At 34.0% G+C, this 72,089-nt stretch overlaps 4 protein-coding genes across 5 annotated transcripts; 2 read left to right on the top strand and 2 right to left on the bottom strand.

The window, feature by feature from the left end:
* The first annotated feature begins 27,070 nt into the window (after positions 1-27,070).
* LOC115887808 (deoxyuridine 5'-triphosphate nucleotidohydrolase-like) lies at positions 27,071-28,184 on the top strand. The gene is made up of 2 exons (XM_030907318.1): positions 27,071-27,875; positions 27,939-28,184. The coding sequence occupies exons 1-2, from the start codon at positions 27,650-27,652 to the stop codon at positions 28,133-28,135; spliced, it is 423 nt and encodes a 140-aa protein (XP_030763178.1). The 5' UTR covers positions 27,071-27,649; the 3' UTR covers positions 28,136-28,184.
* Positions 28,185-28,363: 179 nt separating this feature from the next.
* LOC115887813 lies at positions 28,364-33,302 on the bottom strand. Of its 2 annotated transcripts, none has more exons than XM_030907323.1 (2): positions 29,166-33,302; positions 28,364-29,105 (listed from the first exon to the last, which is right to left on the bottom strand). In XM_030907323.1, exon 1 carries the CDS (start codon positions 33,166-33,168, stop codon positions 29,620-29,622), a length of 3,549 nt encoding a protein of 1,182 aa, XP_030763183.1. In that variant the 5' UTR covers positions 33,169-33,302; the 3' UTR covers positions 28,364-29,105; positions 29,166-29,619. The 2 variants fall into 2 exon arrangements, with proteins under 2 accessions (XP_030763183.1, XP_030763182.1); XM_030907322.1 differs by having other exon boundaries at positions 28,375-29,466; positions 29,541-33,302.
* A 2,128-nt stretch (positions 33,303-35,430) lies between these two features.
* On the bottom strand, positions 35,431-36,651 carry LOC115887770. Its single transcript, XM_030907267.1, has one exon. It carries the CDS (start codon positions 36,649-36,651, stop codon positions 35,431-35,433), a length of 1,221 nt encoding a protein of 406 aa, XP_030763127.1.
* A 3,062-nt stretch (positions 36,652-39,713) lies between these two features.
* Positions 39,714-40,957, top strand: LOC115887810. The gene has a single exon (XM_030907320.1). The coding sequence runs from the start codon at positions 39,742-39,744 to the stop codon at positions 40,918-40,920; it is 1,179 nt and encodes a 392-aa protein (XP_030763180.1). The 5' UTR covers positions 39,714-39,741; the 3' UTR covers positions 40,921-40,957.
* Positions 40,958-72,089: the final 31,132 nt, after the last annotated feature.

Genomic DNA, 72,089 nt, shown 5'->3' with positions numbered 1-72,089 from the left:
GTTTTTTTCTTTATTCTTTGTATTTTTTTGCTTCCGACGGCTACGACGGGAAGAGATAAACTTTCCGAAACGTTAAGCATTTTTTTGTTCGTTAGGCAAATTTGTATATCTGTAAACTTAACTGCTGACAAATAGTTTCCGTTTGGATTAACGCAGCAGTGTTTACAAAAATTAACTATTTTATTTTGTAGATTTTCTTGCAGTGGCGAATTACCCATAGAGGATTTTTTTGGAGAAATTATCATTTTGTAACACCATTTGCTGATTATCCAAAGAGATTATTAGATTCGCAGATCTGTTTTTACAAATTAATTATAGTTTATTTAAGTTTAATTAAATAGACTCCTTAAAAATTTCATGTAATTTATATTTGAATATATTTTGTTACAGTAAACAGATTTTGAGAATCTTTGATAGTCAAGAAATACAATCTCTGTGGATAATAAATAAATGGGGAATCATTTAATAAGGTAAGAAATTTAAAAACTACACGAAAATGCATCTTGTCTCGATAGATTGTTTTTTGATTCATCTCAATAGTATTTTTTGGAGATATTGGCTTTGAAGAAGACAGTAAAGATTTAGAACCTAGTTTAATAAGGAAAGCATGTTTTTGCTTTTGGTCATCAACACACCAGTGAAATAGTGTTTATTGTTTTTGTATTGTCACAGTCAATGAAACGCTATATTAATAAAACTGGCAGTTATTCGAGCAGAGATAGTTAATCCTTACTATATTGAATTATAAAAATATCCGAAACAACTTCACAAAAAGATCTCTGCTAGAGTAATCGCCAACAAAAAATAATAATATAATATTAAAAGACTTATCAACCTAAGGTGGCATACCTTAACACGGTTAAAACTCCGCTGTATGGCGCTTTTGCAATTTTAAAGAGGGCTAGGCTATCGAAAGATATCTCGAAATTATCTTAGATTAGAAAGTTAGGAACTATTGGAGACAATAAATAGCCGTTTTATCCGATACTCAAGCAGCATTAAAAGCGATCAACTCCAAGTAACCATCAATTCGAAGTTGGTCAAAGAATGGAAGATGGAGAAGCTGAACAAGTTAGGTAAAGATAATAAAGTCCTCCTACTCTGGGTGCCAGCCCACCAAGTGCTAGAAAAAGAGCGAACACTAGACTAACTGGGCCAGAACCGTTCTGCATTCCCAAGTGGAAACCAACTTAAAGCGGAACTCAAAAACCTAGAAGAGAACCTAGATCCGTAACCTGGAATGGGAATCCTCCAACGTTCTAAGACACTCGAAGAAATTTCTCAAGACTTACGACTGAGAAAAAAGAAAGATTTACCTTGATTTAAGTAAGAACAATCTTTGAGTTAGACACTGTCTCCTCAACAAACACTTCAGTAGATTTAAGCTTCAGTAGATCCTGTGGGGAAAATTTGAAATCACCAAAACACCTAATCACTGAGTGCGCCGAGACGACAACCATTCGTGCCATGAAGCTTGGCATGACTGATATCGGAGATGGAGAACTAATTTCTGTAATACCATCTCAGACACTGAATTTTTTCAAAGCCCTGCGACTGTATGATAAGTTATAACTCATTATAACTTCAGAAAGAGGGGCACACAATAGATCTGTAAAATCGCGGTGATTAACTCCTCTACCATATCGATCGTTGATTCTAGCTGAAATGTGGTAGTATTCATAAATAGTTATATTTCAAAAATGTTCATGTATATTTTTTATTTGGCTATTTGTCGGAATTTAAATGAAAAAAATAATTTCCGATTTGCAGCCCATGCTAGTACAGGTCTAATAACATATGTAACGCACAATATTTGAAACACGGTAATTAAACAAAACTGAAAAAACGATGCAAGTAGTATTTACAATGTATAAAAGTAACGTAAATAAAATCTGAATTAAATTAAACAAAAAAAGTTTGTTTTGCATGCGCTTCTGTAAATACAATCAATATGTAGCCATCGTTTCTTTAATTAATCGAAAGTCAAATATTTAACAAGTGCTCAATAAGCTCAATACATCGTGTGATTAGATAAAAATGTTTGTATATAAGCGTCATTTCAGTTTAAATCTTACTACATTTATTAACAACTATCTATATCTATCAACTATACTATGTTTTACAACTAAGGGAAGATTTCGACAGATAATAACAATGCAGATGGCGTTCAGACTAATCCATTTATTTCAGTAAAGTTTCTAATAAAATAAAAACACTAAATCACCACAATACACCAAAACACTTTTACTTTTACACTGGACGCGCGTTTCGCTAACCATGTTAGCATCATCTGATGATGCTAACATCTGATGATGCTAACATGGTTAGCGAAACGCGCGTCCAGTGTAAAAGTAAAAGTGTTTTGGTGTATTGTGGTGATTTAGTGTTTTTATTTTACTGTGTAACACCAAAGGTTCCAACCCTCAACTGTAAAGTTTCTAATATTTTTTATAAGTTATGGATAGGTCTATATATAAGGTCGCTGTTATGTATGGAAACGGTCGATTATTAGGTAAAATATAGGAGGTTCCACAACCTAACTACTTTGAAATTAAAAAGACACATCTATCACTGTCAAGGATTTTGTCATTCGGATTCGGTGATGAACTGTATGTCCCGTGTACCGGATGGCCAACTAAGAATGGACGCCGGCTGTATCTCAGAAACTACTTATCGTATAACTTTGGGAAAAAAATTCCAATAAGTAGTACTAATCAATAGAAATCGCTGGAAATTATTGTCAAGTTGGAAAAATGTCCGCTAGGGGGCTTTTCTATGATAGCCAATCAGAAAACAGAGTTTTTCTCAAAAATATGCAGGTGAACAGGTATTTTAAATATTACTATTGTAATCATTGAGAAATTTGTATTTTTTATATAGAGTATATAGAGTATTTTGCTCTACTTCGTAAAATAAAGTGGTGGGGGAAGGTTAAACTTGCTTTTATTAAAATAAGGATAACTCTGGTTTAGGTTAAGCTTCGTCAGTCAGTCGTCAGTCGCCAGTCAGTCAGTCAGTCGTTGTGCGTTGTACAGTGTGCATCGCAGCTCCGTCAGTATTCGCGCTCTAGTGCCTCGCGCTCGGAAAGTGCTCCCTCTCAACATTAGCTTGCTCGACTCTTCAGAACAAGCTCCGCTCAAATACGGCCCTCTCCAAGGGTCGTTTCTCCCTTTTTCCAAACCGCCATCATGGCTCCTAAGAAAAACAAGGCTAATCTCCTGAGATTAGACAAAACTCCTTCAGATTCAGCTTCCCTATGTCCAGACTCTAAACCCTTTCAATTTCCTGTTGATCTCAAGATCTCATCTCATCCTGATCCATTCATCGGTCTTGATTTGTCAAGGGATTACTCCCCTGATGAAATCCAAGACCTGATGTATTCTTATCATTTCTTTAGAGAAAAGAAAAACCTAGTTATCGCAATTCTTGATCGTCACAAAATCACTTCCAATGAAATAAAATTCAGTAGAAACATCATCCCTAAGAAGAAGCGTCAGGCCAGTTCTGACGAGTCTCTTGAAACCCCAGTGAAAAAGCTAGCCTCAGGGAGGTTTCCCCAGCTCGACCATCATCCTCACCCATCACATCATCATCAGGACCAAATCCTGATATAAAAAAGCCCGATTGTCCGGAACGTCAGGTCCCAAAAACCAAAAACCCTCCCACTGTTGCTCCTCAAAAGCAACAGGCGTCCCATCCCAAAAACCCCCCTGCTGTTCCTCAAACGCAGCAGGTGCCACGTCCCAAAACTCCCCCTGTTGTGCCTCAAACACAGCAGGAGCCTCAACCTAAAATTCCCCCTGCTGCTCCTCAAAAGCAACAGGCGTCCCATCCCAAAAACCCCCCTGCTGTTCCTCAAACACAGCAGGAGCCTCAACCAAAAACTCCCCCTGCTGCTCCTCAAATGCAGCAGGAGCCTCAATCCAAAAGCAAAGGGCCCAAAAAGCCTCCCCAAGTCGTACTCGTGATACTCGTCTCTGGATGAGTATCACAAGATCCTTCAAAGAGCAGAAAATCTGCTTTTCCGAAGCAAAAACTGTGCCTCTCGGCATTAGAATCACTCCCTCTTCTTCTGATGACCATAGGGCCATCGTCGATTATTTCAAAAACAAGCAAATTCCCTTCCATACTTACTTTTCCCCTGAAGACAGGGATCTTAATGTCCTAATTAAAGGTGTAGAAGTTTTTGTCGACAACTCGGCAATAATTGAAGACCTAACTTCCCAAGGTTTCGAGGTCAGGGAAATGCATCGCCTCTCACGCGATGGTATTCCTCTGCCCGTCATCAAAGTCAGAATTCCCAAAAATCAAACCCATATCTTCGACATCACGCATGTGGGCTCGCTGAGGGTTCGAGTGGTGACGCCGAGGCGCGGTAATGGGGTACGTCAGTGCCACAATTGCCAGCAATTCGGCCATGCTACTTCGAACTGTTTTGCGGAACCGCGTTGCGTGAGGTGCGCCAAATCCCATCACACTAAATCCTGTGATAAAGAGGCTGATGCACCTGCAATTTGCTCAAATTGCGGAGGTCCGCATCCAGCCAGCCATAATTCATGCCCAAAAAATCCGAAAAATCGTAATCCCAATCCCAATACAAACATCCTTAGCCAGCCGGTACCCTCAAAGGTCCCGACTCCTATCTCCCAAAATCCTACACTTTATGCTTCAGTGCTCAAAAGCAATCTCAACAACTCGCCACAAGGTAATCCCCCTGCGTCATTCCATCCCATCTCTTCAATAAACCAAGAACTTCAAAAACAACTACTTGAGCAAGTAGCCAGTCAAGTCAAAATCATGGTTTCTAACATATTTGCTAGTATGTTACCCCCTATGATCTAATCCCCATATGGTACAAAATCCCCCCCCAAAACTGTCTTCCGGACAATCACTAACCTCTTCTGGACTTAGTGTCCAGTCGCTCCCAAATCTTGAATCTCAAAACTAGCCTTCTAGGCACACAGGGCCTCGTCCCTTTTCTCCCGATATCAATACCCGGATTATATAGCTGCCAAATCTCCTGGTTCGCTGAAATCCCTGGAGGTGGTTGTTTTAGTGGGTAACAGCTGTCTGAGTCCCACACAGTCACGAGAGTCTTCCCTCTCTTCGGGGATTAGCTCGTGCAGTCTTTAAAAGATTTTTTCCACCCCCGAAAAAAAAAAAAAAAAAAATAGGTTAAGCTTGATTTTCATGCATCCGTTGTCCGACGATACGATGATACGATATTAATTTTATTGGTTGAATTTAAAGGGTTCGATTGGTTAACCGTTTCTAACCAATCGAAGTCAGATGTCCTAAGTTCCTTCCCTGCATAACTTTATGGGTCAAGTTTTAATTTTATTTAAAGCACAATAGTTATTTTAACTAAGGCTATACCGGGTAAATTCCAATTTAGGTAGCTTTTATCGTAATTTAAAAATTGTTCTTTATTTTTATAAAATGTTATACAGATCGGGACAGGTCAACTCTGCGGGTTGGATTTTATCGTGTAAGACAGTGATGTAGACAGCTTAATGGCAAATCAAATGTATTAAAAAGAGAAAAAAGTTGGGTGGGTATGGGTGGGTACATTTCTTCTGAGCGGTATTGCCGGATTTTGCGTCAAAATTTCAAATAAGGACATAAGTAGACCTTTCAAAAAAATGTTGCGTCAGGGTTGGATCTGGATTTTCGACAATTAGTTACTCATTTTAGAACTGTAATAGATTACATTTAGCTTAGATATATTATCTTCATTTCAGTAGTAAGTATACATGAAAATTTTTAACATAGTTTATTTTATTCTAATTTCTTTAAGACTACGATAATATACTGATCGGCAAGAGAAAATCTTGGGTCGTTTATTTTAGTCATCATTTACCTACATGTCTAGAAGTGAATCGCTATGGCAATCTTGTAAGTCTCTGGAGATCCTAAGTTGGATGCATGAAAATCAAGCTTTAGCCGATTTAAACAAACTAGGGCTCGTTTAAAAGAGTTTTTCTTCCTTAATGATCTCGAGTATAAATTTTGTTTCTATAAATTTTTTCATGGTAGCTAGAGGGCGCTGTTTGATATCATAACAGGTATTGCGCTTTTGCATAAAAAAATTAAATAGGGGGCTATATTTCTCTTTGCACAGTTAAATAGGGCACAAAATTTCCAAAATATCAGCGCAAACCGCAAATTTCTACCTTTTCTCTACTATACGGTTGCTACTACAGCTACTATAGCGATTGCTAAGAACAACCGCAAACAAAAACAGAAATAATTTTCTCTTGGCTATATCTCTTGTCAAAGCCAGAATCTTCAAAAATTATGAAATCTTTCAAAATCTAAACCGCTCTCATTGAGAAAATTCCGAAAAATGTTTAAAGCGTCCATATTCAAAGTAATTATTGCTATCTTGTGAGTTTAATTTAAGTTTTATTTACTCAAACCCATGATAACTGTAAAAAAGTGGCATTAAAAACTTAAAAAGCTGTGCTGTGAACTGTGAACTGCAAAAACCATCGTGGATCATGGCATTGCGTCGCGTCGGTTTCCAATGTTTCATAGGTATTTCGTACATGTCCTTATATAAAATAAAGTTTCTTATATGCAACACACAGTATTTTATTTATAAAATTAAAAGAAAATGGTAATAAATTTGAATAAACAATATTTGAGGAGCTATTTTTCAAAATGCAACAAGTCGATATTTCAGGTAAAGATGGCGCTGCATTTTTGAGACTGTACTGTATTTAACAGCAAATATTTTAGTTTTCAAATCGAAACAAGTCCCTTGCATATAGATATGCGTTTCGACGTATATTTTACAAAATGCAACAAGTCCATCTAGTTGTATTTTTCAAAGCGCAACAAGTCTCCACTTTGTTTCAAAATGTAACAGGTCCGAATAAATATTTTAGTTGTTAATTCGTAACAATCGAGGAAACAAGTAAAAATTATTACAATGCTTTTTCTAAAGTTTTATCGAAAAAATGGAGGCTGAAAAACCCCGAAGTTCTATGTTTGGACTGAGAATGTTGCTGGTCGAGGATCCAATCAGGTTGGATCAGCGCTACTTCATTTTCTTAGACATGCTCAGTTCAACCAATCAGTGAACAAAATTAGCTTATTTTGTGCGGAGGACAAAATAAAAACAGCCATATCCGACACATGCTAATGTACTAGCTTCATAAGGAATTTAAAATCCATATTAAAGAAATTGAAATAGTTTTTCCCGTGCGAGGTCATTTCTACTTGCCTGCTGATCAAGTCTTTGGGCGAGTAGAGAAAGAATTACGCAGACATGACAGAATTATTTTACCTTCAGGTTATACTGATATCTACAAATAGGTTATCTACAAAAAATTTGGAGAGGTTTTTGAGTTGGAAAAGGATTGGCTTGTGTACGATTTGAAGGGCCTACTCACGATATTTCAGAAATACCACGAGATAAGCGAACAAAAAGTTGTTAACATAAAAAAAATTGAGTCGTGGTAAAAAACAGCAGCATGTAACAGTAATTTCTCAAGAATTTTATAGAAATAAAGACCCTTCAAAAAAAGAACAAACCCTTTTAAAAAAAGGGACATCTTTAGCGGGTGTTTCACTGAGTCTGTTATTGGATGAGCACAAAATTTCAGCTGATAAAGGAAAAGCGGTAAATAATCTTTTAGTCGCGAGTTTTGGAGAAAACTGGGGCCTAGAAAAAAGTTTGTCGTGGTATTTTGAACTGTTGATCAGTGACTTTCGAAACTCTGAAAATGATAATCCAGATGATGAAGCAAACTGCGACTATGTCCAAGAAGAACTTGATTGAAAAACTTAATTAACTATGTAGTAAATTCGTTCTTTGGATTATTTTTTCCTTAAATTTTATCATTGTTCATTAATTCTAGAAATTTATTTTTTTCAAAACGTAACTAACTGTGTTTTCTTTCAAAACGAAACAAATCCATTCAAAAATCGGTAATAGTAATTTCTAAAACCTACTCTGTTTTTTAAAAATGACTAATTTGAGATAAGTACATAATTAACTAACCAAAAAAAATTTTTTTCGCTGTCTACGAATTGTAGAATAGACGTACCAGTTATACTGTCATAGTCATTTTAAAAATGGACTTGTTACATTTTGAAAAATAGCTCCTCATTTAACGATATAATTCTGGAAAAAGCCGAACCGCTCCGAAATTTTCAAAAGCTTTGGGTCGCGACCGTGCAAGAATAGCGCCAAATAGTGTTTATATTGTCCTTGTGGGCACTTTCCAATCTAAACTTGTTTTATTTATCTATGTCGTATACGCACAACATGGCACAGATAGAAGAAAATTTAACAGACAGGTTCTGAACATAAATATAAGCCAAAAGGCCAAAAAATTATTATTTAAGTTATTGTCACATAATATAAAGTTTATGAAAATATTCAGGTTCTTTGCTAATTAAAACCCATCAAAACGACAATAAAACTAGGATGAGTCGTGTTTTCGCCATATTTTCGTGTGTCCGGAAAATACGGACCAGAGTATAAATCTGAAATTTGACTAAGCGCTTAATGATTCGTAAAACATTTCAGTCGAGGAAATGAGTTATTCGACAGTTAGGAAAAGTCACGTTTTAATACTAAATGTACTTGTTGATAAATTACTTGGAGGGATTGTTCCCGCTCAGTCATTTCCGATATCTCGTCAGGGTGACTTATTATAGATGGGCGGATTTAAATGGTACGTCTCGGGGGTCGACAATTAATCTTTTCCTTTTTGCCTCGAAGAAGGAGGAGGTGACTTGGAAAGCAAAACGATCTTTGTTAAGGTGGAGGTGTTTCCCTTGGAAGACAATTAAATTAGATTTGTCTTGAATTACACAGGAGTTGCTACGATACCGTAAACTTTTTTCAGTTTGAGTGAGTTATTATACAAAGAAGATAACAGAAGAAACCTAAACTGGTTTGAGATCTTATCATGAATAGCTCATTAAGCCGTATATACAGTAAAATAATCCAAAATAGAAATCGTGCAAATGTAGGTCACCAAATCCAGAGCCACCATCACTAGAGAAAATTAGTACAAATTATCACTAGAACAATAGTCGAATGCATGGTAGGGGGGTTATATTCACCGCCACTTAGAAATCTATTGTGTACTATTAGTCTAAGAGCTCGCAATGTTTTCGAGAAAGTATTTTAAGACGTCTGGCTCTTTGATATATATTTTACTATGCTCTCTGGAAGAGCATGCGGCCCGTCTGGCTGCCGATACCCGTTGCGTTCACTACGAACATGTCTCCATAGCGCAGTGCGTAGAGTTTCCGACCACGAACCAATGATTCATAGTTCGAATCCGGGTCAGGTCAAAGACTTTTTTATTTTCGTTTATATTCTGATAAAGTTCTGTAAAGTATTAAATAATTCTGGTAATTAAAAAAAAACTCTGAATCATCGGTTCGTGGTCCGAAACTCTACGCACTGCGCTATGGAGACATATTCGATTTATAGTCAATACTAGAATTTAAAGGACTAATAAAAATATAGAATCTTCTTTCAATGCGCAATAGGGAACGTAACGTTTACCGGCAGTCAGACAGAGCATAGTAAAAGATATATTAAAGAGTCAGACGTCCTAAAATACTTTTTTTTCCCGACGTTGCTAGCTCTCGTACTATATTGTGTTACAAACCTTTCTTCTACCTCTTCTTCTCTACATATACAGTCTCAGGGCTTTGACAAAAGCTAGTATCTGAGACGGCTTCACAGAGACTTGTTCTCCATCTCCAACATCAGTCGCATTAAAGTTCATGGCACAAATGGTTGTCGTCTTGGCCCACTCATTGATGAGGTATTCTGGTGTTTCCCCATGTTCCTTACAGAATCTGCTTCACAGAGACTTGTTCTCCATCTCCAACATCAGTCGCATTAAAGTTCATGGCACAAATGGTTGTCGTCTTGGCCCACTCATTGATGAGGTATTCTGGTGTTTCCCCATGTTCCTTACAGAATCTGCATTCGCCGTTGTTTCTAAGCTTCAATCTACAGAGATGTTTGTTGAGGAGACAGTGCCCTGTAAAAATCCCGTAAACAAAGAATAGTCTTTGATTTTTCTCGGTCGTAAGTCCTGATAAATTTCTTCGAATGTCTTCTCAGACTGTTGGAGGATTCCCATTCCAGGTTACGGATGGAATCTTCCAGGGTCTTGAGTTCCGCTTTAAGTTGGTTTCCACTTGGGAAGCAAAACGGTTCTGATCCAGTGGAATATTTACTCTTTTTCTAACTAGATCATTTGCTTTTTCATTACCATCTATCCCTTGGTGGAAACAATTAAGTAACCGGTTAACTGAAGAACCTAATTTCTCTAGCGGTTTTTTTATGCCAAGGCAAAATATATAGGATCTAAGCATCAAGCGTTTATTGGTGTCAATTCAAACATAATCAAAAAGAAAAAAAATGTACACTTTTTCGGCTTATTCAAGTTTGTTAAAGTTAATTATTTAAATAACTATATCTCTATAACTTCGTTTCTATTATAGATTTAATTTTAATTTAATTTTGACCCTTTCTAAACCGACATTAGTTATTAATGTTATAAAAAAATAAAAATATATTCATTCATAATTTATAAATGTATTCGCAAAGTATTTGACATAGTATTGTGTATCTTATTATTTAATAGAAATGGTACTAGCGTCAGTCGGCTCAAAGTTTTTTCATTAACTACCCTGAAAGAAAATAAATCAAAAAATAGTATATAGATGCAATCAGTTATCCTATATCTTCTACAAGAACGTCAAATAGTATATCTGTATTAATTTTCTCTACAAAACATTTTGGATTCTTTATAGTTATAAAAAAGAAAATATAAAATATATAAAGTTGATCATTGAAAACTATATTCATCTTAAGCAAAGAGTTATTTATGTAAAATGTATTTTGTATTTTATTTTTCATAAAAATATAGTAACGTGGTTGCCTTGTGTAAAGCGGAATAAAAATAATATCTGGAAACATCACAAAGCTTCTTGCTTAACTAGCCAGAAAGGAAATAGATCAAAAAAGATTAAATAAAGGCAATCCGTTCTCATATTTCTGTTGCATAATATCTAATGTAATCGGGCTCGACGAGCCTTGAACCAAAACAGAAGCGGATCTCGAGAGATTTCTAGATTTTTTGCGAGCGACTCGACGATCTACGCTGTTGTACGAGAGACTACGTTCTTTCCAAGTTTAAGTAGACGAAAAATATGTTTTGATTTGTTGAGGCTGGAGAATAAATAATATCTGGGGAGGACAAGGCTTACCTTTATCTGTTATTTGATTTACCTTTGGTTTACTTTATGTAGAGATTCCGGCTAATCCAGAGTTAGTTCATAAAAACATAAAAACGAAAATTCTAAAAATACAAAGAATTGCTTTGAACATAAACAAGAACGACAAACAATATATGTACACTTGTGTTATTCTTTCAGCTTACTATATTCTTTTTAAAAAGATTAGAAGAAGAATATCCTTCTTTTTGTTATGTTTTATGTATTATTACATCTTAATTTTATAGTTGTACCAAACTTCTTCTGGAGAGATTTCAGTTATTAAGGTTAAAAGAGGAAAATATTCTCATTCCATAAAAATATGACATACAAAATATTTTAAATATTTTGTATTCTATTTTTGTTATAAATAAGTATATTTCGTTGCTTTCTGTAAATCAAAATAAATATATTTTGGAAGATCAGAAAGCTTCATGCTTAACTAGCCAGGAAGGACAGAATAAATTAGATTAAAGAAAGAATAAGTTTGAGCAATATGTTGTCATACCTCTTCCGGAAAATATCAAGCATATTCGTATATTTATATTAACTTTCTTTCAAAAAATATTTTGATTCTTCCTAGTATTAAGAAAAATGAAAATGTAACATAGGTAATTATATTTCTCGCTCGTAAGCCCCCCTGAAAGTAATTTAAATAATATTTCCTGTTCTGTCCTTCATAGAAATATAGTAACGTCGCGTCGGTCGTCTTGTGTAAATCAGAATAAAAATAATATCTGGAAACATCACAAAGCTTCTTGCTTAACTAGCCCAGAAAGGAAATAGATCAAAAAAGATTAAATAAAGGTAATCCGTTCTCATATTTCTGTTGCATAATCTCTAATGTAATAAGGCTCGACGAGCCTTGAACCAAAACAGGAACGGATCTCGGGAGATTTCAAGATTTTCGGTTCAAGTATTTTTGCGAGCGACTCGACGATATCTCCACTGCCATACGAAAGACTACGTTTTTTCCAAGTTTAAGTGGAAAAATACGTTTTGATTTGTCGAGCCCGGAGAATAAATAATAACTGGGGAGGACAAGGCTTACTTTTATCTTTTATTTGGTATACCTTTGGTTTAATTTATGAAATATTCCGGCTAATCCAGAGTGGCGGTCTGTTCAACATAAAAAGACTCAGGGCAAAAATACTTATAAAATTCATCACAGAACTCCAATACGCTGATGACCGCGCTCTAGTTGAAAATACGTTACAGCAATTACAGGAAATGCTGAACACATACCTGGGCATACGAGACTTTGGACCTTAAACTGAACATCGATAAAACTAAAATCATGTGCACTCCCCCGGAAAATCATAACAGCGCTATAAAAATCGGAGAAGAACTATTGGAATATGTATCGGAATTTAATTACCTCGGCAGTTTGATTTCGGAAAAGGCAAATATCGACTCTGAAATTCAGCACAGAATCAGCAGCACCCCAAGAGTGCATGGAGAGCACCTCATGACTTGAGCACAAAAAAAAACTTGCAGTGTATCGAGCAGTAATAACCCCACCATGTTATATGGAAGCGAAACCTGGATGCCGCGCCGTACCGCCGGAACACGAGCGCATTAAACATGTTGCAACAGAGACTCCTTAGACAACTGTTAAGAATCGAATGGTACCACCATGTCTCAAACGTATCAGTCCTTGAAAAAGCAAGGTGCGAGAGCGCTGAAGTCATGATTACTAAATCTCGCATAAAATGGGCTGGCCACCTATGCAGAATGCAAGAAAACCCCCTACCGAAATCTCTTCTTTAAGGTGAACTTGTAGAGGGTAACTTGTGTAAACCGGGTGGTCAATTCAAAAGATACAAGGATGTTTTTTATGAAAACTTAAAGGGGATAAGTATGCAGCATCAGTGGGGAGAAGCAGCGCACAATACATGGAGGAGAATTGTAAGTTCAGTTAATAACGACAACCAAAAAGTAAAGAAGCAACAAAGTAATGATATTTTTGAATGTCCGGAGTGCGGAAGAGAGATAACATCACGTATTGGGCTTTTCAGTCACAGAAAAGCTCATGACGGGAAACGCCTTGCGTAACCATTTTCTGATGCGTGTCAAATACTCGTCAGCGAGTAATGGCAATAAGTAAGTAAGTTATCCAGAGTCAGCTCATTATTGAGAGATAATTTTTCTTCTATTCAGAGTAAAAAATAAAAACAAAAATTCTAAAAACACAAAGAAATTGTATTTTTGTTCAAATGTTTTAAACATAAACGAACAAACAATATAGGTCATCATCATCATCATCATTTAGCTTATACCGTCCACTGCTGAACAAAAACCTCCCTTAACTCTAGCCATTTGCTTCTATTTTGTGCCACTTGAATCCAGTTTCCAGCCACCCTCTTAATGTCATCTGTCCATCGACTAGGAGGTCGTCCTCTGCTTCTATAGGCCTCGTGTCTCGGTCTCCATTCCACAAGTCTCTTTGTCCACCGTCCATCTGTCATCCTAGCCACATGTCCTGCCCAATTCCATTTAAGATGTAAGACAGATATCACCGCATCTCTTACTCCGGTTCGATTTCGTATTGTATGATTGGGTATTTTATCTCTGAGTGTAACTCCCAACATAGACCTTTCCATTTTCCGTTGCATGACCTGTATTCTATGTATGTTCTTTTTTGTCAAAGTAAGCGTTTCAGCTCCATACGTGAGGACAGGCAAGACACGCTGGTTAAATATCTTTCTTCTTAAACATATGGGAATATCAGATCTCAGTATATGCCTTAGTTTGCCAAATGCCGCCCACGACAAACCTATTCTTCGTAGAATTTCGTGGGTCTGATTATCCCTTCTAATACCGATCTCATGCCCTAAGTATTTATATATATGCACTTGTTCCAAAGGTATGTTATTAATGTTTAAATTTCCACTTAGTACTAGGTTTGTCATGTATTGTGTCTTTGACAAGTTAATTTTCAAACCGACTTTTTCCGAAGCATAATTCAGCATATCCAGCATATTCTGTGCCTCCTGTATGTTGTCTGTTATTAAAATAATGTCATCTGCAAAACAGAGATGATTTATCAATTTGCCATCGATGTTAATTCCTGTTGAATCCCAGTTTATCATTTTTAACATACTTTCTAGCACAGCAACGAATAGTTTAGGGGACAGTGTGTCGCCTTGTCTTACCCCTCGATCGATATTGAATTTATCTGTGCATTGATTTGTCGATATTCTGACGTTTGCCGTGGCATTATCATATATATGTCTTATGATTGAGGAGTATCGATGATCAATGCGACTCTCACTTAGTGTCTCTAGAAGCTTCCGCTGATCTACCGAATCGAAGGCCTTCTCGAAATCCACGAAGACAAGCATTAGTGGTCTATTATACTCAATGCATTTCTCGATAAGGACCTTGACTGTTAGAAGATGGTCATTTGTTCCGTAACCTGATCGGAAACCTGCTTGTTCGCTCGAAAGAAAAAAGTCTATTTTATTTGTCAAACGCTTGGGGAGTATTTTAGTAAATAATTTGTATACGTGGCTAAGAAGGCTGATGGGCCTATAGTTTTTAAGGTCTGTAACGTCACCTTTCTTGTGTACAATAATGATGGTTGCGTTGTTCCACTGTGATGGGGTTATTTCTTCTTCAATGCATTTATTAAATAGGACATTTAAAGCTTTGAACAATATAGGTACACTTGCGTTATCCTTTCAGCTTAATATATCCTTTTTAAAAAGACGTTTTATGCATTATTACATCTAAAATTTTATACTTGTACTAAACCTCTTCTGAGGATATTTCAGTTATTAAGGTTAAAAGAGGAATATATTCTCATTTCATGAAAGTACGACTAAAATATATTAAATAATATTTTGTATTATATTTTTCTTATAAATAGGTAACCTTCGTTGGCTTTGCTTAAATGAAAATAAATATATATTAGAAGATCAAAAAGCTTAAAGATTAAAGAAAGAACAAGTTTGAACAAGCGTTGTTGCAACCTCTTCGGGAAATTATCAAGCATCTACATATATAAAATGCTAATGTTTACCTGTGTCGTCTCTACTGAAGTAACGACTTGCTCTAGAAAGTTGCTTTTTTTACTAAAAGATAGCTAATTGGTTCTTCTAAAAACTCTCGTCACCGTTTTTTTTTGTTTTTTATTTAATTAAAAAAAAAATAAAAAGTTATTTTTCCTGATGTCGTGGCGGATGCGCCAGGCTTCAACTAGTATTCACATATTTATATTAACTTTCTTTCAAAAAATATTTTTGGTTCTTCCTAGTATTAAAAAAAAGGAAAATAGAAAATAATATTTTCTCTTCCGTCTTTCGTAGAAATATAGTAACGTAGGTAGTCTTGTGTAAAGCGAAATAAAAATAATATCTGGAAACATCACAAAGCTTCTTGCTTAACTAGCCAGAAAGGAAATAGATCAAGAAATATTAAATAAAGGCAATCCGTTCTTATATTTCTGATGCATAATATCTAATGTAATCGAGCCGACAAGCCTTGAACCAAAACAGAAACGGAATCTCGGGAGATTTCCAGATTTTCGGTTCAAGTATTTTTGCGAGCGACTCGACGATCCACGCTGCCGTTCGAGAGGTTATGTTTTTTCCAAGTTTAGTGGACGAAAAATACGTTTTGATTTGTCGAGCCCAGACAATAAATAATAACCGGAAAGAACAAGGCTTGTTTTTCTCTTTTCTTCGATATACGTCTGGTTTACTTTATTTTGTTTTAGTTAGAGATTCGAGATAATCCAAGGTAAGCTTATTATCTAGGGATGACTTTTCTTCTATTATAAAAATTCTGAAAATACAGATATATTTATTTTCAATATAAACAAAAACTAAAAAAAAACATACATTCGTGGATTTCCTCTCAAGATGTTTTTTCTTTTTTTGAAAAGTCTTGTTAAACAATACCAATTTTCATTCTTATTAGATGCTTTATGCAAATATATTGGAGTTCTTAGTATTCTAAAAATAACACTCGTTAGGGAAGTGCAAAATTATTCTTTCTTGCAATAAAAATAAAGAGGATATAACATACTAAACTATATTTATCGTAAGCTAATAGTAATTTAAATATTTTCTGTTCCGTTTATCATAGAAGTATAGTGCGTCGCGCGTCGTCGGTTGTCTTGTGTAAAGCGGAATAAAAATAATATCTGGAAACTTCACAAAACTTCTTCTTTAACTAGCCAGAAAGGAAATAGATCAAAAAAGATTAAATAGAGACAATTCGTGTTCATATTTCTGTTGAATAATATCTAACGTAATCGGGCTAGACAAGCCTTGAACCAAAACAGAAACGGAATCTCGGAAGATTTCCAGATTTTCGGTTCAAGTATTTTTGCGAGCGACTCGACGATCTACGCTGTCGTTCGAGAGGCTACGTTTTTTCCAAGTTTAAGTGGACGAAAAATAGGTTTTGATTTGTCGAGCCCAGAGAATAAATAATAACCGGAAAAAACAAGGCCTATCTTTCTCTTTTATTCGATTTACCTCTGGTTTACTTTATTTTGTTTTAGTTAGAGATTCGAGATAATCCAAGGTATGCTTATTATCTAGGGATGACTTTTTTTCTATTATAAAAATTCTGAAAATACAGATATATTTATTTTCAATATAAACAAAAACTAAAAAAAACATACATTCGTGGATTTCCTCTCAAGATATTTTTTTTTTTGAAAAGTCTTGAAAAACAATACCAATTTTCATTCTTATTAGATGCTTTATGCAAATATATTGGAGTTCTTAGTATTCTAAAAATATGACTCGTTAGGGAAGTGCAAAATTATTCTTTCTTGCAATAAAAATAAAGAAGATGTAACATACTAAACTATATTTATCGTAAGCCAATAGTAATTTAAATATTTTCTGTTTCGTTTTTCATAGAAGTATAGTAACGTCGGTTGTCTTGTGTAAAGCGGAATAAAAATGATATCTGGAAACATCACAAAGCTTCTTGCTTAACTAGCCAGAAAGGATATAGATCAAGAAAGATTAAATAAAGGCAATGCCTTCTCATATTCCTGTTGCATAATATCTAACGTAATAGGACTTGCCGAGCCCCGAACCCAAACAGAAACGGAATCTCGGAATATTTCTATATTTTCGGTTGAAGTATTTTTGCGAGCGACTCGATGATCCCCACTGTCGTACGAGAGGCTACGTTTTTTTCAAGTTTAAGTGGACGAAAAATACGTTTTGATTTATCGAGCCCGGAGAATAAATAATAACTTGGGAGAACAAGGCTTATCTTTCTCTTTTATTCAATTTACCTCTGGTTTACTTTATGTTGTTTTAGTTGGAGATTCAGCCTAATCCAAGGTAAGCTCGTTATTTAGGGATGATTTTTCCTCTACTACGAAAAATTCGGAAATACAAAAATATTTATTTTGAACATAAACAAGAACGACAAAAGATATCCACTCGTGGATTTCCTTTCAGGTTATTTTTCTTAAGGCGACTTCAAAAACAATAACTATTTCCTTATTCCATGCTTTACGTAAATATACTTTAACTTATTGGGTACTGTTCTAAAAATATCATTTATTGGGGGTGTGCAAAATCATTTTGTATTTTAAATTTTAGTTCCATTTTTCTACAATTTTCCATAGAGTAAGTAATTTTATTAAATCTATTTTTAAAAACTATTGCTCTGTCTTTGAAAGGTATTAGATAATACCATATCAGATGTTTCGTTTTTATATTACAGTTAATATTATTTCCTACTATCAGAGAAACAGAAATGGTTTTATTTATTACTCTTTCTACTTTGAATTTATCTACCTCTTTAACCAGCCCTTTTGATTATACCGTATTGTTAATCGGCAATAATTCCTTTGTAGTTTTTTTTTAGTTGCAAAACTGTTAAAGTTTACGATGGTTCGGATAATATTTATTTTTCATTTCTTACTTATTTTTAATCTTAGTAGCAGCACCTACTGTTCCGTTCTTATAATTATAAATATGCTCTACGATATTTGAATGTCTAAAATATTTAATAATTTATCTATTCTCGATGATTCTTTCTTGTAGAATCTTACCTAAACACATACATTTCGTCTGATAGTATCTTTAAATTCGCATTACCTATTATACTGTCCTACAAGTTTCCAAAACTTGAGTTTTATACCCGTGCAATCTTGAACCATTATAATTTTAACTGATAAATTGACCTGATGGATTGAACTACGAAAATAAAAAGTATTCTATTAATATAAATTTTATTGCCTTATTTTTAAATTTAGTACAGTAAGTTTTTATTCAAAAGTTTATTTAGCTAGATCTAAAAAATTGTTCATTTTTTAATAAATACAGGGTTGTTCACCACATACGACACGGAGTATTGTAGCTAAACGATTAGATTTTCCAATCTAATCCAAGAGTGTCCCAAATAAATAAAAAATATCAAAGTTGTATTCTTTTAAATGGAACACCCTGTATATTATTGCATTTTTAGTTTCTACGATTAAAATAAAGGTAAATTTTGTAAAACTTGGAAAATAAGTTCGTCATAATAATGCTTTTATTTATTCACTATTCTAATAAACAATATGCATTCCTTCGGAAACTCTCTATTTATTTATTTGGTAATGCTAAAACACTCTATTTGAAAGTCGATTAGAGAAAACAGTATGATTCATTGGCAAGCGATGTAAATATTTGTGATCAGGTAAAATTGTGATGTAAGAGGAGGCTTAGCTCGGCAGGCCAGTCAGTCGTTGATAGGCCGGCCGGCTGTGTAGTGTTGTGTTTTGTCACAGAGCTGACATTTGGAAGTAGCGAGTCTTTTGACTATGGGAGTTAAAAACCTCTTGACGTCGTTCCTTCGAGGATGGTCTTGAGAGTTTGAGGTCTCTCTTGCTTCTCGATTGACACCGCTGGGGCGTTGTGTGTGGACCCCAATTAGCCCCATCGATTGGGATGCGAATTTGTTTAGCGGCAGATTTGCGTCCGGGGGAAGCCCCTATACTATTTCAGGTGACACTAGCTAGTTGTTGAAGATAATTAACCAATAGATCCGAGTAATATTTGAATTAGATGGAATGGGATATATTGAATAGAATGTCAGTGATGTCAGTGGCTAGGGGGCGGAGTACCCCCGGGTGAGTCTTACTATTTAACTATCAATTTTATCCAGATCAGTAAATGTTTGTTTTGTTATTTTCATGTACAATGAGAGAGTGCTTGCCAATGACCAACTAAATGGATATTTGAGGTGAATTTGCATTGTGAGACCCGGTTGAGTAAGCCCCAAAAATAAGGATTTTACAATTTGATTAAGGTTTATTACACTTAAGCCTTACCGTTTTTGACATATTTTCAATTTTGCGAAATTGCAGTATAAATTTTAAGGCTTCATTTCTCCGAGGATATCAAAGTTTTTAATACTAAATATTTACTGAAGTTTATTTATTGATCAGTTATTGTGTTGCAATAATAAAAATTATACTACCTTATACAGAGTGTCTAAAAATTTATTTTAAATAATTACTAGCTCTAAACGGCAATAACTTATTTACTTTAAACAGAACGCCCTGTATATTTTATGAGAATCAGATGCACAATTTCATTGTCTATCAAATTGTATTATACCTATTCTTTCAAGTTTTCGTAGAAAATGCATTTTCTTATAATTTAGACCTCATTTATCAATATACCCATGGAATATTGACATTTTAAATTGTTTTTAAAACAACAAATGTACAAAATGTACAGGCTAGTAATATTATCGTTTTTAGTAAAACGAGAATATTACTAGCCCATTTGTATGCAAAAAGAAAACTATTTAAATCTTTATAAAAGAGTATACCATTAATTAAATATAACACCAGTATTTCCGCCCAAATACTAATTAACTACATACTTAATTGTGTTCGTTAATAAATTATTCTAAACAAATGTGGATTTGAATCAGAAATCAATATAATAATAAGTTATGAAAATGAACGTCTCTGTTGTTATAAATAAGCATTTGTCAAAAAATTAAATTTCATTTTTAAGGTGTTACTTTTTACCACACTGTCTAATACACATACATAATTCAGTTTTTTAGTATTTGGAGGAATTATTATTAATCAACGCAAACAGTCAATTAATGTAATTTGAATACTGGAATCATATTAATTGGTCCTCTTTAACAAATATTTAAACAGTTTTTTTATTTTTTAATGAAATGAACGAACTATATCGACAATATTAGTATTTGTACTCTTTAAAAATTCGGTACATCTTTAAAAATAATCTAAAATGTCAGTATTCCATGGGTATATTCATAAATGAGTTCTAAATTACAAGAAAATGCATTTTCTACGGAAACGGTATAACACAATTTGATAGACAATTAAATTGTGCACCTGATTCTCATAAAATATACAGGGTGTTCCATTTAAGTCAAACAAGTTATAGCCGTTTAAAGCTGGTAATTATTTAAAATAAATGTTTAGACACTCTGTATAAGGTAATAAAGTTTTTATTATTGCAACACAATAACTGACCAATAAATAAACTTCAGTAAATATTTAGTATTAAAAACTTTGATACCCTCGGATAAATGAAGCCTTAAAATTTATACTGCAATTTCACAAAATTGAAAATATTTCAAAAAGGGTAAGGTTTAAGTGTAATAAACCTTAATCAAATTTACCTTTATTTTAACCGTAGAAACTAAAAATGTAATAATATATAGGGGGGCACTTAAAAAAATACAACTTTGATATTTTTTATTTATTTGGGACACTCTGTATCTTGTAAAAATATTTTTAAATTGTAGCTCTAATAGTCCTTCAACGAACCCAAAACTTACAATTTGTAAAAATCTTATCGTTTAGCTACAATACTCCGTGTCGTATGTGGTGAACAACCCTGTATATAAATCTATAAAACACCACAATAGCGTTCGTGCAGAAACCAAAATAAACATAAATAATGTTTTTAGCAAGTTGAAATTTTCGTTAGCTATGTTTTTCTATTTTTATACAGCGCTGAATTGAGCTTTATACGGACTGCTTTCAAATAAATGGAGTCATTTGTAATCATTACCAAAGATTAATAGTGCATAAGCTACTTTTTCCGAAAAATTAGACCAAATGAGTTCTCTGAAAGGTCTTTAAAATTCATATCAAGACATTATTTATTTAAGGTATAAAATTTAAAACGCCTTTCATTACAAAGTAGTATTGCACATTCCTAACGAAAGAACTATGAGGTAAAATTCATATACAAAAAGCACGCAATAAAGAGTTTTTTTTTAACTTTCGTAAAAAAGAGAAAATAATCTGAAAAGAAATCCACCAGTGTTATTTGTTGTCGATCTTGTTTATATCCAAAATAATTATATTTATTTGAATTTTCGTACCTAGTAGAAGAAAAATTATCCCTAAATAAAAATCGTTCTTGTTTGTGTTCAAAAGAGTTCTTTGTATTTTTGGAATTTCCGTTTTTATTTTTTACACCAAATTGAAGAAAGATAATTTCTAAATAATAAGCTTACCTTGGATTAGCCCGAACCTCTACATAAAATAAACTAGATGTATATTGAATAAACGATAAATATAAGCCTCATCCACCCCAGTTATTATTTAGTCTCCGGCCCAATATATCAAAAGGTATTTTTCGTCCACTTAAACTTGGAAAAAAACATAGCCTCTCGTACGATAGCGGAGATCGTCGAGTCGTTCACAAAAATACTTGAACCCAAAATCTAGAAATCTGCTCTTCTGTTTCTGTTTTGGTTCAAGGCTCGTCGAGCCCGATTACGTTTGATATTATGCAACAGAAATATGAGAACGGATTGCCTTTATTTAAAGTTTCCTGATCTATTTCCTTTCTGGCTAGTTAAACAAGAAGATTTGTGATGTTTCCAGATATTATTTTTATTTCGCTTTAGACAAGACAACCGACGTTACTATATTTCTATAAAAAACGAAACAGAAAATTTTATTTAAATTACTTTCAGCTTACGAGAAATATAGTTTCCTATGTTACATATCCTTTTTTTTACTACTACAAAGAGTCAAAAAATATTTTTTGAAAGAAAGTTAATATAAATATACAAATATATTTGATATTTGCAGAAGAAGTATGAGAAAGGATTATGTCTAATGATTATTATGTCCTTCCTGGCTAGTTATACATGAAGCTTTCTGATCTTCCAAGATATATTTATTTTGATTCACATGAGGCAACGGTCATTACTTTTTATTAAAGTATAAAAAATATTACTTAAAATATTTTGTTATACTTTGATAAAATGACAATATATTCCTCTGTCTGAAATCTCTGCAAAAAAAGGTTTAGTACAAATATAAAGTTATGATATAATAAATAATACATAAAACATATAATAAAAAGGCGGATATTGTTCTTCTAATCTTAAAAAGGATACAGTAAACCTAAAGAAAAACACAAATGTAGCTATATTTTGTTGCTCTTGAATATGTTCAAAACAGTTCTTTGTATTTTTAGCATTTTTGTTTTTATTTTTTACACCAAATAGACGAAAAATCATCCCTAAATAATGAACTTCCTCTAGATTAGCTGGAATTTCTACATATAGTAAACCAAAGGTAAATCAAATAAAAGATAAAGGTAAGCCTTGCCCTACTCAATTATTATTTATTATCCGAGCTCGACAAATTAAAAGATACTTTTCGTCCACTTAAACTTGGAAAAAACGTAGCCTCTCGTACGACAGCGTAGATCGTCGAGTCGCTCGCAAAAATACTTCAACCAAAAATCTAGAAATCTACCGAGAGTGCATTTCTGTTTTAGTTCAAGACTTGTCGAGCCCGATTATGTTAGATATCATGAGGCAGAACTATAAGAACGGATTACCTTTATTTAATCTTTCCTGATCTATTTTCTTTCTGGCTAGTTAAGTAAGAAGCTATGTGATGTTTCCAGATTTTTATTCCGCTTTACGCAAAACAACCGATACGACTTTTACAGATTTCTATAAAACACAGAAAATATTATTTAAATTACATTCAGCTGACGACAAATATAGTTTTTTATGTTACTTTTTCTTCTTTTTAATACCAAAAAGAGTCAACATCATTTTTGAAGAGAAATGTTTATATTTATTATTACTTCTAATAGCTTCTTTCCTACAAAATGAAACAATCGAAAAAAATGAATGAAAAAAATGAAACGAAGTCTGTGAGGCCCTTGCAATAAAACTGTTTCAAAAATATAAAGCGACTAATTGTAAGTTATTTATTTAATTCGTTTTTTAATTAAGTTTTAGAGTTTTATCTTAGTGTCACAAATGAGAGTACATTGTAGCCACTTAATTTATTTTGATTAAAAGAATACGTAGTTACTATAAACCACCAATTTTTTCTCTCAAAAACTATGCGAAGTGGCTGTTTTTAAAAGAGACAAAAAATTTAGTAAATTCTAGAAGAATCAATTTTCAAAAAAAAAACACAAAAAATTTATGTAGGGGTGGGGGTAGTTTTCACCGCTAGAGTAGTTTTTTGATATAGGTAAACTGTCTCTAATGAACTTTAAAAAGTAAATACGTCATAGTTCTATGTCCGAATAATGGGACACCCCGTATAATACAGTAAAATGTTATTTACAATATACTATACCTAAAGGGGCGGTCATCACGGTCTATCTGCCGAAGAGCAAGGGGAAAGACACCACCTACCTGCTGAGCCTTATCCAGGGTCAGAACTTCAATGTAAGGACATCGAGTTGGCGAGTCATCAACTCGAGGGAGGAGGGTCATGGTCAGATCCTCACAATAGGAATTGACCTCGAATCCAAGGAGGCAATAGAAAAAGAGGGACATATCCTCTATTATCGATACGGGACAACACCGGTATCAGGTATCAGGAGAGACCAAGTTAAAGAGGTGGAGAAAATTGAGACAGATACTCCAGCCTCCACCTCACGGGTTTCTCAGCCGGAGGCAAGCTCCTCGACTGTGAAGGGTGGCACGGAGGGCCAAACTCCAATCGTGAAAGGGTGTGTACCTCGGAGAAAGAACTGTTGTCAGAGGAGGATGGGAAATACCCTGTCCCCTCTACAACAGGCATATGATGGGTTATAGACTGTGTGATGACTCAAGGAAGGGGAGCATAGCTCTTCAAGATCGCAGTGATCGCACTCTTACTCATTCTACATTCTATTTACGATATGCCTTATAATTAAACTAAACTTTACTAGAATTTTAGTGCCTCACATTTGCCAATAATATAATGTAATAATAATACAAAATAAAAAATACATAGCAAATATTAAATATATTTGTTTTATTTAAAGAAATACGTGGTTTTTCTTGGCACATTTTATCAGCTTCTTTCCTACAAAATGAAACAATTAAGCAATAAAACAGAGTTTCAAAAAGATAAAGCAACTAATTGTAAGTTATTTATTTAATTCTAGAATAAAGCAATTAAGTTGAAAAAGAGCACTGCTGTAATAAAGCGCTTAAATAAAATTAGTCTCCGAGGAAATTCACACACTGAGACACATACACACACTCAAAATAGGTCAGTTAGTAATTTTAAACATAAAAGTGGTCCGCTTTTTCATGGCCTTTGCGTTGGTGCAATGCAGCCAATAAATGTAAAGATAGACGAGCATATTCTAGAAAATATTCTGCGTGATAAAGGATGTGTAGTAGAGACATGTTAAATGTAACTTAATTTTATTTATTAGACATGTTCACTTCTCATAAAAGTTAAATCTTAAAACTTTATGGTTCTCTTTTTATTTCACTATACAGGGTGCTACAAATTCGGGGTACGAGCAATGGTGTCTCAGAAACCGTAATAGTTACGAAGATGGTTAAATTGGTGAAATGTTGCGCCTTGGGATGTTCACCAAGATGCCATCAAAAAAGTTTTAAAAATTTCAAGGATTGCTTAGTTTCTTGAAAAAAAAAGATTTTTTTAAAAATCAGTCAATTTTATTTTTCCTGTCGTTCTTCTTCTTCTTACAGTGCCATACTCTATATAGAGCGTCGGCTACCTCTCGCATGTACTTGTGATGTGTGTCATCAGTGTTTCACAAGTACACGGGACCTACAGTTTATTGCCGAATCCGAACGGCATATTTGAGAGGCTGTACAAGGCAAATATACTCAAGGTGGTTTGCCATTGCCTTCGAGACATTGCGCAAAAATACACCAATAAAATTTTGCAGTACATAAATAAATATATTCTGAAGAATAATTTTGTAAAAATAAAAACAATCAGGCGCTCAACGAGATAAATTTAATAACACTTTTGGGAAAATTTGGGCAAAAATTTTTTCTTAAATCAATTTAAAACCGACCTGAAAGTCGAGAAATTAAAAAATAAACAGTGAAATCCACAAAATCAAATAAATTGCATATATTTTCAAACACGAAAAGATAAATCCACCTGTGTTTATTTTTGTTTTTTGATATTTTATAGAAGAGTGGGCATACTCATCTACGCTTTGTTTTTTGATCCTTGGCTGTTACGTCACACATTATCATTCTATTGTTCGTGTTTGTAATGAAAAAAATTATGAAAATTAATATAACGTCGGAAAAGATGACGTAACTGCCAAGGATCGAAACAAACTGTATTTTCGACTTTATGTTGCCTTTATGTTGTTTATGTAGGTGAGGTGTATTAAAATTAAAAAAAAAACATAATGCTCCATAAAAAGGTAAAATGTTTGCTATTTTACATTATAAAAAATAAATCTTTATTTTTAACTGAGGATAAAAGAGACTAATCAATAATTTTGTAATTAGAGTAATAATTCTTATGTTAATGATGACAGAAAAGCGAGAACAGTGTCTAGAAAGTCTGTATTATAATATCTTTCATGTACATTATAATTTTCTTTGTTTAAAAGACGCAATAACGACACGTTTATATCAATAACGACATGTTTTTTGCTAATATCTCAAAATGGATTCGTTTTGTTTGATCGCTTCTCAATTATTAAAATAAAGGTAGATACTTACAGAAGCTAATCAATGTTTATATTAGGTTGGCAGTCATAGATTTGAATTTAAAGACTTTCCATCAAACTGAATGAAAACCTCGTATATAGCTTTTAATAGACGTGTTTTTCTTTCTTAAACGGCCCGGAAAGTGACCATTAAAGAATCTTTTTTTCTGCAGTTCTCTTAACAGATTTTTCGGTACATTAACTAAAATCGTTTATCCACTGTATTAATTATATATCTATATTTTAATTATTATTCATAATTAATTTAAATACCGAAAATAGTCGTCAACTCAAAAGCAGTTGAGAAGACGAACTAAGGAATGCCGAGATCTCCCGAGAACACCGTGTATATTTTCGCGGGACCTCCTACTTAACGCTTTCGCCACAGCTTAAGTAAAAACCAGCTCGGACAGTGTAGCGTGCCGCTTTGATCTTTTTACGCTCGGATTTGCGATTCGAAAGAGGGGGAATACTAGAGCGGCGAGCTCTCTCGCCTAAACCAGTAGCCGCGTAAGCGCCAGTCAGCCCAGAGATGTATTCAAAAAAATTTTACACGTGACGTAAAAAATTATTCGACTGGTGCTAGAACATAATTTAGATACACGTTTTTTAAATTGTTGACTTTAAATAAATATGCATTCTAGTAGTAATACAATGGTGCTGCTATGACACTTTGACAGCGGTGCTCCTATGACACCTTATGGATTCAAAAAAGATGTTAAAGATGGCGGCCATTTCCAAGATGTTAAAGATGGTGGCCATTTCCTGACCCATCCCGATTCAGATTGGTTTGGTTTGGTTTGGGCCAGTGTTGCCAAATTTATATTTTTTCTATTTTTTAATATTTTTGTTTTGCCCCAGGGTATTTTTTTTGGGGGAGGCCTGTGCCAAAAAAAAGTGTAAACAATGGGCCTGCGCAATGCAGCCTAACCAATTCCACCAAAAAATAATTTTTTTAATATTTTTGTGTTTTGCCCCCAGGGTATTTTTTTGGGGGGGAAGGCCTGTTCCAAAAAAAAGTCTAAACAATGGGCCTGCGCCCAATTCCACCAAAAAATATACATAAAGAATAATAAAAAAGTAAACATATTATTATAACAATATTATTTGCGCACCCCGTATATCGAATATAATCTTACGCAAGGCCCAGCCCAGCCGTTAAAAGTCACAGTTCATTCAATTTCTGCGTCTCGAATGATAATTAAAAAGGGAACGGCTACCGTTACTACCGTTTGCATAAGTAATTGGCGAATGCATGATCTTACGCAACGCGCCCGCCCAGCCAACCACTTCAAGGTGTGGCAATATGTTGCCTTTCTTAGCGAGCGACAGGTAGTAAGTACGATCTTTTAGTTACTTACTTGTATTAATCGTGATAATAGGTCGTCATCGTTGTCGTAGTCGTCGTCGTCGTCGTTGTCGTCGTCGTCATCATCGTAGTCGTTAGATTTAATGCGATGTCTGTTTTAAAGTTTAAAAAGGTGTCATCGGATGCGTTCGTTCCGGTCAGAGCAACCCCATTATCAGCGGGATTGGATTTATTCAGTCCTCTCGATTGTACAATCGCCCCACAATCAAAATTATTGATAAATACGGGACTGCAAGTGGAAATTCCTGGAGGATCTTTTTTGAAGATTGAAGCTCGGTCAAGTTTGGCTTTGGACTATTCCATTCTTTGTGGAGGTAAATTTTGCCACTAATAAAATATTCATTATTAATTTTTTTTTTGTTTTCTCTTCATTCCAGCTGGTGTTATTGATGAAGACTATCGGGGCGAAGTTAAAATTTTATTATTTAATATTAGTAATAAAAAGTTTGAAATTAAACGGGGGGACCGAATAGCACAGATGATTTGCCATAAAATTGAGTATCCCTCGCTGATTGAATGTACCGATATGTCAATAGAAACTGTTCGAGGCACAAAGGGTTTTGGATCATCATAAAAAAAATGTTTTTAATGTATGTAATATTTTCAAATTATATGAAAAATAAACATTCAACGAAAATAATTCAATGTTTTATTTCTTTTTTTAAAAAAAAAATCTACCCAAACAATATCTATAGTCTGATATAAATATTTTTTTCATATTTTTTTGGAGTGTAAAATTTAAATTTGGTCCATTATTTAAAATTAGTTATTTTTCTACCTAAAACAATATCTATAGCATGCTTTAAGTAATATTCTCTTACATAGTTTTTAGTGTAAAATTTTTTATTTGGACTTTTATTTAAAAGTGTTTATTATTTATTTTAACTTAAATATTTTTAAGGAACTTTTTTATTATTTTTCCTTCATCAACAGTAGTATATTTGGTGACAAATTTTTACAAAGCTAATAAAAGAAAAGAAAATTAATATTAATAAAGCGAATAACAAGGTTAAAAGCGAGTCTTAACTTGTCTTTGATGGATATATGTAATTTCACTTTTTATGGGATAACGGTAAAGCTCTGTTACCTTGCTGAATGTCAAGGATAATGCTCAATTAGTATGCAATGGCGTGTAAGAGAATAATAATTTTCTGTTCAGGTTATTCAAGATTGTATTTATAAGAAAACAACATATTTTTGTAATACACATTTATTGAACATATGTTTTTATAATTATTAATATTTTAAAACCTAATTTCTTGGTTTATATTGACCAGCGTTGTACCTACGCCAATGTTTTCTTTCATTTCTTGAAAGGAACGGCGGCGGTGGATCGTATTCAAATCCCGGCTCTAATTGATTGGTCTTCAATGCCTCGTTGAATTTGCTATTATAATTTTCTTTTCTCTTTTTGCATTTTAACATATGATTAAAAATGCGCGACTTCAACACCTGGTGACTTTGGTTGTATGGACAAAGTGCATATTCCCCAAATATAATTGGTCGAGGCATTGAGGTACTGGAAGAGGAAGGGAAACACCGATCTGAAAGAAAAAATATTATTAGTTATTTTTAAAAATAATTATTTTCATATTTAGTAATACCTAATTTCTTGGTTTATATTGACCAGCGTTGTACCTACGCCAATTTTTTCTTTCATTTTTTGAAAGGAACGGCGGCGGTGGATCGTATTCAAATCCCGGTTCTATTTGATTGGCCTTCAATGCCTCGTTGAAGTCGCTATTGTAATTTTCTTTTCTCTTTTTGCATTTTAACATGTGATTAAAAGGCGCGACTTCAACACCTGGTGACTTTGGTTGTATGGACAAAGTCCATATTCCCCAAATATAATTGGTCGAGGCATTGAGGTACTTGAGGATGAGGAAGGGCTGTTACTGGCTTCATCTATCAAAAATAAAAAAAAAAAAAAATTTTTGTTATGAAAATGTTTAAATAAAAATTTAATAATATAGACTTACATTTATAGTATTAGTTAAATGAATCATAGTGGGGGGGTTTAAGGTAATTAAAATTATTGAAGATTATATATAATTATTATTAATTTATTGTTTCAGTTTTATGATATCCCCATGGTAATGTGTCGGTATAAATATAATTAATCATTCTTTTATCGTCACAAGGACTCAAGGCAATTTTTTTCTGTGTAACACTATAGACATGATGTTTCTCAGATTTTATTAAATTTTGACTTGTTTCCAAAATAGTCTTATTAAATAAACATTGAAAGTAATCATCAAAAGTAATTTTCTTTAGAGCTGAACTTTTTATTCCTTTTACTTTTTTAGTAATATTTAAATCACTCTCCTTATTATTTTCCATACTTTCCATTTTGTTTAAAGATTTTTGTTGCGAATTGTTCATGTAAAGTTTAAAAGTATACATTTTCGATCTCAGACCAATAAATTCATGCATTATTTTACCATTGTTTTCATCTTTCATTAATCCTAAAACTTTATTATTTCTTAAAGGAATATTGTAAACGTTATCGGGATCATAATTTGATGTATCAAATTTATGAATATCATTCTTTATATGTGTGTATATATCGTCATCAAAAATGTGGTAAATTAGAGAATCTGTGTCAGTATACAATAATTTGAGGCTTTGAAAATTTTTTTTTTGCATATAATTATAATGAAATTCGTAAAGAAATGTCTTTGATAAATCTAGAACAGTGAAACCGACATATATAGGCTTATTAAATAATACATTTAATCTGTCCATTTCAATAATAACCATATCGTTATCGAAAATTGTACAACTGTTAAAATTTGGTCTAGATATGTAATCACGTGCCCCATACCGTCCCGCCCACCTAGTAACCAACTTAATATCTTTGTATTTTCTAACATTCTCCATTGTTTTACCAAAAACCGCATTGTTCATGAGTTTATAAAAATTTTTTTCAAAATCGTTTTTACTTTGTTTCCTAAGCTCAGTATTTAGGTCTATGTATTTTTTCATCCAACAAGATTGTTTAAATTCTAGAATTCTATGAATTTTTTCAATTTTTAAACCCAAACTGAAAGCTTGTTTTAAATTTCTATAATGAATAATATACCTTTTTTTATCTAAAAGCGTAGCAAGTAATTTTGGTATTTTTAATTGTGAAGTTGGTGGTACTAAATGTTCGGGACAGAGTGGTAAATCTTTATGTTTATCATGTAAATTTTTAGGATAGCTAATATCAACTTCTATCACGTAGCCAATTTCGTTATCATCAGGAACATTAAGTATATCAATTGAGTATATGTCCTCAACCCATTTAAAATTACTGCTTGGTAATGGTAAACTCATACTAGTTCCATATAAATTATTTACATCGAAATACATTAAATATGATGAAGGTTCATTTTCATTATACCCCTCTTTACCCATGTAAATATTATTTGCTTTCCCATAACGATTGGAGCATTGTGATAGTCCACCACGGATACCTCTTTCAAAAAACAAAATCATATCAATGTCTACTAATAATTGTAGCTCAATTTTTGAAATTTTCAGCATCGAGTCAAAAGCTAGGCCCGGTGAAGAAAAATAATGTAAGCTATCTAATTGATATGTATGCATACAGGACTCTCTAAAATTTTCAAAAATGTCACATAAAAGCAATACATCGGTTTTAAGATACAGTTCGGCATATTGCTGTAAATTTTGTATCTGAAATTCATACCAAACATTTTTAGCATGATCATATTCACTTTCGCTAATATGACAATTTGTTAGAGTACTGTAAAATGCCTCTTTTGGTGGTAATTTCGTTTCACTTAATTTTTCCCAACAATCTAGATATTCGTATGGAAATATTCCCTTTCTTTGTAGTAATTCAAATTCAGTTTCACTCTTACAATGTTTTTTAATTATATTTTTTTGATTTTTGTTTAAATAAGATGCTAACTTATCTAAACTGCTAGCCATAAAACGAAATGAATCTAGAAAACGAAAGGAAATTTTTGTGTTATCAATATACTTAGTAAATGAAATATATTTTTCCTTATTTACAGGAAGAAGTGAAATTGATCCAGGAATTTCAGTACTAAGGGCTCTAATTAAAAAATGGCTATCATACCCAGATAGAAAGTGGAATACTACGGGAATTACATGCTGATCTGTATAGTTTAGGTTACAAGTGGAATGACAACATCCACGATAGTTGCCAGTCAAATGACAATGATCTTTAACTTTTCTATCGGTCGGTAAAAATTCTGCTAAACATATATAACAGGTTTTCTCGTTATTAAAACTGTATTTTTGTTCCTCGGTAAGTTTTTTCATTGGAACGGGATTTGATAATATGTTGTTAACTTTTAAAGCAATTTCATGTAGTTGTTTAATAAACCATGAAATACAGTCTTTGCCAGTGTACAATTCAAATTTAGATAGCGAATCGTCATAAGAACATTTTAAATAATAAGCAATAGTAAATGGGATGTGCTTTTGATACTTAATACTTTTACTAGAACTATTTAAATCTGTATTTTTCTCCAATATGCATTCTAAATCTCCATAAATAGCAAATGGAACTTTTTCTTTATTTTTAAAATTTTTAAATTTTAAAATGCTATTCGCCTCAGAAGGTACAGAAATTTTTGTTTTATTAATATTTCTACAATCGACCATATGTCGTTTTAAATACATTTCTGAAGAAAAACTATTTAAACATCGATTACAAAACCATTTTTTATGGCTTTTATAACCAACTTGTCTATTTAGCAATCTAGATAAATTAGTAATTAAAACAAAATGATAACATTGATTTAGTTGAATATTTTTTACTATTTCACTATTATCTCCGTCCATTAAATCGGTCTCTTTTACCACATCATCATTTAGTTGATATTTTGAAAGCATTAGTAAATTGATGCATGTAGAAAAATTATATTTGCTTAGGGCTATTGGTACAACATCTTTTTTTTCAATTGTGAAAACATTAATTGATAAATTATTCATTTTTTCAAATTTACAAATATCTTTTAAACTAATTGGAAAGTATATTCCCTCATATTTTAAAATTTGACTTGGATGAGGGTAAGATGAGACACGTTGAGGATGTTTATTCAAAGGTGCTGGATATAAATAGGCTAATATTGCGTATAAGAAACAATACTGATCATTATTGTGAATGTTTAAAACGCTTTTCGTATTTTTTATAAAACTAGGCATTTCAACATAGGTTGAAATACCCACATTGATAGGACAGAAATTATTAATGTTTACCTTCAATTGTATTATTTCATAAAGCGCCCACCCTGAATCTCGTTCCTGAAACTCTTCCAATTTAGATAAAATTTTATTTTCAACGTATTCCTTGTACCAATCTTTTAATTTAGTTTGTTGATCAATGACAGAATTTTTTGTTGAAAAGTGTTTAATATCAGTTTCACCATTCTGTATTTTAATAAAATTCGCATAAAATATAACATTTACTTTTAGAATACAATCAATTAATTCTTTTTTTATTTTAATGGAGAAGCTTCGGAAGGCCTTTTTAAAAAATATTTTAGGATCTTTTACTTTATAATTGACAATAGTTCCTGTTTTTATACGATTATTAAAACAAGATTCAACATCTTTCCAACACAACATCTGCTTTTTAGATTTAGAGCAATTTCGAAATTTAATGTTATACTTTGACTTGAGGACTTCATAAAAACATTTTAGAATAGATAAATTAGATTCTACTTTATTGTAGCTTTTAATGTTGATTTTTTCACATTTTAAATATTTTCTAGTTAATGAAATTATATTTTTAAAATATTTTATCCATTTCAAAAAATCTTCTTTTATTTTAATTAACTTACCCACTTGATCTATTCTTTTAACAATCTCTTCACTTAAGTGTTCAAAAGACTGTTTGCTGCTGCTGCTGCAGTTGTTGTTGTTCTGAGACATTATTTTGATTGTAACGTTTTAAATTAAAAGTTGATTAAAACTGAACATTACTTACCTAGATTTTCATATAAATACTTTTATTCTGTGTCTAAGAGGGGATATTTTCCGATAGGTATATCCTGTTTCTCACGCCCTTGCTCATATTGAAATAAAATGCAATTATAATTTTAAATCGGTATATTTAATTCAGTTTTATTATACATTGCCTTCAAAGAGAGACAAAACAGTTATTTTAAAAAAATCTTTGCGATTCTTGACTGTTGCCGAAGCCGCCGCCTTCGTAGCTGCCATCTTCCCCTTCAATAATAAAAATAGGGTCTACAAATTGTGCCATTTTCTTATTTTTCTTTATATCTCCTCCATCATGTTTCCGTTTTTTTGAATTTGATGAGTGATGATCCTCACTATTGTTTTTGTCGCCGATATAAGTCATTTGAGATTCGGAAATTTCTTGGCGGGACGTTGATGCTTGTGGTGGTGGTGGTGGTGGTGGTGGTGGTGATAACGGTGACGGCAGCATAGATATAATATCTAGAAAGTGTTATCAAAGATATTTTATAAAATTTCATTTTTTTTATAACTTACTTTTTTCATTTGCCATTACTGCGTTGGAGGGTTCCCCCTCTTCCTCATCAGTTAAATTAAATTTATAGGCGTGCCAGGCTTTCTCTAACATGCTTAATTCAATTTCATTGTCGATTTTCAATCGTGCGTATCTAACTGGAAGATTCCCAAATTTTTTTTGCAGTGTCGTATTTTTTGGGGTGTATGTAAGGGCAACGAAAACCATATTTTTTTTAATGGAAATGTCCTTGATTCCATAGCTAAATAATGTATATAAAATGTATTATTTATTTAATAATATTTTAAGATAACTTACCTAAATAATTGTTTTGTTACAACAAAAAGCATTTTAGTAGGAAAATTAAGTTTATCTTTACTTTGTATTAATAAAGTACACGGAATGGTAGTCATATTGCAAAAATAAAAAATAATATAGAATTAGAAAAATACTAATTGATCACCTGCAGTGAAGACAATCTGTAAAATGAATAGTTTTACGTTTATAAGTTGTAGCGTTATATAGTTTAGATCTTTATGCTAATTATATCCCTTTCCCTGATTTTTTTTTCCTATTCAAGTATATTTCTTTGTTTGAATCTTTGTAAATGTCAGAGTAACCTTATTGATTTTTATTGCACTTATAATGTTATATAAATTTTTTTTCTATAAAAAAAATTTCTATAAAATTTTTTCTTGTGGTTGGTGTACAATCTATACAGTCGTAGATTTTCTATTCTAAACAAGTCGAAACTTGTTTTCATTAAACGTTGCCTTTTTTAAAATAAAACTACCTATTTATTTTTAAAATAGTGTCTTTATTACATACAATAAGAATATAATTAGATATTAAAACAATTATATAAATTAAATACATTTGATAAAGCACAAATACAGGGTGATTTTGTATGGTAAAAACAGGAAGGTGATGTTTTCTTTATAGTAGCGCCAGATCGATTTTCGTCCAGCTCTAGTACCGGTCTTGTGCAATATTTTCTAATAAAATCGGCCTTTTCCTTTCCTTTAACGTAGACACATTCGGCTTTTTCTGTCAGATTTCTGATGATGGTATGAAACTCATGCAACGATGTAAAACCCTCATTCCACTTTATACAATGGTAATTATTAGTTAACCAAATCGCTTGCCGTGCATAATGAGGTGATAAATTATGCATGGGAAAGGGACTTTTAAAAATATAATGACATATTTGTTCTTGTCCATTGTAGGCTGCCAATTCTTTGGGCACAAATTTCTCATTTTCAATTTTGAAGCCCTGTACATCTAAGAAAACTTTCATCTCGCTCTCTTTTTCACCGACAATTACGTCGCGTGCACATACACTCTGAGAGAAAACCTATACTAGAATGAATTTGATTTTCGTTTTTAAACAGGTTTTATAATTGTTTTACGATTTTTGTTAGGGGATTATAGCTGAAAATTTTATCGTGTAAGATGAGACAGTACGCTGATGTATTCTTGTCTAGGTCCTTTTTCAAATCAAATTCCACTCTCATGACAACTGGGGCGCCCGCTTGTAAAAAGTCCTTTTGATATAAACAGTTAATATAGACAATGGGAGCGAGTTTATGAAAATTTGCCGGATCAAAAACCGGTTCGGGTTTTGTACCGTAATAGGCTGACTGAAATTGCGAATACATGTCATACAAGACGGCAAATTTATCATTCTCCATATCTAAATTTAGATCGTTATATGGGTAGCGTTCGGCATTTAGGAAAACTTTTACATTTCTCAGCCCAATATCGTTAAACTGGCTCATATCTTCCGTTTTTTCATCTCTTTTCGAAATTTGAAATGCTAGAATTATGTGTCTGGGTGTTTCAACTTTTGTAGATGTTTTAACGGACCAATTATGTCGGTTTGTTTTCAAAAGTTCTGGATATTCTACTAACTCCCAACTTCTAAATGCCATAACAATATCAGTATTGCGATCAATTAGTTTTGTAAGTGACAATTCTTGAGGAATTCCTACAGATACGTGAGGCATATTCCACGTTAACTTGTCTAAAATTATTTTTACTGTTTCATTTTTATCGGTTGTTATAATGGCATTAGTATCAGAATTGTCTCTAATTAATATCAGCTCTTGTTTGCAATTCAAGATAATTTTTTTATAATCCTCAAAAAATCCCATGAGGAACTTTAAAGGAATACAAACGTTAAATGATCCATGCTTAATATTCACTAATGATTTATTATTACTTTCAAGTGGATTCCAACCAGCATTTTTTAATCTTGTACACTCGTTTGTATTGTAGGATAGATAGGCTTTTAGGGTTGAGGTTAGACCCACGTCTCTCACAAAATCTATTGTTACTCCATTTAATTGATATCTTAACTCTCTAAAGAGGAAAGCTATTCCATTGTTTATTAAATGAGCTGTTGTTGAAATTGTTCCGTCGGATTTTGTTAGTTTTCCTTCAATGTACAGATAACTATCACATGGAAGAGTATATTTATCGATTTCATGGATTGGAATTATAATTTCATCGTTGTTGCCCAATTTCGTAGGCAAATATGGTTCGTAAGAATGGAACTCAGTATGAACTATGGAATTATCGATAAAGATTTTTTCATTTACATTGAGCACGTCCATTTTCTTTTTATATTTGTTTCACTTTAAAACCCAGCGCTTTTAAAAAATTCTTGTTAGCACTTGTTAACCGTTGGGTGCCAACTTTTGAACTGAGTATTTTTTTCCGCCGAGTGACGTTCTTATAAGGACGGTCCTTTTTTTTCGTCGTCGTCGCCGTCGTCGTCGTCGTCGTCGCCGTCTTTACTGTTTCGAATGTTGGCGAATGTATCGCTCTTATTTTATTATAAAAAATTGCCATTATATTTTTTAATATGCAATCGTAATGTAACGGTTTCGTTGCGAAAATTGACAAGTTGTCCGTCTTGGTCAATAATTTTTATTGTAATTTTATCAATAACTTTAACTGTCACTGGGAAATATAGAATATTTTGTGGTGACTCGATTATCTTGTATCCAGGAGGTACGTTGGGAAAAAACTGATGTATTATGTGTACAGGTTTTCCGTTAAGGTAGGAACCTTCAGCAATACTGCAATCGATACACAAAGAGTTGACTTTTATAATCTCGGCAGGATTGTCTGACATATGATCAAAACCGTCTCCCTTTACAGTTCCATTGTTAAAGCCTAGAATTTTTCCAATTGTCCCATCTTTAAATGTTATATCTGTGGTCGAACGAATGACCGATTTTAAAGTGTTGTTATTGGGAAATACTTTGAATGTAATGGACTTTTCGTTAAATTCCCCTTCAAGGTACCTATTTAAATCTTGAATTTCATAACTGCCCGGTGGTATTGTTATATAATCTTTACCACTACTGCCGTAGAAAATCTTATTATTTGTCTCGTCAATATTTGGAATAGCGTTGAATGTTTCAAAATTTGTGAGACCAATAACATAGTCTGCATTTGGATCCAGGTATATTGGTGGATGAAAATCGGATTTTAGTGTTGCAGACTGTGCAGATAGTGCAATTGTAAAAGACATTATATTCTTATTGTTGTTGTTCACTCTATGAAATATTTGTGACAATAATCTTAAAATACTTGTTACTTATTATTATACAGAAATTTCAAACAAAGATGGCCACAGTTAAATGAATCAAACGATTGATACCTATCATGATTATAAACAATTTTATTTTTGCTACCATCGCTAAAAAAATATGTTATAAGTTCCATTGGTGGTGGTAAATTTCCGAAACTGTCGAAATAAACTATGTTCTTATTCTGCTTTATGTAGGCCGTCCAATGTGTACCCTCTCCAACAGAACGATCTAAATTAATAATCCCCGACTCATATTGTTTAATTTTTTTTGGTAAATTATCACGCATAAAAATGCCTCGAAAATTTGGTATTTTCAACAATTTCACAAACTTATACAAATCTAAATTGGAGAGAGGTTTGTTGCGTGGTAGCATCTCTAATGGTTTTTTGAATATGGTTTTAAATATAAACCACACCCTTTTTTATACGGACCTAGAAAAAGACCCTTTCCAATTGGTATTGTTTCCATCGCTCTGTTGTGTCTCTGTTGTTCGGCTAACTTATTTTTTGCACTGTTTGCCACATTAATAGCATTAGCTATAGTTGCAGCGGAACTGCCTAGAGCTCCTAGAGCTGACAAACCAGCAAACAATGGAATCAGAGGTAATATTCCACCGGTTTTTTTCGGTACAGGTATAATTCGGGAGCGTGGTTTGTGTACAGCTACATTGCCCTTTTTAATCGACACTAGGGCATCATTAATTGCATTGTTAATACTTTTATATTTTTTACCGGCTATACCTTTACGACCTCTTCTCACAGCTGCTGCAAAAGATATTCCTCTTCCCAATTTCTTGTTGTTGTTGTTGCTGCTGGGTTTTTTTCCAGGTCTCTTTTTTGGAATAATACCCATTCCTAATTTTGACTTTGCCTTCATTATTCCCGCCACTCCAAGAGCAGCGGCTTTTTCGCCCAAAGAAGCGTCTGATGACTTAAATCGATCTATTGCCTTGTTAGCTAATATCCTGTCGGCCTGATGTCTCGCCCTCAAATCCGAAGACAAAGAATAGGCAATATCGTGCTGCTTACAGGCCTCGTCTAGGGGATTTTTACCTCTATCACCACGTATAAGTCGTTTATTGAGTTTTGTTCCTGGCCCACAATAATTATAAGTTGGAATATGTAATTCAATAGGCAATTTATTAATTAATGTGTTCAATATGCCACGTCCTTCTCGTTTGACCGTTCCGTGCGGAATGTTTATCGATAAATTGTGATTTATCATTATATCTCATTATATATTACTACTACTCTACTGTATATAATAGTTTGAAAGGTAACTTAGCACTCAGTGCTTATATAGGCGTTTTTTCGATCACACATCGAATGTGCATCACGTGCAATATGCGAGTTAAAAAACAATCACATATTTTAACAGTCAAAAATTATGATATAATTGAAAATAAATTTAAAAAACATGGGCCACTTTTTGGCGGAACTTGTAAAAGAGGATTGATAATTGGTCCGTCAGGTTGTGGAAAAACAAATGTTATGATATCGCTATTAACCGATATTAATGGTTTAAGGTTTGAAAACGTGTATATTTATTCAAAAACGCTATATCAAGATAAATATGATTTTTTGAGAAAGGTACTGAAGTCACTTAAAGAAATTGGCTATTTTGAGGGATCGGACAATGAAAGTATCTTATTTCCAAATGACATAAAAAATAACTCAATTGTTATTTTTGACGATATCATATGTGAACATCAAAATATACTTCGAGAATATTTCTCCTTTGGAAGACACAATAACATTGATTGTCTCTATTCTTGTCAAACGTACACATCAATACCTAAACAACTTGTAAGAGATAATGCCAATTTACTGATCATATTCAAGCAAGACAGTACAAATTTGAAACACATTTACGATGATCATGTCAACACCGATATGTCGTTCTTACAATTTAAAGAATTATGTGGTTTGTGCTGGAAAAATAAATATGATTTTGTAGTTATTGACAAAGACTGTCCAATAAATAATGGTCGATACAGACAGGGTTTTGACAGATTTATCTATTTTTAACATATATATGTAAGTAACTGATATAAAATATTGTTAGTATGTATCGCTAAGTCTTTTAATAAACAACAATAATATTATGAATGAAAAAACGGCTAAGGAACTAGTTAAGGCTAGAAAAGCAGTAAAACGCAAATATAGGCAATTGAAGTCAGAAAGTGTGAAATCGGAGAGTCGTCGATATGAAGAATTTAAACCTATAACGGAACCACTTCGAGAATTAATCAAGAACATTAAATCGGAAGCTAGTGCTACAGGTATAAAGAAAGAGAAGGGGGAGGAAGATGAGGAGAAAGGAGCTGGAAAAAATAATGACTACGATCAATCATTTTTAATATCTAAAAATCGGCCACGAGACACAAATATTTATAGAAAGTACCTTCCCCCTCAACAGCAGATATCTAATCTTTCTGGTTATGATTACGATGAAGATGTATTTTTTACAAATTATAATAATGCTCCCACGCAGAGCGATCCTCATGATGAAACTTTTCAAGAACCTTCCCTTGCTGACATACAGCAAAATATTCTCGAACTTACAAAAAGTGAAAGCTATGAACAGTATCTTGCATCTTTTGATCCGCTAGTTAGAAGTTTCGTAGATATGTCCATAAAGAGCGAACGAGAACTGGATCATACTCACGGATTAGTGCATGACATTGACACAGAAAAATGGAAAATTGGTAACAGTGTAGTGGATTTTGTTGGCCCCGATATCAAGGTAAACAATATTAGGTATGAGGGAACGCCGGGTCTCTATGAATTGCTATTTTTTAAAGAACCACTTGAATACAAAAGTCAAGATCTGGAAAATTATATGGACATATTAAATCGGACAAACGCCTATAGGAGAAATCATGATGCAAACAATCAGATACAAGGAACTAGCGATTCAAAGTATCTGACAATAATAAAACCGTATCTAGTAAAAAAGGGAATTATCAAAGAACGAACAGCCAGTGAACCCTCTATGACATCTAGATTTAATAAACCTTTGCCACCGGCCCTTCAAAGACCAAAAACCAGACAGCAAAGTAGTGTTAGAAAAAAAGTAGGAGCGGGACGATTGAAGAAGGACATACCATATATGTTAAACTTCTCAAAGAAAAAAACGGATTACGTCTATTACGATGATATTAATGAATTAGTTGAACGGTTAAAACTATTAATTTCGTCACAAATGGCTGGTCATTCAGGTCATAATAACGAAATAATTTCAATTCTTGAGGAGTTGCGGGAGGCTAATATTATTGAATAAATACTTTTACTCACGTTTTTTATTCTTTAGTATGTGACAAACTTTACAACGATGACTATCGACAAGTTTGGATCACACATTTTAAATAAAAATTTACCAACCAGCAAAGCTCAATCACAACGACAACAAACAGAAGAGAACATTCAGTTTGTTAGTTTAAACAATATCAAATTATATTACAATTTAATTTTACCTTTTGTTGGTGTTTATAACAAGCTAGAAGAATTGGTTGAATTAGGACAAGATAAAAAGAAGAAATATATTTTTCCCTTGAATGATTCACGCATCATAAAAACTGACTTCCTACAAAATTTTTATTTAAAAATTAATGATAGGAGGGTGAATCGTCTCGATAATGTCATTTTAAAAAAAGGAGACTCTGTTAGTTTTCATCAGAATACAACGAGTGGTGGTGCAATAAAAGAATTTTATGGTGAATTAATAATGCAATGTCCGATAATTATTGTCAAGGAGGAGGAGACAAACACTTAATCGATTATTTATTATGAACGGTACAATTAAAGAACAAGTCGTAAACGAATTACATAAACCTGCTAGGAAGAAATACAATAGGCGCCGCGTAGTAGTGAAAGCGTTGAATGATTTATGGCAGGCTGACCTTGTAGAAATGATACCGTATGCTAAATTGAACAGAGGCTATCGATATATCCTGGTGGTAATAAATGTTTTTTCTAAGTATGTTTGGGTGCAGCCGGTCAAATCGAAAAGTGGACGAGATGTTACTACAGCTATGAAAAATATTATTGAAGAAGCCGCACCGAATATACCGAAAAATCTACAAACCGATATGGGAAAGGAATTTTTCAATAAGGATTTTAGAGAACTGATGACACAATACAAAATAAATCATTATAATACTTATTCCAATCTGAAGGCTAGTATTGTAGAGCGAGTTAATAGAACTTTAAAAAATATAATGTGGAAATTATTTAGTTTAAATGGAAATTATAAATGGACCGGTATACTTAAAGATGTAGCTTTAAAGTATAATAATACAAAACATAGTACAACCGGTATGAAACCTATAGATATTAATAAAAAACATGAAAAGAACTTATTAAATACCGTATATTCTCACATAAAAATGGTGGATATTAATAGTTCGAAATTCAAAGTTGGAGATTTTGTTAGAATCAGTAAACAGAGGGAATTATTTACAAAGGGTTATACGCCTAATTGGTCCAATGAAATATTTCAAATTAAAAAAGTGAAATTAACAAATCCCATAACATACATTATTGAAGATGAAAATAAAAACATTATTCAAGGTGGATTCTATAGAGAAGAATTGCAAAAAGTACAACATCCTGATGTGTATTTAGTGGAAAAAATCTTGCGAAGGAAGGGAAACAAAGTCTACGTAAAATGGTTGGGACTAGACAAAAATCACAACTCATGGATTAACAAATCAGAAATTGTATAAATACGTGTGCAACCAATTATAGTTGAAACCAATAGTTTTTTTATCAGTATGTGTGCGCGCGCGTACGTAAAAAATGTCATGGATTAACAAATCAGAAATTGTATAAATACGTGAAGTCAATCACATTTTTCTTCAGTTTTACACCAGAAACATTACAGAAGCGCTCCAAAGTGTTTACGTTTTTTTTTTGTATCAGTGTGTGTGCTCGCGAGTACGTAAAAAATGTCAGGCTTAAATTCAGATATCAACAGATTCTTATTGGACACAAAATCTTTGGAGAACTGTACAGCTGACGATTTCAAAAACTTTCCCATTGAATTTTTCCGTTATCATATCAACAGTTTGACATTGTTAAATATTTGGGCAAAATTACCAAATCATTACAAGGAGGATTTCAACTTGCAAACCAAATTACCCTGTTTTATTCATTATAATTGACCAAATTGGCAAACACATTTTGATGGCCCCCCCTATCGCGATCACAATGCAGCCTATGTATAAATGCTATTCTATAAGTTTTTCAGAGTTAGTTCTGACTAGCCATGCTTCCTCTAAACCCAACTTTTATAATTTTTTGTACAGTGGTGCAAAATATTTTCTATGTACAAAAACCACCTGAGGCGTCAGATGTCTATGCTCAACTTGAAACAGAAAAATTTTCAACGAATGGTTCATGGATAAAATTAAAATATAGTGTAACACATGACAATAGAATACCCGTTTTCCAAACGTCTCACCAATTTTCAAATGAACAATACTATCACTACAAGTTAAAAGTGCGATTCTACAATGATACATGGTTTGAAGAAATCGAATGGAGAACAATTACTATTGGTCGCAATATTCATACACCAATTTCTGTGAAGATCAACTGTACTACCACCACCGCCACCACAAATGCATTGCAACTTTTCAACGATTCAACAATACAAACATTTAATTTACGCCATTCTTTTGATTATACTAATACCTAAATTTTATTCTTAGCAATAGTATCTTTTATTTGTTTAACTAAAATATTATATTTTGTTGGTAAAAATAGGTGTAAGAACTATTTTGATGTATAACTTTCTTCAGTATAGAATATTCTCATAATATATGTTGTTTTTTTAGTGTACATTTATATTATGTATTGAAAATAAAATTAATGTTCTAACGATTTATTGTTTTTTTTCATTTCTGTACTAATAAAATAACTTTAGTAATATAAAATACTTTTTTTGAAGATGTGGTATTCAATAAAAGAATCATAGATATAATAATATTACTAAGATCAACTTTTTATACGTTAGCTTTTTCATTCGCTTAAATATAATGCTATACATAATAGTAAATAATATATACAACTATTTAGAATGGTACTCTCGGCTAAAGGAAAAGACAGGTTAGGACAAGTTTAAGTTTGTTTATTTGTTTGTTTCTCACGCACTTGAAATATGGAATCTAAAGAATTAACTATAAGGCTGGTGACACAATGTGCGTTTTTGTAGTGCCGTTGGACCGAATCCGTTCTTATTGCCACCGCACCTGCCATATACAATATCAGAGCGCCGGTTCTGCAATAGTGTATCGTCTCTCATTTAAATGCATGTGTTGCCGGGCGACAATAAAAACGGATACGTTGAAACGGCAGAAACGCACAGTGTGGACCCAGCCTAACAAAGCCAATTACTTATGCAAATAAATAAACTTAACGGTAGCCTCTCCCCTTTTAATTATCATACGAGACGCAGAAATTAAATGAACTGTGACTTTTAAAGGCTGGGCTGGGCGGGCGCCTTGCATAAGATTATATTCGATATACGGGGTGAGCAAATAATATTGTTATAATAATATGTTTACTTTTTTATTATTATTTATGTATATTTTTTGGTGGAATTGGTTAGGCTGCATTGCGCAGGCCCATTGTTTAGACTTTTTTGGCACAGGCCCCCCCAAAAAAGAAAAAATACCCTGGGGCAAAAAAAACAAAAATATTAAAAAAATAGAAAAAATATAAATTTGGCAACACTGGCCAAACCAAACCAATCCAATCCGAATCTGGATAGGTCAGGAAATGGCCACCATCTTTAACATCATGGAAATGGCCGCCATCTTTAACATCCTTTTGAAGCCATAAGGTGTCATAGCAGCACCATTGTATTACTACTTACTTCTAAGAAAAATTCTTTTAAAAATAACGTTCAGAAATCTACTGAAAAGTCTAAGGACTCTAATTCTAAGATAATTTGTTTCATTTGTAATTTACCTAATCATACGTATAATTCTTGTAGAGAAAAACTAAGTTATTTTGTTTTCCTTCAGTTCAGATCGAACAGTCATACGAGACGGTCGTGCTTTCGTTTCGTTTGTGGACCGCCGGTATTGAACGTTTGTTTTGTTTTGTTTTGTTTGGATTTGTCGTGTGTTGTTATTCGGTCTTGACCCGACCCGGTTCAGTTCGCTAGTTTTCGCTGAACGTGCGTTTCTGCTTTATTTTATATAATTATTTTTATATAGATATTTTTTTAAACGGACCTAGCTTCGTTGACATTGACACTGTTTTTATTATTGAACTATACTGTCTTGTTTAATTTAATATTTTCCGATTTTGCTGTTCCTTTACACTTCCAAATGGCAGATTTTAAGTGTGATTCGTGCCAAAAAAACCATCTCGGAAAAGGACAAATATAGACTTCGTTGTAGTGGGGAGTGCCCCCGCAACTTTTGTATGACCTGTACTGGGCTGGACAAGACAACCACAAAAGTGATCCACCAGCAAAAGTTCAAAATATTAGGTTTTTCTGCAATGTTTGTGATTCTCCCACGATGAAGTATCTCCATGACAAAGTTTCACAGCTTCAGAAATCACAGATCCCTCTAGAAACTGTTGAAGGTCTGGGAACCTGTTTAAAAGGAACAACGACCTGCTTCCAGTCATAACTGAAATCTATGACATATTGAGTTATCATGACTCCAAATGGAAGTCTTTATACAAAAAATGGATGATATTCACTGCCACCACTCCAAAATTTCGAAAATGGTCAACAATCTTTGTTTCATTCGATCAGTGAAATAAAACAAGAAATACTCAACCTATCATCCATTTTATGGACTTTCAGGATGAGTCTGTTAGGGTCCAGGTTCATGACTCTTCAAAGGTAGATCTTTTGAAGGAAGTCAGTGAGCTGCGTAGGAGCGTAAATCAGATGGCAACCACAATAGAAAAGTTTGCTGCCCAAGGCAAGCAAAATAATAGGAGTAGCCCACCAGCAATAAAAAAGTCAACTTTGACTCAGACAGATTGCCAAGCCTCAGTGGGTGTCACTTCTTCTAAAGTCAGTACTCCCCCACCTCACAAATCCTCCATTAGAAAAGCCTGGCATTATGTCGTTGTGTCCAATATCCCATTTCCCTTTACGGCAAACCAACTGGCTCACTATATCAAGGATAAACTTGGAACTTCGGACTTTATTCGTTGCTTTCCTATGCTTAATAGTGAGGACAGTTCACTCTCAAAATTCAAAGTTGGAGTGCAGAATATAAGGCACCTAGAGCGGCTGCTTGATATAAGTATGTGGCCCCCAGGAATTGAAGTAGTCAATAGCAATGTCCAACCATCTTTGACTCCCTCGGAGGTATCGCCGCAAAAATCAAGATCTTCTGCCATGGGATTTCAACAGCCTAAGATTTCCACTTTTTGAGAAACGAAGCCTTCCACAATCTTCCAATTTACCTACAGATCTAGCCAAGGAGGTCAAATACGTTAAAATTGGTTCAGACAGGGAGGCTATAGCTGCGAGTAAGTCCCTATGGGCAGCAGGAGGCGAAAAATATTATCAATAAGCATCCAAGGGAAGGTGAGGTGCTGAGTTTGGACCCAATGACTCCACCTATTGTGCGGTTATCGCGTGAATCGGACACGGCCAATGGACGTTATTTGTTGGCGAGACTAAGGGACCCTTCGATATTGAAAGCTGTCAGGCTGTTCCTTGCGTACCTCCATGACCAACCCCCCAGTGCGTGTTTTGAGGGACACACCAACACCAGCATCAAGTTGGCGCTAGCATCGGAAGGTCTCCCATGCGACATGGACTCCCTGCGCAAGTTGTTTTATCGCTTCCACGACGCGTATGGCATTGGCGTGGCTGAGGTTGAGGCAGATCTCTCCGCCTTCAGGACCTTTTTCTCATCAGAGAAGCTATTTCACCTTCAGAAGTCTAGGGAAAGCCACAGCAAGTATTTTTCCAGTTGCTCTCCATCTAAAAAATAAAAATTTTTAATTCATTTGACGCGAACAGAGGATCAAGCACCCCTCTGATAAATCGGACGATAGCAAGCTAGGTATTTTTCTTATCAATGTTCAGTCCCTAAGACACAAAACAGATGAATTATTTCTTTTATTGGAACAGCTCAAATTTCCTGAAATCATTGCCATAACGGAACATTGGTTAAATACCGATGAGCCCGTGTTTGTGAAAAATTACACAACAGTAGCTAGATTTAATAGAAGTAATTTATCTCATGGAGGTACTATGATAATGTCTACCAACAAAAACATTACGGCAATAACAAAATTTGATCACTTATTAGCCGAGAAAATGTTTGAATTTTCTATCATCTACCACATTGCTTATGACCTCTATATTGTTTGTATTTATAGAACACCTGACGCAGATATGCATATGTTCTTTCAGAAATTACTGAGTTTGCTAGAGGCCCTGCCTGTGAATAGCAGGTTGACCTTGTGTGGTGACCTTAATATTGACTTCTCCAGTGTGTGTGATGCTCGGGAATCTCTCCAGTCTATCTTCGAGACTTTTGGTGTAGTAATGCATGTTAATGCACCAACAAGAATCACTAGAACTTGTTCTAATACTATAGACTATGTCGTGTCATCCTTTGATCCAGAATTGGTTGACTGTACTGTGTTGAACTCAGGCTTCTCTGATCATGAAGGAGTATTAACAAAATTTTCCATAAAATCCGAGAGTAGAAACGCTTTTCGTAAATTAGGACGTATTTTTTCGGAAAAAAACTTTATAAATTTTAAGCAGCTTTGTCTAACAACAGATTGGCATGTCATCTCTGGTGATGTAGACACTGAATTTTTCCAGATTTACACAAACATTATCTGGTCTGGCATCCAAAGCCTTTCCTCTCAGGCCTGTCAAAATTAAACATCATAAACCCTGGACTACTAAGGGCCTACGTACATCTGCAAAAAACATGCGCTCTTTATCTCACCTAAAAATTCTCGGATAGTGTCTTCTTTCACGAGTACGTGAAACTTTACAGGAAAATTTACCATAAGACTATAAAAAGCCGCCAAGGACATCTATTACAATAGGAGGTTGACTGAGTCCGGTAATATTGCCAAAGAAACATGGTCGATTGTGAATGACTTGAGGAGTAATGTTTCTTCGTCCAACATAACCTCAACTTCACCTGAGGACCTAAACAATTACTTTGTAAATGTGGCGAAGAATATAGTGAATACTATCTCACCCTCCCTTGATCCTCTATCATTTCTCTCTGACTATAATGTTAATTTGCACAGTTTCTTCCTTACGCCTGTGGGGTTGGCAGAGCTTCGCAATACATTAAATGATATTAAAAATAAATCTTCAGCAGGGACTAACGGACTTACTCTTAAAATGTTCTCTAGTATGCCGGAATGTACATTAAACCATCTTTCAGCCTTAATTAATATGTCATTTGAAGATGGTGCTTTTCCAAATTGCCTTAAGTCGGCGATAATTATTCCTTTGCATAAAGGAGGTGATAAAGAGCAAGCTTCCAACTATCGTCCAATTGCACTCCTTCCCACGTTATCGAAGATCATGGAGAGACTGGTTAAAAAGAGGCTTGTATCATTTCTTCTAAAATACAAAATACTCACCCCTTTCAGTTTGGGTTCTTGAGTAACAAATGTACAAATGACGCTATGTTTTCGCTGTTTAATAATGTATACTCCAGTCTGAACAACCGTCTCGTTACAGCAACAATTTTCTGTGATTTCTCGAAAGCTTTCGATTGTGTTAATCATAACATCCTAACTAACAAATTGCAGTACTATGGTATCAGGGGAACGCCTCTTGAATGGTTTAAGTCCTACCTTAACAACAGAAACCAGCGTGTGAGGGTTGATAAGACTGTGTCTTCTTGCAAGCCAATAGAATGCGGAGTACCTCAGGGCTCAGTGCTAGGTCCTATTTTGTTTCTGTTGTTTATCAACGATATTGCCTGGACATCAGTGGTAAAATCTGTCTCTTCGCGGATGATACTTGTTTCACATGGAGCAGCCCGGACACCACGGCACTTCATAGAACCATTTCCAGTGACTTAATCAACATAAAAACATGGTGCGATTCTAATTATCTGTGTCTCAACGTCTCTAAAACTAAAGTCTTATCATATAAAAGTACGTTGCTACCTTTTCAACTTGATAATACCCTCATTGACGTCGTTGATTCTGTGAAATTTTTAGGCCTTGTTGTGGACAACTATTTAAAATGGGATTTGCACATCGATGCTTTAGCTAAAAAATTAAGTTCTGCCTGTTTCGCACTTAGATCAGTTGCTAATGTGCTTAATTTGTCAACATCTAGACAGTCTATTATGCCCTTTTGAGTCGCATTCCGATACGCACTTCCATTCTGGGGTGCGTGTTGTGCGACTCAATTTGAGCGTATCTTCAAATTACAAAAGAGAGCTGTGCGATATTCACTGAGGCTAACCAGTCGTGCTCACTGCCGGGACTTGTTTAAAAGATATAAAATATTAACTCTTCCTTCCCTATTCATACTCGAATCCGTCTGCCTAGTTCGCAAGCACGTATCGAGTATTTCTCTAGGGCCAGTTCATGGCTATCCAATTAGGCACGCAGAGCATAACATGTATCTACCAACCCCTCACTCTGAGTTAGTAAAGAGTTCCATATTGTACAATGCAAAAAAAATGCACAATCATCTGCCATCTGAAATTAATTCCATTTCATCCTTTCCTGCATTTCGCAGAGCCTTGAGATCATACTTACTGGAGAAAGCCTTTTACGCGGTTAACGATTTTTTTATTAATATCTAGGGTTTTAAATTTAACACACATTCACTAAATTTAAGAAATGATTTTGTTTTCTATCCATTTAAATTTAGTATTGACATTATATACAGTTGTTTATTTACATGTATGTTTATATTTTATTTATATTTAATTAAATAAATTTTTGACAATGTACAATTTCTATAATTGTATAAAGTATTGTTTTAGTTTTGTATGTTTTGCTGTTAGTTTTATATGTTTTTCTATTGTTAAGTGAAGTTTTGTATGCTTTTTATATTCTTTTTTTTAAGCTTTGTCAACAAAATTGTAAAAATTTTTTATGACAATAAAGCAATTTCTTTCCTTGTGGCAAGCCTAATATGATGATAACGAAATTCTATCTTTGTTTTCTAAAAAAATTAATGATAATAGACCATATATATCAGTACGTTTTTTTTGACAGGGATATGACTGTATTACTTGTCTCCGGTGCTACTACCTCTATCATTGGAAATGAAGGTTTAAAGATTTTAAATAAGTTAAAAATAAAAGTTAACTCCGCCTCTGGTACAAACTGGGTGAACTGAGTAACCCAGTAAAAGCCAGTGCCGGTCCCAAGCCCGGATAAAGGAGGAGGGTTCTCAGGCTAGGTTAGCACCCTGCCTGAGGTAAAAGAAACATACTGCTCACAGAACTGAAGGGATAGCCTCGGAAAACGATCGGAACCATATGATGACGACACACGCTATGAAAAGGAAAAGACGACTAGGGAGAAGTAAACACACCATAACAAGACTTGCCTGCTGGAATATAACATCGTGGAATGGCAGAGACCAGGAGATAGTTAACGAAATGAAACAACACAAGATCGATATATGCGCTCTATCAAAACGAAGAGGAAAGGACAGGGCACATCAAGATACGATAACTACATATTAGCCTACAGCGGAAGAGCTAAACAAGATCGAGCACAATCGGGAGTAGGAATTCTACTCCACGAGAAATACGAACAATGTATAGAAAGCATAGACTACATTAACGACAGAATCATTAAAGTATCTCTAAAAATCAACCACAGGCAAACACACTTAATAAGCACATACGCACCGGATATAAGCAAACCCATAGAGGAGAGCGAAACATTTTACCAAGACCTACAAAATACTATAGATAAACTAAACAACACGGACAAAATTATTATACTCGGGGACTTGAACGCCAGAATAGGCAGGGAAGTGATACCAGGTATAAAACAAAAATACAATGAAGAGATAACCAACGAAAATGGAGAACTCCTGATAGACTTCTGTGCAAGAAACGAGCTACGAATAAACAACACGTATTTCCCCCACAAAGAGCAACATAAATATACATTTAGGAACACCAGGGATCAAAAGTCGATGATTGACTACGTAATAAGTAACAGGACAATTATACCATCACAAGTAATAGATGTAAGGGCACTCACCTCAGCGAACATAGGCACAGATCACAGCCTACTACTGTGTAAAATGCTCATGGAAAAGCCCCACAGGACCAAAAAACCCCCAGTAACCATCGAAAAATTCAACATTGAATCACTGACAGATGATAGCACGAGAAACCTGTATGAGAACCGATTAACAAACAAACTGAAAGGACTTAACATGAGTGAAGGCGATGTGGAGAGCTGCTGGAATAAAATCAAATCGTGTATCGTAGAGGCAGCCGAAGAATCCATTGGCAAAAGAAAAGTCAACATAAATGGAACCAATAATAGCAAAAAACCCTGGTTCTGTCACGAAATTAAAGAACTTTCTCAACAGAAAAAGAAATCCTATCTCAGATACAGGAGCTCACCAACGACAGAAAAACGCGTCGAATATACAGAAGTGAGAAACAGAATCAATGCCAGAATCAAAGCCATAAAACGGGATTACTGGGCAAAATTTACAAGCGATATGGATCACGACCTATACGGAGCACAGAAGAAAGTCTGGAAGATGCTTAAGAACAGGAAAAAGCCAGTAAATGAGTTTGTGCAAACAAAAGGAGTTACTAAGGATGTATGGGAGAGCTACTTCAGGAAACTTTACAACACCGAAGAAGTCATAAACGTCGAAAACTACGAGACAAACCATCAAATAACACTGAACGAAGAAGAGGTAATGGCAAAAATCAAAAAATTGAAAAACAGAAAAGCCCCCGGAACAGACCTTATACCAAATGAACTTCTGAAATACGCCGGACCTGAACTAGGAAAACATTTAAAAATCCTTTACAACAAAATCTTAGAAACATCGGAAATACCTACGGAATGGCACAAAAGTATAACTATCCCTATATTCAAGAAAGGACAGAAGACGAACCCAGACAACTACAGAGGCATAACACTGCTGAACACAAGCATGAAACTCTTTACGGGTATTTTGAAGGAGAGACTTGAAACACAAATAACAAACAAGGAAGAACAACAAGGCTTCAGACGAAACAGATCCACGACCGATGCCATATTCATTATCAAACAACTAAAAGAAAAGTCAATTGAATTTAATACACCAGCATACGTCTGCTTCATCGACCTCACCAAGGCATTTGATAGGGTGCGCCTTTACGACATCGTCAATATACTAATGGCGAGAGAGGCGCCAGACACCATTGTAAGAGCGATCCACAACCTAAACATGAACAACAGGACTAGAGTAAAGGCAGGAGACACTTATACGGAAGAGATACCGACACCAGGAGGCATCAGACAAGGTGACAGCCTTAGCCCATTTCTGTTCAATCTCTTAATGGACAGAATTATAGAGGAAGTATCATCACTAAATATAGGATACCGAATGGGACAGAAAAGAATCAGCATGGTATGCTACGCCGATGACGCAGCCATTTTCGCGGAAACGGAGGACGACCTGCAGAAACAGCTTCACAGATTCTACCAGGTCAGTCAAGCGATGAATATGACCATATCTACAGAAAAAACGAAAAGCATAACCTTTGCTAAAGACCCCGTGAGATGTAAGTTGGTAGTTCAGGACAAAATCATCGAGCAAGTCTCACAATTCAAATACCTGGGTATGGATCTGTCGAGCCACCATGATCCAGCGAAGGACTTAAGAAGCCAGATCAACAAAGCGACTGCCATGTCGGGCTGCTTAAGGCAAACAATATGGGCGAACGAATACATGAGATGGGATAGCAAGGTAAAGATATACAAGACTTGTATCAGACCAATCATGACATACGGAATAGAAACCAGAGAGGAAACCAACAAAACGAAGAGCATGCTACGAGTAGCCGAGATGAAAACGCTCAGGACAATAATGGGAAAAACAAGAAGAGACCGAATTAAGAACACCGACATCAGGGAACAATGTGAGGTGCAAGACATAGTAAGGTGGGGCAGACAAAGAAAAAAGAGGTTGGTACGCCCACGTGAGAAGAATGGATGAGAGAAGACTGCCACGAATTGCATTAGAAGGGAAACCAACAGGGAAAAGAGAACCTGGAAGACCACCTAAGAGATGGAAGGACAGCTGGCAGTCCACCTCCCAAGAACTGTTACAGAGGACCCATCAAAATTAACAGATCGCGAGATCTTAAAAATGAATAAGAAGAAGAAGAAAAATAAAAGTTAATCCTATCCAACATTCTAATCTTTATACCGCAGATGGCAAGGAACAAAAAGTAATAGGGTTAGTTGATTTACCTATTTCTGTTGGTACTTGTTTTAGACTTATTAAAGCTCTCGTAGTTCCTTCTGTAACTCATTCTTTTATTTTTGGTATGGATTTTGTTAAATCATTTAACTTGATTATGAATTTTAAAAACAATACTTATCTTATTCAAAATGATTCTATTAAACTAGATATAGTGGAGTCATTTTCTAACACTCCTTTTAATTCTAACTTGCTTTCTTTAGATGACTTATCTCCATTTCAAAAAACTGAAGCTTTTAAAGTACTAGAATTATTTAAGCAAATTAATAGTGATAAAAAATTAGGCCGCACAAATAAAATTAAGTTAACTATAGATACAGGAAATAATCAACCTTTTAAAAAGAAACCTCACTTACTTTCTCCGTATATGCAGGACATTTTAAATAAAGAATTAGATTCTATGCTTGAGTTAGGTTTAGTCGAAGAGTCTAATAGTCCTTGGTCTTCTCCTACCTTATTAGTTAAAAAATCTAATGGAGAGTATAGATTTTGTTTTGATGGACGATTTCTGAACGCTATTACTAAACATGACAGTTTTCCTTTACCTCACGTAGATTGTATTTTATGTAATTTACGTAATGCTAAATTAATCTCATCTATTGATCTTCGTAAAGCATTTTGGCAGATTCCTCCAGATGAGGCTTCTAAAGAAAAAACTGCTTTTTCTATTATTGGTCGTGATCATTATCATCAGTTTAATGTCGTACCTTTTGGTTTGTGTAATGCCGCTCATTGATAATTGTGTGGGACAATATGGACTTGGTAGGAGAAACGAAAGAGGCGACAGACTGCTGCAATTTTGCCAAGAGAACGATTTTATTATATCGAACGTTCTTCAATCTTTCAAACCGTCGTTTGTACACCTGGAAATCTCCGCAAGACAACAAACAAAATATAGTCAGGAACCAAATTGATTAAATCCTGATAAACCACAGATATAAAAATGTAATCAAATCAGTAAAAACCTACCCTGGGGCAGATGTCTCATCGGACCATAATCCCTTAGTAGACCGGTTTTTAATAACACTTAAAAAACAGCGAGTAATACCAACAGCAAATCGTATAGACGTATCGGGTCTAAAAATCCAAGAAACGGCAAAGGCTACAAAATAAGATCAACGATAACCTCAGAACCCTCCAAAAACAATCAAATAACAACGGAAGAAGACACGGACAAACAATGGGAAGATTTAAAAAATGCATTAATTGAGCCGAGCAAGACCATTCTGATAAAAGAGAAAATAGGGAAAAAACAGGAATGGATGACTCCAGAAATTTTGAAATTGATGAACGAACGACGTGGTGTAAAAGACAACAACGACGCATATAAGAATATTCAGAAAGAAATCCGATCAAAAATAAGAGAAGCAAAAGAGGAAAGAAAATGCGACGAAATAGAAGCCCTTCAAGAAAAGCATGACAGCTTCAATGTCCACAAGAAAGTAAAAGAACTGGCAGGATTACAGAAAAAAAGACAACTGTCAATACTCACTGACCAGAATGGCAAAATCATTATGGAAATGGAAGAAAAACTAAGAACGTGGAAGAATTACATAATAGAATTGTTCGATGAAGAGAGAGATATAAACAGAATAGTAACAGAACAAGAAAACAGCGGACCGGAAATAACTAAAGAAGAGGTCATCCATGCTATAAAAATCACAAAAGATGGAAAAGCCGCAGGGCCTGATGAGTTATCCTCTGAAATTCTCAAGTTGATAGAAAAGGAAAACATACACAGTCTAACAAATCTGTTCAACACCATATACAGAACAGGTATTATACCCAGGGAATGGTTGCTATCAGTGTTCGTCACTATCCCGAAAAAACATAATGCAAGGCAATGCACAGACTTTCGAACAATCAGTCTAATGAGTCGCTAAAAATTCTTCTGAAGGTGATACACAGGATTTACAAAACATTAGAACAGGATATCAGCGAGACTCAATTCGGTTTCCGAGATGGCTTAGGCACAAGAGAAGCACTTTGAACGTTCTCGCCCAACGATGTATGGATATGAATCAGGATCTCTATATATGTTTCATTGATTACAACAAAGCCTTCGATATGGTCCGACACGAACAACTTATCCAGTTTCTGAAAGAAAAGAACTTAGACACCAGAGATATAAAAATGATTACGAATCTTTATTTTAATCAAAAAGCAGTGGTAAAAATAGAAGGGAATAACACCGAAGAAATAGAGATCCATCGAGGCGTTAGGCAGGGGTGCGTGCTATCACCGATGTTATTTAACCTCTATTCAGAGGAAATAATGAAACGAGCATTGGACGATGAAACGAAAGGACTAAAAATTAACGGAGTGCCTACCAACAATATAAGATATGCGGATGATACGATACTGATGGCTGCCAACCTAAACGATTTACAGATATTAGTAGATAAAGTTAATACATCGAGTGAAGAGCTCGGACTGTCACTAAATGTAAAAAAGACAAAATTTATAATAATATCCAAAACAACACAAAACAATTCACAAATTCATATAAATAACCACACCATAGAAAAAGTTGACAGTTATAAATACTTAGGTACAATTGTAAATAAAAATAACGATTGTTCTGAAGAAATTAAAACTAGAATAGGACAGGCGAGAACAACATTTGTGAAAATGAAAAGAGTGCTCTGTGGCAGCGATCTCAGCTTGGATTTAAAAATCAGAATGGTGCGATGCTATGTTTTGTCGGTGCTGTATTATGGTGTAGAGGCTTGGACTCTGAAGAAACTTGACATAAGGAAACTAGAGGCATTCGAAATATGGTTGTACCGTAGAATACTTAGGGTAAAATGGACCGATAAAGTGACCAACATGGAAATCCTGAAAAGAATAAAAAGGAAAAAGAAATTGTCATAACGGTAAAAAAGCGTAAACTTCAGTACCTTGACACGTCATGAGAGGAGAAAAGTACCACCTACTCCAACTGATATTACAAGGAAAAATTCAAGGAAAGAGAAGTGTAGGAAGAAGGCGCCACTCATGGATGAGAAACTTACGTGACTGGTTCGGGTGCACCACAAACCAACTATTTCGGTCGGCTGTGTCACGAATACGTATAGCACTGATGATTGCCAACCTTCGCAACGAAGAAGGCATTTGAAGAAGAAGAAGAATGCCGCTCAGACTCAGCAACATCTTGTAGACTCCACTTTTGGTTCAAAATACGAACCTCATATTTTTTCTTACCTTGATGATATTTTGATTTGCTCTCCTACTTTTGAACATCATATAGAACTTTTGAAAACAGTACAAACATTGCTTAAGGAAGAATTAACTATTAACCTTGAAACATGTAAATTCTTTAAAACCACATTAAAATATTTAGGTTTTATAGTGGGTAATAACTCTTTAGCTACCGATCCTGCAAAACTTGAATCTATGACAAATTATCCTCGCCCGCAGACTTCTACTGAAGTCAAGAGGTTTATCGGTATGTGTTCTTGGTACAGACGTTTTATTAAAGATTTTTCTTCTCTTGTTAATCCACTTAATGCTCTTCTTAAAGGTAAATAGAAAAAGAAAACAATATCATGGAATGACGATGCTGAGGCTGCTTGCCTCGCTATAAAACAAAAACTGAACGAGAGTGTTTGGCAGTTATATTCTGCATAGAAAAGTTTAGACCTTGGATTGAAGGTACTCCTTTCACAGTCATTACCGATCATTATAGTCTGCTTTGACTTAATAACTTAAAAACTCCTTCCGGTAAGCTCAGTCGATGGTTACTGAGGTTGCGTCAGCATATTTTTGATTTGCAACATAGAAAAGGTTCTATGCATTTAGTTCCAGACGCGTTAAGCCGGATTCCTTATTCTTCTCCCGATATCAATTTATCTGAGGCTAAATTATCTTTATTATCTACAGACAATAATTCTTTTAATCCATGGTAAATTTCATTACGTGATAAAATTCAGAACGAGCCCAATAAATATCCACAATGACGCGTAGAAAACTGTTGAAACCCACAAAATATTACCTATGTTTTATTTTTTCTGTTTCGATAAGTTGCTGCTGAAACTTCAATTTGTTTATAAAGGTAGAAGTTTTTGAGTTTATCGCGGAAAAAAGTTTGATTAATAATGTCAAGTTTTTGTATTAGAAATACACTTGCGTGCATAGAAATCGGCCTAAGGCAAACTTTTGAAGTTAACTATATATTTTTTATAATCTATTTGTTAGATTATGAAAAAATACATGCTGTTTGAAAGACAATTTCATATTCTTTGAAAAGAGTTTAGAGATATTAATTTGTATTTTGGTTTCTTTGGATTAAAATTATTAAATTAATGCATGAAACAAATTATCGTTTTTATTACTAAGAGGTGTATGTTATTATTTATTTATTTATTTATGGACAATTAACTAAACTAAATTTTCAATAATGGGTATGACTCCCTCTTGCTCTAACAACATTTCTCATACGATTTGGCATAGATTTGATCAAATTTGATATTGTTTCTTGTGGAATGTTAAGCCACTCTTCCTCTACTGCAACAATGAGCTCTGGGATAGAAGTTGGGGCTCTTCGTCTAGTACGAATTCTTCGTTTTAGCTCATCCCATAAATGTTCTATCGGGTTTAAGTCTGGACTGCATGCTGACCAGTCCATAACCCGAAATCCGACTTCTGAAATGTAATCGTGTACGATTGTTGATGTGTGTGCCCTTGCATTAACATGCATAAATGTGAATTCGTTTCCAATGTAGTCGACGGTACCACATGAACTGATAAAATCTCCTCAATATACCTAGCACCAGTTAAACCTCCTCTCCCGTGCCGACGGTCGCCCCAACGGATGAAAACTGGGTCGGTTCGCGCAGTTATAGAAATTGTATCCCAGATCATGCAGGATGCATGCCATCTCCATAAGCAATCCGCTCCTTAATGCAGCATTCTGCGAATCGCTTACCTGGCCTCCGGTACACTTTTCTTCTTTGGTTGCTACCATAGAGGCATATCCTGGTCTCATGTGAGAATAAAATAGATTCCCATTGTTCTAGTGTCCAATTCAGATGTTCTAGTGCAAAACGCAAGCGTGCTTGACGATGAGCTGGGGTAAGTTTTGGACCAATTGCGGGTGTTTTGGGGGTCATGTTACTTTCCTTCAATCTGTCCACTGACTAATAGTCACTCCTCGTGTTTCATGGAGCTGTTGCTGCACCTGAATAGCATTATGACGCCGATTTCTTAACATTGTTGACACAATAAAGCGGTCATCACGATCCGTTGTATATCTCTTTCTACCAGTTCCAGGTTGACTACGAAAGGATCGAGTCTCCTCATATCGGTCACACACTCTTCGAACCGCTCTGTCATATGTAGTTGCCGAGCTACAGCCATCTGTTTAAGTCCATTTTCGATTAAAGCGATTACTTGGGCGGCTTTTTCCGGTGATGTATGCATTAAATTGAAACACTAATCAAACAATGAGAAACAACTAATCAAAGAATAAAAGAACAATGTTAAAATTTCGATTACAAAGGTAGTAATTGCAATATTTGACAAGTTTGTTATTCTTATTGTCACCACAACACAAATATCTTTTATTTTTTTACCCGTTGGTACGCATATAAACGATAAGTACCCTGGATAAATTTATGCTCATATTAAAGCATGTTAAATTGTCTTTGAAACAGCTCATATTTTTTACATCTCTGAAAAATAGATTCTAAAAAACACAGTTAAAACCAAAAGTTCATAGTGGGCCGATTTCTATGCACGTAAGTTTATAATACTTCTCTCGGAGTTAGTTTTGGTGGCGTTTTAATTTTGAACGGGTAGTTCTTAGTGGAACCCACATTTTATTGGCGACCGTGACAGGATCCGAGAAGAAGTGAAGTTTTTTTCCGAGAAAAGGGCCGAGAAAACACATGACAAACTTTTAATAAGCTAGGTTTGTTGTCTGCTCTAAAATATTCCGTTACAGTATTCGTATTTTTTGTCGAAACATTTTTTTGTTTCTATAGAATTACCAAAGCGGTAATTTGTTTTTGAGATAACTTTTTACTATTCTCTCGGAATAGCGGTTTCTTATAGCCTCCAGGCTAATCTTAACTGATAGTTGTAGTTTTGTGTTATCCAGTTTTTTAGTAGACTTACCGATTTTGACTTATCCCGATTTTGATTTATCCCGATTTTGACATTTCTATTTTGACTCCTTGGTGGACGAGTGATACGCGTAGCTATCGAAGCTAAAACAACTGAATGACTAGTGGATAATGTTTTTTATTTTCTTTCTTTAACCTATTATCATTGGATAATGGTTTGTTTTGTAGTTTAGGATTTTTCTTTAATCATTAGTTACCTAAAGTCTTTAGTACAGTAGTTATCTAAAGCTTTTTCTTGGTTTGTTTTATTTTCTCATCATTTATTTTCGATAATGTTTCTTGGTGGATTGTTTGAATATTGATCTGGGTGAACATTTTGTTCTCATAAAAAATTTAAAGTCTGTACAGCTTTTAATTTTTTCTTTTTGGAGAGAGGCAATGTAGCATTTTATTTAAAATTCACATAATTTATATAAATGTACAGAATTATTTTATTTAAATAATTCCGGTTTAAGTCCTCGCACCGAGATGGCATTCTAAGTATTGTTATTATCTTTTATTTTTTCTACAAGTTTATTTCTGGCTAGTTATTTCAGTCCTGTCAAATTTTGTTCGTCACTTTATATCTGACGGTGTATAGTCATACCTCGTGCCTACCTTCCCTCGCCATATTTGTGGCTAAAGCTGAACCCGATAGAGCTATCGGCTTTTGTTGGCATTTTGCCAATTTGTTTGGGAAACCTTCTGAGCAGAGGTAAAATATTTATTTTAAACGTAACATTGAGTAACGTTTCCTAATACCCTTTTTTTCTTTGTATAAGGTTTTAGATTATGAAGGCATTTTAGTTTTTGGCCGCATTTTATTTTATGGTGCCATTTTGTCTTTTTCTTTGTACCTGACATTTGGTCCACGTTTGTCCCTACATTTCACACCGGGAATAACGGAGGAATCTCCTGAATCAACACACGTTTTCGATCCTGTCTGTCCAGAAAACAACTTGTACCACAATCCAGTTCCTGTAGGAGTTCACCACAACCAGCTTGTGACCAGCACGAATAAAACAGGCCAGATCGTTTGATTTTATATCTATATAATTTAAGTTCAATTGAATTCATTAAGCCCTTCAGGCATATTATATATTTCATTACTTTAGAGTTCAATTTGATATATTTTACACATGTTATGCATATTTCTGATATTCACATAATACGTTTTTTTTGAATATAAAGAGTCCCTACATTTTGGTACCAAGATCGCCAGACTTTATGCGGAATAATTAGTAAAATATTAATATTCAGAAGCGTGCAGATTTATCTACCATTTTGAGTGATCTCTTTTTAAACGGTTTTATTTAGCTCGACCCGTACGGTATTTATTTGTTTGGGTCAAAATTAGAAATTGAAATTTAAGTACCTTCCTGTTGTCAGATTGATCTGAAATTTGGTACACACCTTTAGTTCCGATAACAATACAATATAGTAATATCAATAACATTGTAAATTTAAGATGGCCGCTGGTACAAAATGGCGGATTTCATATTTTTCCACAACCCCCTCAATATGGGTATCAAATGAAAGGGCTACACTAGTAGAATACTGTGATTATGACAAAATTTAAAATCCAAGATGGACGTCGTTACAAAATGGCGTATTAGGTGAGGGCATGAGTAGTCGTGTCCAGAACAGTTGTGTCCAAGATTGTGACGGCATACACGTTATACACCCGAAAGCCATACAGTTTCCAGCAAAATTCAATTATGGTACGGCTGGAAGGATGTTACCCTTAATTTTGTCATGGGCATCCACCGTCCATAAAATGCAGGGCAGCACAGTCGACCATGCAGTAGTGTATTTGGGCTCAAAATTGTTTGAGGAAGGGCAAGCATACGTGGCTGTAAGTCGAGTCAAGTCTCTGGAAGGGCTATGTATTGAGGAATTAGATTGTAATAAATTATCAGGTAAAAAACCATGATGCACTAAATGAATTAAATAGAATGAGGAATATTCGGTAGGCATTTCCGTTAAATACTAAAAACTAGAAAATAAAAAATCGGTAAAAAAACTTTTAAGTTAAACGGTTTTATCTTATGTGTACTGAAAACTAGAAATAACAATTAGGTATTTTTTGTACTTCAGTTCAGTTTTGTACTTCTAGTTCAGAAATATTTTAGTACTAGGCAGAATAGCTTTTAGGCATATTAGACTAAAATAAAAACGTGGGGCCCATTAACTACTGCTGTAATACTTTCTTCTATACTAAGTGTGGATTGCATCGACTTACTATAATCGTAACTGGAGATTTTGGCAATCAATAACCAGCCGTGGCGGCTTCACCAGCGAACGCCGAGCTTTTGCACCCCCTATCGTATCTCCCGAAATCGACCAGAACTATTTTTCTAACTTATCAAGAGCTATAAAACTCTTGTAAATCTATCCAGAACACTCAAATTCCAGTTAATTTTATGAAAAAAGGGTGCCAATTTCACACGAGTGTTATTATGTACATCTTACAACGCCACAAGTGGCAATAACAAGTAAGAGGATGCTATTAATGTACAAATTAATAATCACAGAATTTAATAAAACTAACGTATAAATAACTTTGAAAGTGTTCTAATGTGCTTAAAAAGCTATCTCTGACTGCATTCAAGGGTAATGAAGGACCTTTATTGTCACGTTCTCATTCAAAATAGTTTCAGGGAAGCTTCAAGCTCTTTCCTTGGACTTTAAGTGCGTCGGCATATTTTCAACACACAATAATTTCAAGAAATGCAATACAAAAACTTGAAAATTTAGTTCTTAAAAGAACTGCTCTTGCTTAGAAGTACAATTTTTTAAAAAAAAATATGAAAATAGGCAAAAAACGAGAATTACTCACAAAGATTCAACAACAATATATTGTCAAATAATAAACGACAACCTTGCTGAAAACGGCGCAATGTGACCAACATAGCGATAATAAAATTCGGTTTAAACTAATTTTTGCAGCTTTAATCTAAATAAAATATCTGTTACAATCATTTTTTTGCTCTGTAAAGTAAAATGAAGAGCTGCTCGGTATCTTAAATTATACAACAAATTTAAATATTTTTGCCAAAATTTCATTTAGTCAGGTTTTTAGCCTTTACTGTCAATGTCGATATGATTGATGACGTGCATCGGAAAATGTTTTGCGATTACAATATGGTCAAAAGTTATTATAAATTGATATTCTATGAAATATTTTTTGAAACCTTTAAAATAAAATATTTTCTAAGTAATTCCATAAATTTATTTAATTTTGATATTTCAATAAAGAAAATAATAGTAAAACAAAGTAATACTGGATAAAATTTATTAATCAATAGTTTGGGTAAGAAGAGCGGTGCCTCTCAAAACCCAGAAACTTTGCGTCTGAACATTAGGCAACAAGACAGCAATAATAAAATTAGTGCTGTGACCAGTGGTTGATAAAACACCAGCTCGGGCGGAGGTTTTATATAATGGACAATTATATCTAGCATCGTTTGGCGGCATTTCTGGCTTCGGTATCATGTGCATAACAGGGAATGGAGGATTAATTTCTCCTGCAAAAGAAAATATTTATTAATAACTAGTGTGTACCCGCGACTTCGTTCGCGTCGGATTAATCATTTGTAATGGTGATGATCAAGCAAAGCAAGAATTTCCATTAACATACAAACTAAGATAAAATTTTCTTACATTTATGTCAGCATGAGAAAAAACAATATGGCGATATTATTATATAACTTGGTATAATATTTGAGGGGTAGTTTCATCTCGTTGGAATTTGACTTTCGAAAAATCCGTTTGCCAAAAATAAGCTTTTTACGTCAAGCAGATTAAGCAGAATCGTGATTAATCAATTACCCAACTTTTTGGAACACCCTGTATGATTTTTTAAAAAATTTCAAAATATGTAAAAAAACAAAATCAATTATGCGTGTCCAAGTGTTTTCCCGAAAGGCTCGCCGTATTTATAAACAAATATTGTAATATTTGTGGGTCGTTTTCACCCGCTTGGAATTTGAAATTCGAAAACCCCCTCTTTATCGAACCTCTACACCCCACAGTCAATCCGTTTGCCAAAAATCAGCTTTAAACGTCAAGCAGTTGTAGAATCGTGATTACTCAATGGTTATATTTTATGAAACACCCTGTATAAATTTTTAAAAAACCTTAAAATATGTAAAACAACAAAATAAAATATACATGTTTAAGAGTTTTTCCGAAAAACTCACCGGTTTTTAAATAAAAAATATTCTAATATTTGAGGGGTGGTTTCACCCCCTTAGAATTCGAGTTTCGAAAAATCCCTTCTTATCGAACCTCTACACCCTAAAGTCAATCCGTTTTCCAAAAATCAGCTTTTTACGTCAAGCGCTTTAAGCAGGATCGTGATTAATCAATGACCAATTAATCAATTTTTCGAAACACCCTGTATACATTTTAAAAAAATCTTAAAATATGTAAAAAAAGAAAATAAAATATACGTGTTTAAGCGTTTTTTCGGAAACTTGACCATTTTTTAAATAAAAAACATTCTAACATTTGAGGGGTGGTTTCACCCCTTAGAATTCGAGTTTCAAAAATCCTTCTTATCGAACCTCTACACCCTAAAATCAATCCGTTTTCCAAAAATCAGCCTTTTACGCCAAGCGCTTTTGCGCCAAGCAGGATCGTGATTAATCAATGACCAGATTTTTCGAAACACCCTGTATACAGTTTCAAAAAATCTTAAAATATGTAAAAAGAAAATAAAATATACGTGTTTAAGCGTTTTTTTTCGGAAACTTGACCTTTTTTTAAATATAAAATATTGTAAAATTTGAGGGGCGGTTTCACCCCTTAGAATTCGAGTTTCGAAAAATCCCTTCTTATCGAACCTCTACACCCTAAAGTCAATCCGTTTTCCAAAAATCAGCTTTTACGTCAAGCGCTTTAAGCAGGATCGTGATTAATCAATGACCAGATTTTTCGAAACACCCTGTATACATTTTAAAAATCTGAAAATATGTAAAAAAGAAAATAAAATATACGTGTTTCAGCGTTTTTCGGAAACTTGACCGTTTTTAAATAAAAATATTGTAATATTCCACCCCTTTTTACCCCCTTAGGGGATGAATTTTTAAAAATCCTTTCTTATCTTACGTAAACATCATAAAAGGAACCCCTGTGCAAAATTTCAGCTTTCTAGGGTCAAGGGTTTGGTCTGGGCGTTGATGAGTCAGTATCAGTCAGGACAGTCAGATTTATATATATAGATGTATTATTAATTTCATTTTATTTTTAATAATGTATTATTAATTTCATTTTATTTTAAATAATATTGAACTAAATATTGATAGATGATTTAAAAATGGCTTGATTTTATTTGATTAGTATTCCAAGTAACCGATGGAGTCTTCCAGGTTCTTGAGTTCCGCTTTAAGTTGGTTTCCACTTGGGAGGCAGAACGATTCTGGTACAGTTAGTGGAGTGTTCACTACTTTTCTAGCTAGATCGTTTGCTTTTTCATTTTCTTCTATCCCTTGGTTGGCTGGCACCAAGGGCGCATACAGGAATTTATTTTAAAGGGGCCCAAAATAAACGGGGGCCCAAAGTAACGTAGAATATGCTTTTTAGGACGCCATTTTTAACCCAAAAGCCTAATATTTGAGCCAATTTATAGATTTTAGGGGGGCCCGGGTCGCATATTCGGAATTCTCCGACACATTAGCCGCTCGGGATAGTTCGGGTGCTTTGTAAAGTACCGACGGCGACGTATTAAGCTCCGCGCGCACTGAATAGGTATCGGCGAGAGCGAGCGACACGTAATTTTCAGTTTACGTTGAAATAAATGTAAGCCCGCGCATTGCATTAGATTGGTGCGCTCGGTGCGCTTCGAGCTATCGGCGGTACTCGCGCCATCAGGCGAAATCAGAGAATGCATGGGAGAGAGCGAATAGTCTACGCCGAGCGACTGTTTTTAGTGGAGCGGTTTTACATTAAACATGTCCGATGAATTATTTATCGAAAGTGTACGAGACCATATCATACTTAATATGCGGTTTCTTATAAAAATTTCTTACAAGCACGTAACCTCTATTGTTTACTACATCCGATTAAACCCATTTATTTCTCATCTCGTTTTGATTATCTCGCATTATTTTGAAAATCGAATTTTAATATCGTCAAAAAACTTATCATATTATTTAATTTTTGGTTTGTTTTGACGTTAGTAACAACAGCTGATAAATAGTCATCCTATGTTACTATGTTGATCGCTCCGTAAAAGGTACAAATAGAGAAAATAATATTTATGTTTGAATAAAATATTTGTACATATATCTACCATATGATAGAAAAAACGGCGTCCAGTTGGATGGAAAATGACGATTGATGACATTTCCTATATAAATTTACATATAAAATAGCACCAACCTTCATTTTATGGTCATCGCTGATGCCGTTCCTTTTCGATAATACGGTACTATAAAAACTATTTATATTTTTTCTTTTTTCAATTTTTTTTGACTTTTTTATTATATTTAAAGTTTTTAAAATCTTGGTTTTAAGTCAGTAGTGAATAAAACGAAACTTGTGTTTACATTTTGTTTAATGATTGACGTTTCGACTAATTTTAATTCGGTCTTTTTTAGAATCTATAATATACAATACAATTTTATCACTAACAATGTGTTTAATATATAATTTTTTCTTACCACAAACGTAGAAAATTATCTATACGTATATTATAGATTCTGAAGAAGACCGAATTAAAAAAGGTCGAAACGCCAATCATTAAACAAAATGTAAACACAAGTTTCGTTTTATTTACTACTGACTTAAAACAAACATTTTAAAAACTTAAAATAAAAGCTATATACAGGGTGTTTCAAAACAAATGCGAAAAACTTCAGGGGGCGATTCCTTGTTCAAAATAAAGGGTAGTTTGCTTCATAAACGTTGGGTCAAAAGTGAACCATTAGGGAGATATCGCGGTACAAAGATGGCGGAAAAATAATGTTTTTATTTTTTATCTTGAAAACAAAAAGAGATAGACTAATAAAATTTTATGGATGCATTACTGTTATGAAAACACACTTTCTGGTATTTTTATCACTTTTTTAAATGAGTGGAAGGGGTTGAAATAAACTACCCCTATCATTCTTGTTAACGAAATTTAAAGAAAAATGTTATCAAACACATGCAAAAATTAATTTGGATAGTTTAGTTTGTTTAGAATGTTTTAATCATTTCTTTTACAGAATATGTTTATTATTACTCAAAAAATAAAGGTGTACCACCTTTTATAACCAAAACAACTTCTTACTATGATAAAAATGAGGAAAATACAAAAGATCTGCTTGATAAAGACTACTACAATAATTACTACTCTTCTGTAAATGATAACAATAAGATCCTAAAACCATCATTTGCTGATAATAAATATCAGTATACAATAAGTGTTCCAAATGACAATTATATTCCCCAAAACTTACCACTAACAGTTAATGAAGACAGGTAGGTACAGTATTTTAAATAGTTAATGCACAATAAGATTTTTATTCGATCACCAGGTATAATATTTTATTTATTTGTACAGGGTGTGTCAACGAAGGATTAAAGTTCATTCTATGTCTTTCTTTAGGAGACGAAAGATTTTTAATCTTTCCACGTAAAGCTCCGCGCGCACTGAAGGGGTATCGGCGCGAGCGAGCGGCAGGTAATTTCCAGTTTACGTTGAAATAAATGTAAGCCCGCGCACCGCATTAGATCGGTGCGCTCGGTGCGATGCGCTTCGAGCTATCGGCGGTACTCGCGCCATCAGGCGAAATCAGAGAATGCATGGGAGGGGGACGAATAGTCTACGCCGAGCGACTGTTTTTATATATCATACTTAATATGCGATTTTTTATAAAAATTTCTTACAAGCACGTAACCTATATTGTTTACTACATTAGATAACTTATTCAATAACTGAATTAGAAAACCTTCCGATTAAACCCATTTATTTCTCATCTCGTTTTGATTATCTCACATTATTATGAAAATCGAATTTAAATATAGTCAAAAAACTTATCATATTATTTAATTTTTGGTTTGTTTTGACGTTAGTAATAACAGCTGATAAATAGTCATCCTATGTTAGTATGTTGATCGCTCCGTACAAGATACAAATAGAGAAAATAATATTTATGTTTGAATAAAATATTTGTACATATACCTATCTACCGTATGATAGGATAAATCGACGTCCAGTTGGATGGGAAATGACGATTGATGACATTTCCTATATAAATTTACATATAAAATGGCACCGACCTCCATTTCATGGCCATCGCTGATGCCGTTCTTTTTCGATAATACGGGACTATAAAAACTATTTATTATGTTCTTTTTTCAATTTTCTTTGACTTTTTTATTATATTTTAAGTTTTTAAAATCTTGGTTTTAAGTCAGTAGTGAATAAAACGAAACTTGTGTTTACATTTTGTTTAAGATTGACGTTTCGACCAATTTTAGTTCGGTCTTCTTCAGAATCTATAATATACAATACAATTTTATCACTAACAATGTGTTTAATATATAATTTTTTCTTACCACAAACGTAGAAAATTTTAGATATTATAGATTCTGAAGAAGACCGAATTAAAATTGGTCGAAACGTCAATCATTAAACAAAATGTAAACACAAGTTTCGTTTTATTTACTACTGACTTAGAACAAAGATTTTAAAAACTTAAAATAAAAGCTATATATAAATGTTTGTAATGACTCTTATTTAGATTAAAAAACTAAAAATAGAAGTTTTAAAGAACAAATTAAACCCTTTTGAATGATACCAAATTTGTTAAAATCGGTCAAGCTAAGAGTCATGTAGTATATTTTATCCCCATATTCCACTCTATTTCACTAATTTTATGTGGTTTGTTAAGATCTAAATATATTAATGTCTATTTGGTTAAGATCTAAATAATATTAATTTCCATCATAAAGCATAAAATATAAATAGTAATAATACTTTATAATTTGTTGAAATGCCGAATGAATTTGACTAAATTTGAATAAACTTCTCCTCGTCTATGCTCAAATTTATGCTGGTGACGTACTCTCGACCGTTGATGGAGCGACTCAAGTGCGCGGCTACAATCGACTTTCCGACCGGTCGTGTCGGTCGCGCCGCTCGCTCCCGCTGATACCCCTTCAGTGCGCGCGGAGCTTAAAGGTTGTCGCCCACTAGACCGCAACGCGAGCGCGGCGCGGCGCCAAGAGATCTTTTCCGGCTGCAGTAGGGACTGCGCCCACATTATAGCGCGCAGCGCAGAAACGCGGCAACGTATTTAGTTATAGTCTAGAAGTGTTTTTACTTACTGTAGTTTAGTTTTAAAGCAATGAGGGAAATAAGTTTGGACGAAAGCGTATTTTTGTGCTCTTCTAATGACTAGGAAGAGGAATCAATGGTGAGGAATTGTATTTTTGACTCATACGATTAGGCAAAAAAAAAGAAGTTTGGAGAATTTTACCATCTTTTTTTCAGATTTAATAAAAGACAAGATCATTTTTTCAGTATTACAAAATATAAAGAAAACATTTTACGCACTCCTCAATTGAGGGGTTTTAGAAGAAAAACACCGAGGTATATCTACTCATCATATTTTTTCAGAAAGAGACAAATTACTAATATTTTGATAATTCTTATTTATTCTGATGTGTATATTAGTTATGTGGTCAAAAACCCTGATCTTTTTATATATTTAGGTAATTAGAATTTAAAAATTGGAGCTTGTCACTTTGTTAAAAGTGGAGATTGCCAGCCTTTTGCTCCTCTACACCCCTCAATTATATTAAATCTTTGATAGAAAGGCATTTCGTCCATCTGTCTCTAGTGAGGGAAGACTAAAAAAAATATCATATTCCTTTATGAAAATCGATTTGCCTAATTTACCTTTAAAAATACAATTCTGCCGTTGATACATATCACTAGTTCCTAGTCAAAAAGCCAACTGAAAAGACTGGAATGCAAAATTATTTTCCATCTGAGTACGCACACTGCAACGCGCCGAAACGCGGGAGACGGAAAAAAGTTGCTAAAGTATATTCAACCCCGAGCTGCACCAAACGTAAACAGAGACATGAGGCAAGCACGTGAACAGGAACGCTGTAGTAATATAACCAGGGCCGCACTAAGGTCGGGTATTTCAAATTATAAAATTATTATGTATATTTTTATGATTTTTTTTATTGTTTATGATTTATGATGGAAATTTATATTATTTAATTGTTATCAAACTACATAAAACTAGTGAAATAAAGTGATGGGTAGGGGTAGGGGGCGGGCATATTAAAATATTATATTACTCTTTGGCACGACCGATTTTAACAAATTTAGTGTTTTTTAAAAGGGATTAATTTGTTCTTTAAAATAATTATCTTTTTATTTGGTACTACTGATTTTTTTATTTCCATTATTGACAGCAATATCTGAATATCGGTTTAAATAGGTATTTGTTTCTATAATACTATTTGCAAAAAGTGCAATGATGTAAACATTTTTTACATTTAAAAGACCAGTTAAATTATAACATAATTTAATACATTTTAGTTTACTAAAAAAACACTTTTAACTTGCTGTATTATCCGTTTTAAAGTCTAACGACATTTTTTTTAAAAAGCCGGATATATTAAAACTATTCAAATAAAAACTTTTTTAATTATTTTCAAACATTTTATTAACATTAGATTTATAAAATGTATAATTTTATTAACATTTACAAAAATATAAATATAATAATAAATAAATAAATAATATAAAATATCTAACTTTTGAGTTTTTGTAATACGTATGTACTTATATGTACAAATATTTTATTTAAACATAAATATTATTTTCTCTAATTGTAACTTGTACGAAGCGATCAACAAATATTGAAATAATAGAAAAAATATAATAATAAACAAGAACAAATAAATAACAGACCGCGAAAGGCAACAAAAAACGATTTTAAATAATAATATAATAAAAAAATAAATAGTCCGCTAAAATAATAAATTCGGACAAGCAATATAATCTCAATATTCCGCACGCGGTGGACTATCAAAGAGTATTCCTTATACGCGCTATGCAAGCCAACCCTGTAAAAAATCTCAACCGCCACCCCAACTATTTTCATGGCTGGCCGGCCAATCAGGGATAGATTTCGCCGCTGGCACGTGCTGATCACGCACTGTGCATTTGTGTATACTGGTGCATTTCGAATTTGAATTCGGTTTAGAGAAGTCTTCCGACTTCTTGACGGAAATCCCGCGGCGCGCTTCTGCGCTGCGCGCTCTAATGTGCGTTGGTCCATTTAAATACATGGCAAGCAGACAGAAGAAATTTCCACATGGCGCCGCGCCGCGTCGCGCCGCGGTCTAGTGGGCGACAACCTTAAGGCTCCGCGCGCACTGCATCGGATCGGACCGACCAGCAAAAGCGACTGCGACCATCGTACATATAGACGGCGCCGGCGTCCACTAAAACATTTCGGCCTGTAGAGGCCAGATTCCTACCTCTACCTATCTACGATAGTCGAGTCACCGCCTTCGCCGGACTGGTACCGATTCAGTGCGCGTACACCTTAAGCCTACCTAAAGATCCCCTGATCTACTACTACTAGTACTGTCATTACAAGGTGACGAGTATTTGACACGCATCAGAAGATGGTTACCAAAGGCGTTTTCTTTCATGAGCTTTTCTGTGACTGAAGAGCCCGATACATGATGTTATCTCTCTTCCGCACTCCGAACATTCAAAAATCTCATTACTTTGTTGCCTTTTTTTGGTGGTCATCGTTAACTGAGTTTACAGTTCTTCTCCATTGCATTCTACTGTGCGCTGCTTTCTCCCATTGATTCTGCAAGCTTATCCCCTTTAAGTTTTCGTGAAAAATATCCCATGAAAAATATATAATATACATACATATTCATGAAAAATATATAAATTGTAGAAAACTCTGTCTTTTAATTCCCAGAATGCTCTTGAGGCGTTGCTAATTCTGTGCTGAATTTCAGAGTCGATATTTCCGAAATCAAACTGCCAAGATATTTGAATTCCGCTACATATTCCAATAGTTCTCCGATTTTTATAGCATTGCTATGATTTTCCGGGGGAGTGCAAATGATTTTAGTTTTACCGATGTTCAGCTTAATGCTCAAAGCTTTGTATGCCCAGGTATACCTGTTTATACCTGTGTGTGTAACGTTTTTGCAACTAGGACGCAATCGTGCTACCTAGGGATTAGAAAAGGACCACAATACGTCTGAAAAATTAGCACTGGAACAGTTTTGAAAAGAAACTAAATAATGAACTGTTCTCTATCGTTGACTCACCCTGTATAAATCAAAAACAATTTGGAGTCGTAATAAGTTCTTTGATATATCGTCTCAAAAGTGGCTCACCCCTATAACTTTTTTATTTTTTCAGATAAAAAAACGAGATTTGGTATGTTAGTATAGGACAGAAATTAGGATTGATTGGTGTATTCAATTGTTTTTGGTCACTTCCTGTTTCACCGGAAATTACTACAACTTTTGATTTTTAAATGGCACCCTCTTTATTTTTTTACTTTATTCGATAAAAAATGACATTCTGAATAGAATGTCATATCATATGTCAACTTTTGACATTCTCGCTTAATAAAAAATTGTATTTTAAAATTCAATCTAGAGTCCCATGGCTATGTTAAAAACACTAATTCTTCATCGAGGAGCCGTGGAAAAATATATTTGATGGTCTAATGTTTTTAGTGCCTTGTCCTGGCCAGTTAGAAAATGCTGAAATCGTATTTTTAATCATATATCTCAATTTTTTCAAATGGAACAAGGGTGCCTCATTAGCATATTCAGAAAAAGCATTTTTTTACGAATAATTTGATACCACACACTTGGTATTTCAAGTCAAATTTTCGTTACGAA

The sequence above is a fragment of the Sitophilus oryzae genome, unplaced genomic scaffold, assembly GCF_002938485.1.
Source record: "Sitophilus oryzae breed Bouriz unplaced genomic scaffold, Soryzae_2.0 scaffold_637_pilon_pilon, whole genome shotgun sequence".
In the NCBI taxonomy this organism is placed as follows: Eukaryota; Metazoa; Arthropoda; class Insecta; order Coleoptera; family Curculionidae; genus Sitophilus; species Sitophilus oryzae.
This window is presented reverse-complemented; position numbering and strand designations above follow the sequence as displayed.

Coding starts and splice junctions, on each gene's coding strand:
- LOC115887770 (XM_030907267.1), bottom strand. CDS start 36,651: ATGGACGTGCTCAATGTAAATGAAAAAATCTTTATCGATAATTCCATA.
- LOC115887810 (XM_030907320.1), top strand. CDS start 39,742: ATGAATGAAAAAACGGCTAAGGAACTAGTTAAGGCTAGAAAAGCAGTA.
- LOC115887808 (XM_030907318.1), top strand. CDS start 27,650: ATGTCTGTTTTAAAGTTTAAAAAGGTGTCATCGGATGCGTTCGTTCCG. Junction 27,876..27,938: donor CTATTCCATTCTTTGTGGAG/GTAAATTTTGCC, acceptor TCTTCATTCCAG/CTGGTGTTATTGATGAAGAC.
- LOC115887813 (XM_030907323.1), bottom strand. CDS start 33,168: ATGTTGTGTTGGAAAGATGTTGAATCTTGTTTTAATAATCGTATAAAA.